Source organism: Eubalaena glacialis, chromosome 2, assembly GCF_028564815.1.
Source record: "Eubalaena glacialis isolate mEubGla1 chromosome 2, mEubGla1.1.hap2.+ XY, whole genome shotgun sequence".
In the NCBI taxonomy this organism is placed as follows: Eukaryota; Metazoa; Chordata; class Mammalia; order Artiodactyla; family Balaenidae; genus Eubalaena; species Eubalaena glacialis.
Genome location: NC_083717.1, coordinates 164,033,080 through 164,105,168, shown reverse-complemented (window position 1 = coordinate 164,105,168; position 72,089 = coordinate 164,033,080). Strand labels below are relative to the sequence as shown.

The 72,089-nt window shown below is 38.4% G+C and overlaps 1 protein-coding gene and 1 non-coding gene across 3 annotated transcripts; both read left to right on the top strand.

Moving 5' to 3' along the window:
• The first annotated feature begins 13,607 nt into the window (after positions 1-13,607).
• MED6 (mediator complex subunit 6) lies at positions 13,608-32,735 on the top strand. 2 transcript variants are annotated; one of them, XM_061182701.1, is made up of 8 exons: positions 13,613-13,761; positions 16,639-16,798; positions 17,875-17,966; positions 19,598-19,680; positions 19,987-20,095; positions 21,522-21,640; positions 31,717-31,744; positions 32,351-32,735. In XM_061182701.1, exons 1-8 carry the CDS (start codon positions 13,740-13,742, stop codon positions 32,479-32,481), a joined length of 744 nt encoding a protein of 247 aa, XP_061038684.1. In that variant the 5' UTR covers positions 13,613-13,739; the 3' UTR covers positions 32,482-32,735. The 2 variants fall into 2 exon arrangements, with proteins under 2 accessions (XP_061038685.1, XP_061038684.1); XM_061182702.1 differs by lacking the exon at positions 21,522-21,640 and having other exon boundaries at positions 13,608-13,761; positions 32,351-32,487.
• Positions 32,736-38,433: 5,698 nt separating this feature from the next.
• TRNAG-CCC (transfer RNA glycine (anticodon CCC)) lies at positions 38,434-38,506 on the top strand. Its single transcript has one exon. It is a non-coding gene; the product is annotated as a tRNA-Gly (tRNA).
• Positions 38,507-72,089: the final 33,583 nt, after the last annotated feature.

The window sequence follows — 72,089 nt, the reverse complement described above, 5'->3', positions numbered from 1 at the left end:
CCAAATTACTTATCATGGACTACAAGCCCTCCAATTACTGGGCTTCACTTTGCCTCTTACTGTTTCTTATACTCACTCATTATCCACCTTACCCAGACATAGGGAAATGTTTGCAATACTTTGAAAATTCCAGGATGCTTCATGTCTAAATATTTCTGTTTCCCTTCCTTTTTCCTCCCTACTCCTCTCTTTCCTCCCCTCCCTACCCCATCTGGAAAAAAAACTTCATCTTTCATGTCAGTTCAAATGTCATATAAAGCCTTTGCTGAAAACTCCACCCCATTGCTCCCCTTATTTCCTGGGTAGAATTTCTTTTTCTTTTTTTTTTTTTTAAAGAGCAGTATTACTCTCTTCAGCTATACTTTTTTTTTTAAAAGATTTATTGATTGATTGATTGATTGATTGCTATGTTGGGTCTTCGTTTCTGTGCTAGGGCTTTCTCTAGTTGCGGCAAGCGGGGGCCACTCTTCATCGCGGTGCGCGGGCCTCTCACTATTGTGGTCTCTCTTGTTGCAGAGCACAGGCTCCAGACGCGCAGGCTCAGTAGTTGTGGCTCACGGGCCCAGTTGCTCCGCGGCATGTGGGATCCTCCCAGACCAGGGCTCGAACCCGTGTCCCCTGCATTAGCAGGCAGATTCTCAACCACTGTGCCACCAGGGAAGCCCCCTGGGTAGAATTTCTTAATCCTTAAAATATAGTAATGGTATAATAATAAATATTCATAATAATTATTTATTGAATAAGTGAAAAATGGGTGTGTGCTCTTTCCCTAGTTCGTTAGTAGAAGAGTTTGGTTATTTGTTTTTAATATTACATCACTGTCTAGGAGAGCTTATTCATTCCCGTGGGCTTCAGTTACCAACTCTACATAACTGACTTCCAAAGAAGCTCTGGTTCTATGTCTTTTAAGGCTTATCAGATAGTCCAGTGGGAAAAATAAACCAGAGGCGGAGACAGTAATCCAAAGTCTGTTATAATAACCTAAGTGAGAGGCAGTGAGAATGGAAATTAGGGGAAAAATTTAAGAGACGTCGGAAAAATGAGTTGCATCCAGGTCAGACGAGGAGCCTCCTGCCACCACTCTGAAATTACACAGCATGTGCTGATGTCTACTTCCCAAATGGTGAAGGCTGACACAAGGCGTGTTCACCGGACTGAGAAGGTCAAGTATTTTCAGAGCACCACTCCTTCTCTCTTCCCTTCTCTTCTCAAACTCTAATGTACAGATTGCTGAGAAATCAGCAAAGTTGGGAAACAGGAGGGAAAATCCCAGTTTCTCCTTTCCCTACCCAAGCCCCGGGCCTAACCTTTGTACTTGGGCTTCTCAGATATAACATATAAAATCAAGACTGCCAACTACCCTTAGCAGTTGCATAACATTAGACCAAAAATGTTCCTTTATTCTCTCTATTCACAATTTATGGCTTTTGGCAGATTGGCATGCTGGACACATGAATCCATTTCAACTTATTATCAGATCTGGATTCACATTGAGTGAGTGGCTCCAGGACAAACTCCTATGTGTGGTCAGGTTTGACCACAGGGAATTACAGGACTTTGGTAATTGCCTGGCAGGCCTCATGGGGGAAGCTGCCCTCCCCACATCATACTTGTGCATTGTCGTTTTCTGGAGGGAGTTGCAGTCAATGACTCAAGCCTTGTTGGGCAAGCCATGCTCCTATGTATATGTCCATTCCCAGCCCGGGGAATCTCCATTTGGAAGTCTCTTTATCCGGGGCTTTGGCTGAGACATTTTCCAAGCCCCTCCACCAAGACTTCATTATCAGGGACCCTTGGCTGAGGCCGTTTTTCTCACTTTGACTCAGTACTTTTCACACCTAGTCCTTTCCCCTCTTCCTTCCTGTAGACACACAGGTCTGTAAAAGAGCAAGAGCTTTTTGTTCAGGGCTCCTTGCCAGTGAGATGATATCTCCCATCTGTGCTTCCACTGATCCTTGCCTGGGGCCGTTCCATGGGGGAAAATGCAAGACTAGGAAGCCAATGCCTTTCTCTTTTGCCTCTTGCTTGCACTGTCGCAGTAAATGAATAAAGAGGTTTGATTGTTACTTTCATTTTGGCTTGTTATGCTAATTGAACACCTCAACATCTGGCAGCTTGGCACAGATCTACCTGGTTTCTCTGTCCTTTAAATAGGTATAAGAATATCCTATCCTGACCCCGTTCTGTTAAGGGTGCTGGGCTCTTGAAACAAGAGCTTTTTCTTATACATTCCATATATTCTATTTTTTCTTTTCACTCTAGCAAGATTCAAATATTTCGAGAAAAGGAGAATGGATAATTCAGATGCACGTGAGACTACACTGGATAGGACATTGAAACCTCTTTAAAAAAAACAAATATTCTTGCTCGGCCTACAGAATAACGTAACTAATTTTGGCCAGATGGAGCATGATTATGAATTAGCTATATGTAGATGAGATTTGAGACATAAACAATGACCCACTGCATAGCTTTAAATTATACAGACGAGGCTCTTTGCCCATGGTGGTTTAATTATTTTCTTGGAAGACATTATACTTCTTCATTCAGGAAGCCTAATGAATTTTATAATTACCTTTTCCTCTGAAGTCTACAAGTGATAATTCCCCATCTGGATTGGTAAAGAAGAACTCACAGCAGGAAATATTATTGATGTGTGAAAAACTCAGGACTGCACTTTTTTGCTGACCATTCCCATTTTTGCACATACTCAACAGCTGATTGAAGTGCTTGCATCTGGGAGGAGGAGAGCAAATTTCTTTTACCCCTCCAAGGTCTATATCTCCATTACTTTGGTAGTTCCTGCCTTAGTTTGGTCCATCATCAGTTCTTGTCTGGATTGTTAGGAGCTATTGCTTAGTATGCATCCAATTCAGCCTCCACACTGACATCTGAGTTTCCATGATCAAATAACAATCTCCATTGACTAGCCGTTGCCTTTAGGATCAAGTCAAAACTCTTAAGCAAATAAGATCTGAAACAAATGGGGCACAAGGGTCTTATCTTTCATCATCATCTTCCAGCATCATCACATTGTTTGCTCAATGCACAATACACCTGCTCTCTTTTAAACAAAATCCCTTCCACATCTGAATTTGCATTAGCTATTCCCCTAGCCAAAGTGCCCATTGCCTTTTCTCTTCTAGGAAAAAGAATCATACTCATCTTTTCATACAAGTTCAAATTTCGGTTTTTGTGTTCAATATGTAAAAAGCAGAACAGCAAAATGGCAAAGAGTAAGGGGACTGGAGACTTGGGCTCCACCACTGATCACTGTAACCTCAAGTGACTTGTTTAACTTCCCTCAGCTTCTGTTTCCTCATATGTAAGGTGGCAACTTTTTCCTTCCACCTTTACTGAAGTATGATTGACAAATAAAAATTGTATATATTTAGGTTGTACAATGTGGTGATACATATACACTGTGAAATGAATACCACAGTCAAGTTAAGTAACACATCCATCACCTCACCTAGTTACCATTTTTGGGGGGGGAGGTGTATGGTGAGAACACGAGATCTACTCTATTAGCAAATTTCAAGTATACAGTACAGTATTAGTAACTATAATCACCATGAGAGTCCCAGAAGTTATTCATTTTTAACTGAAAGTTTATACCCTTTGACCAACATCTCCCCAGTTTTCCTCAGCTCCTGGCAACCACAATTCTACTGTCTGGTTCTATGAGTTGTAGATTTAATAGTAAGTAACACATGAGGTTGTTGGGACGATTAAGGGCAGCAATCTTTTTAAAGTGCTTAGCACTGTACCTGCCATATTGTAAGTACTTAATATGTAAATATTAACTATTATTCCTATTTTTGCTGACATTTACTCCAACTCAATTGTATTTTAACTTTGTTATGTTTCAGCTTAACCAGCTTTTATGCCTAGAATTATATTAATTTGGGTGAATTGAATGAGCAAGGTAACAGTCATTACCAACTCTAGTTCCTTTATTCCTTAGCATTTATCACAGCTGTATCTCATGGAGTATGGTTGAACAAGTGATATTGAACTGCCATGTGACAGTGACACTTTTAAGTGTGATTCCATCAAGAACTTTTAAGCCAGGATCAAACTTTTGTATTTTGGGCATTCTTAGAGTCCAGTCAGGTATTTTTAATGCTTTGCATTAATAATAAGCAACATTAACATAACCAAATAATTTCAAGACTCTACCTTTGTAAAACTCTTTCTACCTATGTTTGCTATGTCTGTATGGAGAAAAATACTTTTACCGAATTTATACACACAAGTGTGATTTTTAAATACCACTTTGAACTTACTCTAATTTGAAATTTGACTTATTTCAATGTTAACTACACATCAAAATTAAATTTATTTTCATTCTATATCAAAATGTCACAGATACATTGTGATTTTTAATCTAGCTTTTGAGATCTGACAAACTCTTATATGTAAATATAAGTTTCTGGTAAGAAGGGTAATAAAATTTGCAGCACAAATTAATTATGAATTACTTATCTCATCTTTGAGTGTATACATGTGTACAACTATGTCTTATCATCTAAACATACAAACTTAGGGGACTTCCCTGGTGGTCCAGTGGCTAAGAAACCACGCTTCCAATGCAGGGGCCCCGGGTTTGATCCCTGGTCAGGGAACTAGATCCCACATGTCGCAACTAAGAGTTCACATGCCGCAACTAAAGATCCCGCATGTGTCAACTAAGACCTGGCGCAGCCAAATAAATAAATATTAAAAAAAATACAGACTTAAATGTCTTAAGCATAGAAGGATTTCCCCATTATTCCACAGCTCCCCATGAGCTTTACAGTTGATTTGTCTTCTGTAAGCCTGTAATAGTAACATCTATTACATCACTTTTCAATTTGTATTACAATATTGGGTCACAGGGCCATTTTGTACTCACCCACAACTGACAGCTGAATAGATAAATAAAAATGATTAGATGAATGATCACTGAGAAGACAGATTGTTTCTCTGAGTGATTTGTCCACAAATCAGACAGATATTTCCAGGTTTGTATATAGCATGTTAAAAAACAAAGCCCTGTATGCTAGCACATGTATAATTTGGTTGTACATTTTACATGGGTATATGGTATATCCAAATAGTATATGCATTGATACTTTTCTTGCATATAACTTGGGAATAACTTTTGGCATGGACTGGAGACACAAGAAAAGACACTATTACAAAGTCTATCATCTCATACCTTTTTTCTGTTTCTAAGTTTTATTTGGCTGTTAGTGAATTTTTTATCTTGTTTTAATCCAGATCTGTGAAATGACATTGAACGTTACACTTGAGCACTCACAGGAAAGTAAAGAATTAGCTCACATCATATGTCAGGTTCACATAAAGCCATACTCACAAGGACAGATAATCTGTGAAGCAAAGGGTCACTTTATCTGGCAGGAAATGGAACATGAACCCAGAAATTTTCCTTCTACCAATAAACATTTGGTAAATGTTCTTTATAAATACACTTTATACATGACCCTAAGAAAATAATTATTTTCTTAGGTCCACATGTATGAAATTCAGAAATAAATAAAACATAAACTGTAAGAAAACTCAGCAGGAGACAATTATTGGAGAATACGAAAAGCATAATTACTAGGAAGGCAAGCTTGGTATCAGAGTTACCAGGCAACCAATCCCAAGAGAAAGTAACATGAAAGTGGATTAGGAGATGGAGTCATCCAAATGCCTGGGCAATTAGGTGTCTGAGAAGGAGTGGAAATGGACGTGTTATCATTTCGTGGAATCTAAAGAAAATTTCCTAAGTCAGCAGAGAGAGGATAAAGAGAAGGGAACTATCCGCCAACACAGACTTTATTAACCATTTCCTGACTTTTCCCTGTACCTACTCCCCTCTAACGAAATCACATTCATCACTCATTGGCAGCATCTGCAAAATAATAAACTTAAAAAAATAAAAAAGAATATAAACCTTTCCCCCCATTCTAATCTTGCTTACACATAGGTAGATTTTTCCAGGTAAATGTGTGTGTTTGTGTGTGTGTGCACGTGTACCCATACACATTTGCTCTCCTGTATACTGGGTTGAGAGTCTGAGTGAAGGAAGGGAGAGAATAGCATTCGAAGTTTCCAGGTAGAACCACTTCCAAGGGCTCAAAGACATAAACATCCTCCACAGTTCTGGAATCTTCGATAAGCTCAGTATTGTAGGAGGGCTTCAGAGTGTGAGTGGTGGTTTGTGGTCTGGAGATAAAGCTGAAAAGCAAGTTGAGGCCCACTTACATTTCATTCTGTGGGCAGAAAATAGGGAGTCAGTAGAGATTTTAGAACAAGAAAACACTTTTCAAAGAAAAGTTCCCCTAGCAACAGTGCTCAGGCAAGACAGAATGAGGGTTGAGATGAAAAGCGCAGCAATGGTGATGCAGAGGAGGAGCCTGATACAAGAGAGGTGCCTGAGGAGAATGGATGAGATTTGGTGAAGTCAGGAAGAGGGGAGGCAAGGTTTCTCAGCTAAGATCAAGAATACAGGCAGGAGTGAAAATCTTTCAGTCTGGGACGCAAAACAGCAAGTTGGAGCTGTCCAGAAGGCAGTTGCAAATATGTTCCTAGAACTTAGGAAAGAGATCTAGATTAGGCTACTCTGTAAACCATGATAACATAGATGGAAATTGAAGCCACAGTGTGAACTGGATCATCTAGAGAGGAGAGTGAAAAGCAGGAAGATAGAAACGATGAGGCATGGAACTAAGGATTAGAGAATTTGAGGGTAAAACAGAGGAAGAGAAGCCAGTGTAAGAGGTAGAAAAGGAATGGTCTGAGAGGCAGCAGAAATGCTAGGAAGGTAGTGCTATGGAGACCAGAAAAAGATAGTTTTGAGATGTTGGGGGTGTCTAATGCTTCCAACCAACACTCAAAGGATGCATTTCCTTCTTAAGCATACATGATCATATAAGGCATAAAGCAAACCTAAACAAATATCAAAGAATAGGTATTATAGAGAACATGTTCTCTGAAAACAATGCAATTAAGTTAGATGCTAGCAACAAAAAGATAAATTTTAAAATGCCATATATTTGGAAGTTAAAAAAATACATATAAGTAACTCATGTGTCAAAGAATAAGCTGAATTAAAACTTAACACTGAACAAATGATAATGAAAACACCATACTTCAAATCTTGAGGTATACAGTGAAAAGGTTTCTTCAAGGAAAATTTATAGCCTTACATGCTTATTGAAGAAATAAGTAGAGGCTGAAAATTAATGAACTAAATGTTCATCCCAAGAAATTAGGAAATGAACAACAGAATAAAGCCAAAGAAAGTAGAAGGAAGGAAAGAAAAAAAAAATAAAAGCAGAAATAAGTGAAATAGAAAAAGATACCAAAAAAAAAAAAAAAAAAGAGAGAGAGAGAAAAAAGAAAAAGATACCACAGAGTGAGTTAATAAAGCTAAATGTTGTTCTTCAAAAAATACAATCCAGGGCTTCCCTGGTGGCGCAGTGGTTAAGAATCTGCCTGCCAATGCAGGGGACACAGGTTTGAGCCCTGGTCTGGGAAGATCCCACATGTCACGGAGCAACTAAGCCCGTGTGCCATGACTACTGAGCCTGCGCTCTACAGCCCACGAGCCACAACTACTGAAGCTCGCGTGCCTAGAGCCTGTGTTCTGCAACAAGAGAAGCAGTGAGAAGCCCGTGCACCGCAACGAAGAGTAGCCCCGCTTGCGACTAGAGAAAGCCTGAGTGCAGCAATGAAGACCCAATGCAGCCAAAAATAAATAAGTAAAACAAAAAAAAATTTATATAAAAATATACAATCCAATTGGATAAATCATTAGTGACATTAATCAAAAAAAAGAAGAGATATGATTAAAAATGGGGACATATGTGCAGCTATAGCCTAGATTAAGAAGACAATATGAGAATACTATGAACAATTTTATCACTAATAAGGCCTAGGAATTACTTCTTTCTTTCCTGTAATCTTATTGAGGAAACTACCAAATCCTTTACTTGTAGATCCCTAAGAGTAAAGCAAAATCTACTAGCAGATTTGCAAGCTATTGCCTCAGCCATTCCTTTCCCAAGGTTTGCTGGCATAATCACTTAAGATATAGCAATTTGACTTTCAGCATCACTTTCTAGGGCCCTACTTGCTGTATCAGTGGTTAGCCAACGATCTTCTTTGGGATACTCTCTTTGCTTCACTCCAGAACTAGCAAAACAGCTCAGGGGCATGCTCAATCCAACAGGATGAGACTTGTTAGCCATCTTTGAATGCCATAGTGAAGTCTAATCAATTTAGTCAGCTTTTGCAATTTTTTTAAAATATTTTTTTTTGGTATTTATTTATTTATTTATTTTTATTTGGTTGCGCCGGGTCTTAGTTGTGGCAGGCAAGCTCCTTAGTTGCGGCTCCCGGGCTCCTTAGTTGTGCATGCGAACTCTTAGTTGCGGCATGCATGTGGGATCTAGTTCCCTGACCAGGGATCGAACCCGGGCCCCCTGCATTGGGAGCTCAGAGTCTTAACCACTGGACCACCAGGGAAGTCCCAGTCAGCCTTTGCTATTGCTTTGTGATGCTGCATGGAGTCTTATTGGAGGTTTAGTATTACCCAATCTCATGGGTACTTGACCACTGTCCTGCAATAGGAACAAAATCCAAGGAGAGGTTCTTGGAGGGAAGATGATTCTGTTTCTTCTGGACTAAGCTTATCTGTACTCTATGTTTGGGATTCTAGGGTTGAACTCTTAGTGATCGGGTTTTTTGGTCTACAATTATAGCTAATTCCTAAGGTGAACAGCTGCCTTCAGAGGTACTACCCAGGGTCAGGTTTTGGTATTTGCTATGCAGGGATAGTGTAGATTTTCTCACAACCCTTAAAATACAAAATATTTGGTACCATATCTCTCTGTGGACCATCGAGGCCACTCCCAGAGGTTCCAGGGTAACTTTTCAGAGATACCTCCTAAGTAATTCTGAGGTGATTTTCTGTCCTGTTCTGTATTTTGAAGTAGCTGGCTTTTTGCTCATTAAATAAGAGAGAAAAAACTCACACAAGTTTAATATTTTCTAGAACATTTTTCTGGTAGGATATCACACAAAATACAACCTTGTGTTTTTCTTTTTATTCTGTGGATTTCCAGAACATTAGCATAAATGAAGTTGTTGTTGTTTGTTCTACATTGCTCTAAGATCAAGAGAGATTTTAAGGAGTTTTCTTATAACTTCCCATTAATCCATTTCCACTTAACAATCCCATTACATTTATCCATTATTGAAATGCAGAAGTTTGTTATTGATCTGAGGGCCATTGTATCATCCATTCATTTATACATGATTTGTTAATTCAACAAATATTTGTCGAGCACCTATTACATGGAAGACACCATGCCAGGGACTAGGTCAATTATATCAGGCAAACATATACCTGACCATGTCCTTATGGAGTTTACAGTCTAGAGAACTTCTTTTTAGGAAAGAGTCTTAATTCAGGCCCTGGAATTATAGAGGTATCCCTATAAAGAAGGGCACACAGGTGAAGAAGTGGGAGGATATGACGTGTGTAAATTTAGACTATTGGAAAGAATGTTAAAGAAAGTAAAACATAGTAAAGAGGAGCAGTGTGTCAAGTATTTAAAAGGCACCTATGTGAGGAATCTGGATTGTAGCCACATGGAGGAAGGTGCGAGCAGGTAATTGTTTTTAATGTGCTATTAATTTCTCTTAACCAATCAGAACATCATTCCCACCCTCCTGCTGAAGAGCTTTTTGTTTTTCTCTTTCATTTGCACTCTAACACTTGCATATCAAATGATGTAAGTCCCCAAACCACAAAGCCTCAAAGGGCCATATTGTATATAGGGGAGGCAGGTACAAATTTTTAGCATATCCTACAGAAAAGGGAGTAGATTACATCACCATTACTGATTTTATAGACGAGAGAGTACAAAGCAAATTGTGTGTGTGCGTTGGGGGGTGGTTTAACACAATTAAACCTTATTTCTTGCTTTTATCCAGGTCCAATGTAGGTCAGCAGAGTGTTTCAGCACCATGGTCAGCCATTCAGAGATCCTGGCTCTCCCCATTTTCAATCCATGACTTGAAGGTCTCTCTGATATCTACCAAGTGGAAGCAGAGAGAGATAGTGGAAAAGGCACCAATGCTTTTAACCACCTTGGTCTGGGGATGACACTAATCACTTCCATCCATACTCCATTGATGAGAACTACCTATGTAGCTACATCTAGATATAAGGGGAGTGGAAAATGTAGATTAACGATGTACTCACATAGATAATAAGTTTGTGAGCAGCTAATTCATCTGCCTCATTCAGTCTCCTCATTTGCAAAATGGGAGTAATAATAGCATCTGCCTCATAAAATTGTTAGGGGAAAACTAGATTATTCATCAAAGTGCTTAGCACAGTGCCTGATCCATAGTAAGTGGCTCAATAAACAGCAAATATTTTTGACATCCAGTTTAAATTTCCATTTAGAGCTAATACCTTTGTGGCATTCTACCCCTTAAAGTCTTTAATAGCTTCTCATTTCCTTTGAATAAAAAAATAAATTATTTACAAGGCCATCTATCATCTGACTCCTACCTTCTTCGTCTCTTCCCACTATTCCTCCTTCACGTGTATGATTCAGTTTATATTGGCCTTTTCCTGGTTCCCAGACCAAGCCACTTTCCACTGCAGGGTCTGTATGCTCTTCTCTCTGCCTGAAAGGCTTGAGCCCCAGCTCTTCATGTGGCTGATTCATTCTCATCCTCCAGGTAACAGCTCAGATATATCACCTCCTCAGAGAGGTCTGTCCTGACCATCGTATCCAAAGTGGCTTCCTCCAGTTAATCCCTATCTCATCTCCCCCCATTTTTGTTAGCACAATCTGTAATGCTCTTCTTTATTTATGTACTTGTTTATCGTCTGTCTTTTCCATCAGACTTGTTGACTGCTTGAAGTCAGAGGCTTTGCTTACTGCTTTACCCTCTGCAACTAGAGTTGAGCAAAACATAGAGTAGGTATTAAATGATTGGTAGCTGACTGAATGAATGAATTTGCTGAAGATTAATTGAAGATCTTCTCTGGATCTTTTACCTTAGCCTATCCACATATTCACATTTCAGTATTATTATGTCCATACAGCTTCCAGGTAGCACTCTAGGCTTCCCTCTCAGCCTTGAAAATACAGTCTATACCCAATGCCACTTCCCTTTACTCCTGAACATACTCTCCTCTGACCCTATCATTCCACAAAAACTATTCTGGTTAGGGGCATCCTATTTACCGAATCCAATGCCTGCTTCTTAGCCCTTATCTCACTTATCTGTTTGACACTGTGAGTACTCCTCTCTTCCTGAAACTTTTCTGCTTTGACTTTATACTACTATAGATACCTTTGTAAGCAGTGGTTATGAACTGGGGGCAGTTTTGCCCTCCAGGGATATTTGGTAATGTCTGGAGACATTTTTGGTCATCATAACTGGGAGGGGGCTGCTGCTACTTGCATCTGGTAGGTAGAAGCCAGGGTTGCTGTTAAACATTCTACAATGTACAGGACAGCTCCCCATACTTACAGCCAAGAACTATCTGGCCCCAAATGTCAATAGTGCAAAGGCTAAGAAACTCTAGTATACAGAATGTCCTGCAGACACTTCATGTATAAGATGGACATGTTCAAAAATAAATCATTACTCCCCTTTTCACCTACTTACTTGTTACTTGTTATTCCTAATTTGATTAACAACACTTAGGCTTATAAAGCAGTATCCTGGGAATAATTTTTTATTTCCTGCCTCTCCTTCTTCATCAGGCCCATCTACTAGTCACTAATTCCCTTTTGATTTTACCTCCTAAATATCTGTCATCCTTTTTCTTCCCTCAGCTACTACTGCCTTTGTATGAGTGTAGACATCATTTAGTTTGCAACAGTCTCCTAAACGGACTCCCTGTTTTTAGTCTTATAAATGCCTCCAACTCATGCTCCTTGGACAATCTTTCTAAAATGGAAGCCCAATTACATTTCTCCCACTGCCTACAAGATAAAGGCTGAGCTCCCAAGTCTGGCCTACCATGCTTACCATATGTTTTATTACCTACAGATCTGTGTTCTGCTGTACTTCTTCCTAATCCTCTTCTAATAAAAACACAAGAAAACAGAACCAACAAAACAAAACAAAAAGCTTGATGTTTCACACTTCTGTTTATTGGACATGATAACCCCTGTTTTGGAATGCCTTCTCCACCAGGCCCCCACCAGGCCCCCACCAGGCCTTTCTCCTTTGAAAACTCTGCTCTGTGCATGTGCATACTTTTATTGGGACACATATTGTATACATACCATCTCAAGTATAAAATCCCAGTTCAAAAAGTGGAGTGTAACAAAGCAATATATTTTTATGCCACTTAGAGTTAAAATTTTTGAATTCCCAGTCTATGAGGTAGAAAATTCCAATAAATTCATGGTCCCCCACCCCCTTACCTCTGTTTTGTGGTTAAATTCTGGGGGAAACTTCATAGTACCTAAGTTTTGGAACAGATACAAGCACTAACATTTCATCACCATACAAAGGGCTTCTTCAGATTTGGGGGTTCTCTTCTTGGCATCTGTGTCTTGCTTGCAGATATCCTCATCATTTTGCTTTTATGGAGCTTGAAAATCTTTCTAAGGCTTCCTATGGCTTCTGCATTCCACAGAATTATTCCCTCTCTGGCATCTTGCTATCTAGCCCAGATTAGCCGGAATGCAGACATTAGGTCTTTACTCAGGGACCCAGGTGTATTCCCTTTCTTTTAATCTTGTTAATATTTTGCTTCAGAAGCATTTCCTGTCTTGTGAAAATTTTGTCTCAGAGGCGTGTAATATTTTCTTCAATGGGTTTAGACTTTTAATGGGCTTAGTCACATAAAAGCTAATGACTGTCAAATTCTTCCCGCTTAGTCCTGCCCATCCCCACACTTGAGGCAGGTGAAAAACAGAATGGCCAGTAGCTCCTAAACTGAACAGTTCATTGGATACACCTGAAAGAGCTTTCAAAATGAAAGATGGTACCACCCCCAACTCTGCACAATCAGAATTTGTTTTTATAAACGATCACAGGAGATCAAAGTCGAATTTTCGAATCCCTCAGTGGTGGACGTTGGGCAGGGCTCTGCTCACTCTGTTTTTCCTCAAAGTCTCCAAATTTTTACCCCGGTAGTTTGCCCTGCCTCTACCTCTCCTTCCTTTGGCGCTGCTCTCTCCTCCTTGCTAGCACCTCCTAGCCTCTCCCTCCCCTTCTTACCCCTTCCCTCCACACCGCACTCCACCTCCCAGCCCCGCCCCGCCCTTCTCTGCCTCGTCCCACCCCTCTCCTCCCCACCCAGCTCTACTTCCCGGCTCCATCCCGCCCCCCTCCTCCTTGCCCCGCTCCACCTCCTAGCCCCGCCCCACCCCTTCTCTCCGCCCCTCCGCTCTTCTCCGCCCCGCTCCACCTCCTAGCCCCGCCCCACCCCTTCTCTCCGCCCCTCCGCTCTTCTCCGCCCCGCTGCACCTCCCAGCCCGCCCCACCCTCTCTCAGCCCCGCCCCTCAGCCCCGCCCCGCTCCACCTCCTATTCTCTCCGCTCCTTCCCTTTCCCTGCCCGGTCTTCCTGGCCTCGCAGTCTCCTCCCCTCTTTTGGTTCCTCCTTAACATTCCTCTGCTCTGCAGCAGAGCTCTTTCGTCTCAGAGTTGTTACGTTTACTCTGCGCCGGAAGAAGAACCTGAGAACGCCTTTGGAACTATGGCGGCGGTGGATATCCGAGGTAACCTGTGCTGTCCCCTTTGTTTCCTGATTGTTTGGGATCTGGTTTAGGAATTTATAGCTCTTGAGGGCAAGATTCCGGTTCCTTTGTGGTGTCTCCCAAGCTCTTTGGAATGTTTTCTGTGAACGACCCAAAGCGCCAGTCTGTCGAAAAATTGCCTAGATTTTCGCAGTTCTTCAGGAGTCTCTTGGAAGCGTCAAAACGAAGGGGTTGGAAGAAGCTCTGGGCTTTGAGCCCTGCGGTGTTGTCCTACATACGTATCTCTACAGCAGTATTGGGGCTGTTCTGTCCAGGTGAAGGAACGACAGAGAAGGGGGTGGGGTCGTGAGCCGACAGTGTTTGGTTCATTCTTGGCACTTGGCCTGGGGCCTACCTTATTCCTGACGTTTGAGGTTTCTTTTTATATATTAACCAAATTGGAGTCTAGCACACATATTACAAATATATTGTCATTTATATATTGTCAAAATGTCCAGTGATCTTCAGCAGTTCTGGATAATGTTTACTATATGTTTGTCTTTCGTTATGAGTGAGAATATCAAGTACCTAATTTCATTACTTGCTGATTGTTAGAGAGCTGTATTAGAGCCATGTCAGTATGCTCTCCCTTGCTACTGAATAAACAAGAGAAACATTTAGTCCATCAGGCTGTTTAGCTTTCATAACTTTTTACTTTTTATTTAGATTTGTTAGGGCCATTGCAAAGGCTCTAAGGTGGGAACATGTCCGAAGAACAGCAAGGGGGCCAGTATGGCTGAAGCACAGTGAGAGAGGAGGCGGGAAGTAGATGAGGTCAGAGAGAGAAATGGTGTGGTGGCTTGATCATACAGGAATTGTAGGCCGTGGTAAGGCCTTTGGTTTGTCCTCTGAGTAAAATAGAGAACCACTGGAGGGTTTTGACCAGAGAGGATGAACGTAACCTGACTTACTTTTTTTTAGGATCACCTTGGCTGCTGAGAACACTGTAGGAGGGCAAAGGTAGAATTAGGGAGACCGGTTAGGAAGGCATTTTTGTAATGCGTGGAGATTTGGAGGTGGCTCAGACTAGGGTGGTAACAGTGGAGATGGTAAGAAATAGTTGGAGTCTGCTTGTTTTGGTAGTGTATTCTCTTTATTGGGCTGTGGTCACAGGTAGTTTCTATGTGGGAGAACTAATATATCCTATTTCACAGCCACACACCACCCTCTTAACCCCAGTTAACTAGTTTGTAACTGAACATCCTTGGATACTGGAGTGTGTGTAAATTTATGACCAGTGGAGTAACTTGTCCTTAGCCCTTAATCATGAATTAATAAACATTTTCTAATTCTTACCAAACAGGTCCTGTGCTAGTTCTGATGAGTAACCCACAGCCCCAGTTCCTTAAAAAACTCAACATTTAATGGGAAAACATTTGTATTTGTGGGTTATTAATAATTAATAATAAAACTATATAGAAACCGCTATGAGGACATAGAAAAAGAAACCATTATTTCTGCCTTGCAAAGTAGAGAAAGGCTTTGCAGAGATTAGTGACATTTGAAATGAGTTTAATCTAGCGTGACCATTTGAATATCTAGTAAACCTATACCCTTTTGAGAATAAAAGACGTTTCTATTTTTTTTTTTAAGTACATAAACTAGAAAAAAAAAAAGAGGCACAAACTAGGACAGCCTTTGGTTAAGCCAGAAATAAGTTTGTTCATATTAATCTTAAAAGAAATTGACTACCAACACTACCACCATCATCATCATAATGAACATTTATTGGGTTATTACAATGTACTAAGCATTTTACGTATATAATCTAGCATGGAGATACTATTATAATCCCTATTTTATAGGTGAGAAAACTAAGGCATGGGGAGGTTGAAGTTTTCCATTCTTCCTCCTTCAGCCAGTAATTATATAGGCAATTTGATGTTTCATGACTAACAGCTAATGGGATTTAGTACTGTCAGTGGTATGAAACATTGCAGCCAGTACCCAATAAAAGCTCATTAATTAAAGCTATCTAGCCCTACTTATCATGTCTTTTTTTTCTTTTTCCATTTTGAAAAATTTAAGGTTTAATTCTTTAAAATATGAAATTGTATGGCTGTAATTAAGGGCATTCTACTTTTCATTTGCCCCTTTTACATCTTTATTATCTCATCTATAATAATAGATTCCTAACTTATTTCTGTCTCTTTAATTGGAAGATCTCCCACTAGTGGCAATGGATGTGTTTTCTTTGGCATACATATTGTCTGAAAATTTTTGAATTAGTTGCCAACATTATAAAAACTTTCCAATATTTTGAAAGACCTCTCTAGATTTCAAATCCTATAACTTCTTCACCTAATTGAGTTATTCTTTAAACATATAATATACTTTTATTTATTTATTGAATCTTTGAATTTTATTTATTTTTTATACAGCAGGCTCATTAGTTATCTCTTTTATACATATTAGTGTATATATGTCAATCAGAATCTCCCAATTAAACATATAATATACTTTTATATTTCCCTACCTTTGTATATGCATTACCTCTGCTTGGAATTACTTTGCCTCTCTTTTCTCCATGGTGAGCCTCTATTTATTCTTTAACATATAGTGCTAAAACCCACCTCCTCCTCACCCCATGAAAAATCATTCCTGTTCCCTCAGGCAAGGTATTCTGCTCGCTCCACTGTGCTCTCATAACACATTTATTCATACCTTTATTATGGATCTTGTGTTGTCATTGCTTTCTTGCATACTTATCTCTTCTGCTGGATGGTGAGGGTATGTAGGTTAAGATCCACGTCATCCTTATATTCATAGTGCCTCCTACATTATATGCATAATAAATGTTTGTTGGATTGGACTTTTTTCTCTTTTCTCATCCTTTATCATTTTGTTTCCTTTCTATAGATAATCTGCTGGGAATCTCTTGGGTTGACAGTTCCTGGATCCCTATTTTGAACAGTGGAAGTGTCCTGGATTACTTTTCAGAAAGAAGTAATCCTTTTTATGACAGGACATGTAATAATGAAGTGGTCAAAATGCAGAGGCTAACATTAGAACACTTAAAGTAAGTTATTATAAGAAGGTAGCATCTTTGCCAACTGCAGATTTTGTAATGAATAGTTCTTTCCAGCTGTGGATCATGAAGTACAGAGTAGAAGTTTTGGAAGAACCAGAGTTTTGTTTGGGTTTGTACAAATTTGACATGCAAAGGAATTATTAGTAGTCACTTGTAACCTAGGAAGTCTTTTCTTTATAACTTCACATTATTACTGTCCAGTTAAAATGCAACTATGAGGTTTAGATGTAAATCTCATTGATTTCAGCAATGCAACTGTTGTCCTTAACCAGGTAACTATATATGTTGTCTCCTCTACATCTAATTTAATGTCTTAAACCATAGTCGAGTTTACAGTAGATTTTTCTTTGTTTGACAAACAAAATTTTAGCCAAATTTAGCAAGATTCTTCAGACTTGGGATGCTAAATAATTAAGAATTTATTACTATTACAAAAGTTTCTGAAACAACTGTGTAATGAAGTTTTTCATCTGTCAGCTAAACATGGGGAGCAGGGGTTCTAAGAAATTAAATTTCCGGTATTTTAAATAGCTTTTGTTATGAGGTAAATATTTACATTTACTGAGATACCTTGGTGTTGCTTTTAAACATAGTATGTCAGGAAAAAATATGTTGGGGGTGAGGGTAAGGTTTTTGATGTTTTCTGGTTGGGTACAATATATAGTAACGATCTATATTAAGACAGGTATAGTGTTCATGTATATTTTTATATTTTATATATATTTATAGATCTCCTTGGTCAGGAAGCATCCTGGTATTTTGGTTGCCTTTTTTGAAATGTAGGTTTATTGTACTTTCATGACTGAAAATACTCCGATTTAAGTTCATCATGAATTTTTTTAGAGAAATTTTGTTGTTGTTTAAAAACGAAATCTTACTTTATCTGTGCCCCACCTACCTGGGAAAAATAGCCAGTTTTATTGAACAGCCAATTTTTAATATCAAACATAGGCAGTTTTATCCTGTTTACAATGTTGCTATACTTTTATGTGATAATTTGCATGTTCTACAGAATTGTTTGTAGGGCATTCATAGATCCCTGAATGTCTGTGTCCTGTTTTCAGTCAGATGGTTGGAGTGGAATACATCCTTTTACATGCTCAAGAGCCCATTCTTTTTATCATTCGGAAGCAACAGCGGCAGTCCCCTACTCAAGGTAAAATATGTAAACTTTAGGCATTATTTTCTTCTTAAAATACCATGATTTATTTACTCCTGAGCTATATGTTCTTATTTTTGTGGATTGGGTTCTGTGTTAGGGATTTGTAGGAATCCATGTGTACGCTTCCTATGCTTTCCCTTCTGTGAGGGGCCACACCAAGTGCACCTTCCCTCTAGTAGTGAAGTGCAGCCCCACGTGTGTAATATGTCTGCTCAGAGCTCGGGGAAGACTGTTTGAGACTCTGAGTCCAGAATTTTTATTGAGGGCTGATCATGTAGATGTCCTCTGCCTGTCAAAATTCTAGTCTCTCAGAAGGAAATCAGGTTTAATTCATGGTACATGCAGTTGCACCAAATTCATAAAAGATCAATGGAAAATCCTCATTGACACATTCAACCAAAATTACCAGACAAAAACTTGCTTTAGAAATCATACTGAAAAGTATAGAATTCAGACTTGATTTTGAATCAAAGAGCTAGTCACCTATTCCAGAGATGACCAGCTACATCTCTTAAATTAGATACTCTCATCAAGACCTTTGAGAATAACCTTCACCCTAGTATTGATTCCAGAGAATGACTTGCTACTGAAGTTGTGGTTCCAGAGTCAAGAATCCAAATTTACTTTCAAAGTCAAAGATCTAGGACTTCCCTGGGGGGGCAGTGGTTAAGAATCCGCCTGCCAGTGCAGGGGACACGGGTTCGAGCCCTGGTCCGGGAAGGTCCCACATGCTGCAGAGCAGCTAAGCCCGTGTGCCACAACTACTGAGCCTGCGCTCTAGAGCCCACGAGCCACAACTACTGAAGCCCGAGCGCCTAGAGCCCGTGCTCCGCAACAAGAGAAGCCACCGCAATGAGAAGCCCGCGCACTGCAACAAAGACCGAACACAGCCAAAAGTAAATAAATAAAGATAAATAAATTAAAAAAAAAAAAAAAGTCAAAGATCTAGAGTCCCTGCCCAGAGAAAAAGAGAAACTTAGAACAAAGACAAAGCTGGAGACAAGAGTTCCATGATGAAAGGGTTCCAGATACAGAAGCGACAGAAGATGGCACCAGCCTCACTAGCCGCTGTTTTATTCTTTAGGACCTCGGACTGGGGCACAGAGGCAAGTTCACTGTGTCTGGTATCTTCATCCTGGGCCCTAAATCTCTCTTGCTCTAAGGTGTTATTCCCCAAAGTGTGGTTGACTGACAGCAGCATCGGATCACTTAGGAACTTGTTAGAAATGCATTGTCCCCACTGAGTAAGAATCTGATTTTAACAAGATACTCAGGTGATTCAAATGCACGTTAAAGTTTAAGAAACACTGCTCCTAGGGCAAACTTTTTTTTAGCAAACTTTTTCTGTGAAGGTCCAGAGACTACATATTTTAGGCTTTGTGGGCCTCATGGTCTCTGAGACAACCATTCAACTAGTGCCATAGCAGCCTTAGATAATAACGCAAATGAATGAGTGTGGTTATTTTCCTATATAACTTTATTTACAAAAACAGGACTTGCCAAACCCTATCTGAAGCTTTAGTATGGGAAAATGTCAAACTTTAGTTGTTCTTTTTATGGAAATATATTTAGCAGTTTGTGTGCATAGCTATATTGATAAACTTTTTTTTTCCCCACTGCTTTAGTTATCCCACTGGCTGATTACTATATTATTGCCGGAGTGATCTATCAGGCACCGGACTTGGGATCAGTTATAAACTCTAGAGTGGTGAGTGTCTTTACATACTTTAAACATTAAAGAAAACTTCTAACTGAACTACCTTGCTACCGAGAATTAAACAGGAACTCCTCTCCCTTGTGTAAGTTGGTATAAAGTGTTGACTATTAGAATATCTTAAGCATTGGTTCCTGTGGGCCAACTCCATGTTCAAAGTATATACCACCCCTAGATACATAGTGATTCAGGTTCTGAAAAGCAGAAGAATTACTGTCTTTGCGTATGTAATATTTTGTGTTCACTCTGTAAATTTTGGATGATTGATGAGAAATTCAGAATTTGTTTTCTCTTTATAAGCTTACTGCAGTACATGGCATTCAGTCAGCTTTTGATGAAGCTATGTCATACTGTCGATATCATCCTTCCAAAGGGTATTGGTGGCACTTCAAAGATCATGAAGAGCAAGGTAGGTGGGACACCGAGACCCTCCTAAAACACTTTTTGTTACTTGGAGAATGAAGCTGCTTTCTTTCGGAAAATGGCTATTGATGATTTCTAGCTGTGTTTTACTTCTCCATAGGAAGGTTTCATAGGATGATGACATTGTCAGAGCTATGATTCATGTAACTAGATGTGGTAGTAATAGCATTCCCATAGGAACAGGTACAAATTTTAATCTCTTTGGTACATGATAATCTTTGATAAGTTGATGCAAGCTTTTAAAATATTTAGGACATGTAGGGGAAATCAGTGATGAGGAATGAGTAATGATGATATTTCCTGCTTACCAAACTGTTGAGTCATCTTGAAATCTGGAACCCAAGTCTTCCAAGTTTTTGAAACAGGGGAGATGCTCTTAAAGCCCTATCTCCAGATGACCAGTCTGTTTTCTGATCTTTCCATGTTACTGCCTGTCATGATGCCAGGTCCTCTAGTTGCCATAGCTGCTAATCTGCTACTTGTTCTGCACCATATTTTACCAATAAAAGTACTTCTAGAAATGTATCTATAGCAGTATACCTATATTCTGCATTTCTTTCTAGAGAAATAGCAACTTAAAATGAATTACTATGGAAAAAGTAACCTTTAAATAAAATTCAGACCCATGGAATGAATGGTCTTTGAGATACAGTTATATTTATTCGTAATAGTAGGTCCCGGCAACAACATTTGACTTAGGAAAGTTTGCATCAGTTGAATAAACTTCTCCCAAGAGCTCTTTGCCCCTACCCTAATGAAATGTTTGGAGTAAAACTTAACTGGAACCCTTTCTTTATAGACAATCCACCAGCACACTCCCCTCCCAGGGAAAATCCCACACGTGATTAGCTTCATAATTTTTCTTGCAAGTTCTTTTCTCTCTTGTCTTTATGATCTTCTGTTGTTTGGTTTGTCCTGTTTTTCTCAGTGAATTATAGTCTTCATAATTGAGTATGGTTACTTGAGTTTATGAAAGTTGCATTTTCCATTTGGACCTATTAGGTTTTGTGGGAAAAGTCCGTTTAATACACTTAAAATATACACAAGATAATTTCAAACCAATAATCTGAATGTGACTTAGGTAATTATGGAAAATTTAGCCTTAAAGTTTTCCATAATTAAGTAATTATGGAAACATAAGAACGATGTTTATCCATGTTTACATGCTAAAACTGAAATGTCTTTAAAAGATATATCAGCTTTTTAAATGTTAGAATTTTAACCTCATTTCAGAGGGAGAGTTTGAATGCTTCTCTGTATATGCTATGTTTAACGTATTTGGGGGGATTATCTTTGGAATAGCAGCCATTAGAAATAATGAAATTTGAATATATTCATGGCAGACAAAGATTTGTAAAATGTAAGGCACCAAAGTAGTTAGACAATGTTTTGATTTGGACTTTATATTTTAGTAGATAAAGTCAAACCTAAAGTCAAAAGGAAAGAAGAACCAAGCTCTATTTTCCAGAGACAGCGTGTGGATGCTTTACTCCTAGACCTTAGACAAAAATTTCCACCCAAATTTGTGCAGGTAATGAGAATGCATGTGGTTAATTTTGATTCAACACTTTTTCCTGGCATATTTATTTTTAATTGAGAACTGTTTCAGATGTGACCTAAAAATACTGATTTTCCTCGTTAGTTAAAAAAATGATCTCTGAATCAAAGGAAGGTTTTTCAAGGACTTAATGGAGGAGGTGGTAAAGGGAATGGAATTAGTACTGTTCTGTGCTCTTAAGTTTAATTCCTCATTGAATCTTCATAAACTATGAGGACTGAATATAGATAATATTCTCATTCAGAAGGCTGCTGAAAGTGTCATAGATGGTAACAAAACTAGAATTTGAAACTCATGCTGTTTTTACTGTATGTGCTGCCTTCCAGCCTGATGTAGAGGGTATTTAAGTCCTTAAATGATAGAATAATAAAAACTTTGTAATAAAAAGAATAGTACATTTGATGTGGAGGGTTTGGCATGATAAATGGAGGAGGCAGGAGTAATAATAAATAGGCTTATAACATATACTGGGGTTGGAGTTATATGAATTCCATTATGTTGTCTTGGGCATTCCAACAGCAATAGCAGGTCCACGTACCGTGGTATTAAATGAACTTTTGCAGAGAAGTGTGAGATGGAATATGTGAACATGTTGTTCTTATGGTTTGTCTAAGCTCTTACTTATCTTTACAGGGCTGTGTACACACAAGGTCATGTTTTTCCTGTGGAGGGCCTATTTAAGAGATTTTCAAGGGTTGTTTTAGACTGAGGTTTTTCACACCCTGAGATGACTTTAGAATAGGCCTTTCCTTCCCCCTTCCCTGACTCTACTGGATGAGATGTACTGTTGGAATGGTGACGTGGTAGTGAAGGGAGCAGAGGCCACAGTTGGAACTCAGGACCAAAAAGCCAGTTTAGAGAAATCTCATGAATTGCGCTTGAATATGAAACAGTGTCTGTTGAATAAATAAATAAATGAATTATAGCTGTGTGTAAGATGATGAGTAGTGACTACAGAGTGTAAGAGGTTAGGTGTGGTTGGCCATTCGTGGCAGAACACCTAGACCTGCACAGTACAGTAGCCCCTAGGCACATGTGACTATTGTGCATTTGAAACACAGCTAGTCCAAATTGAGTTGTGTTATGTGTGAAATACATACTGGGTTCAAGCACTTAGTACAAAAAAATTTATAAAATATTTCATTAGTAGTTAAAAATATTGGTTATATGTCAGTGATACTATTTTAGATATATTTGGTTAAAAATAATAAAATTCATCTGTTTCTTTCTGAAAATGTGACTACCAGAAAATTTTAAATTACATATATAGCTTGTATTTGTGGCTCACATTATATTTTGGGCAGTGCTGATCTAGAAAATGGGAACAGAAAATGCAAAACCAAAAACATGAAAGATTATTAATGAACACGTCTCAGAAACCAGGAAAATCCCTTAGTTTGTTCTTTGTCTAGTTTCTTGAGGTGTAAAGTTAGATTGTTTGTGATCTTTCCTTCTTTTTAATGTAGGATTTATTGCTATAAACTTCCCTCTTAGTACTTCTTTTCCTGCATCCCATAAGTTTTGGTATGTTGTATTTTCATTTTAATTTCTCTCCAGATAATTTCTGATTGCCGTTTTGATTCCTTCTTCGGCCTACTTGTTGTTCAGAAGTGTGTTGTTTAATTTCCACTTATAAGTTAGCAGAAGGAAAGAAATTACAAAGATTAAAAATTATGATAGAGACTAGAAAAACAAAAGAAAAGAATCAGTGATACACCAGAAACTAACACAACATTTTAAATCAACTATACTTCAATAAAAACAACAACAACAACAAAAAAGTAAGGAAACTAAGAGTTGGTATTTTGAAAAGATAAACAAAATTGACCAACTTTTAGCTAGACTAACAAAGAGAGGAGACTCAAATAAATAAAGTTAGAAATGGAAGAGATGTTACTACTAATGCCACAGAAGTAAAATGATCATAAGAGACTACTGTAAACAGTTTATATGCCAAGAAATTGGGTAACCTATAAGAAATTCCTAGAACATATGACCTACCAAGACTGAGTCATGAAGAAATAGAAAATCTGAACAGACCAATAATGAGTACGGAGACTGAATCAGTAATCACAGACCTCCCAAAGAAATGCCTAGGAACAGATGACTTCATGGGTGAATTCTACCAAACATTTAAAGAGAATTAACACCAATCCTTCTCAAACTCTTCCAAAAAATTGAAGAGGAGGGAACACTTCCAAATTCATTTTATGAGGCCAGCATTACTCTGTTACCGAAGACCAAAAGACACTACAATACAAGAAAACTACAGTCCAATAAAAATAGATGCAAAAATTCTCAATGAAATACTAGCAAATCAAATGCAGTAGCCCATTAAGAGGATCATATATCATGATCAAGTGGGATTTATCCCTGGGGTGCAGAGATGGTTCAACATACTAAAATCAATCAGTATGATACACTACATTATCAGGATGAAGGCTAAAAATCACATGATCATCTCAATAGATGCAGAAAAAGCATTTGGGAAAATTCAGCATCTTTTTATGATAAAAACAGCAAACTAGGTATAAAAGGAATGTACCTCAACATCATAAAAGCCACGTATAACAAACCCACGGCTATCATCATATTCAGTGGTGAAGAACAAAGCTTTTTCTCTAAGATCAGGAACAAGACAAGGATATCCACCCTCCACACTTCTATTCAGCATAGTGCTGGGAGACCTAGCCAGAGAAATTAGGCAGTAAAAGGGATCCAAATGGGAAAAGAAGTAAAATTGTCTGTTTGCAGATGATATGATCTTATACATAGCAAACCCTAAAGACTCCATTAAAAAACTGTTATAACTAATACATGACTTCAGTGAAGTTGCAGGATACAAAATCAACACACAAAAATCAGTTGTACTTCTATATACTAACAACTATCAGTAATGGATATCAAGAAAATCCCACTTATGGGCTTCCCTGGTAGTGCAGTGGTTGAGAATCTGCCTGTCAATGCAGGGGACACGGGTTTGAGCCCTGGTCTGGGAAGATCCCACATGCCACGGAGCAACTAGGCCCGTGAGCCACAACTACTGAGCCTGCACATCTGGAGCCTGTGCTCCGCAACAAGAGAGGCCCGCGCACTGTGATGAAGAGTGGCCCCCGCTTGCCGCAACTGGAGAAAGCCCTTGCACAGAAACAAAGACCCAACACAGCCAAAAATAAATAAATAAATAAATAAATAAATAAATAAATAAATAAAATCCCACTTATAATAGCATCAAAAACATACTTAGGGATAAACTTTTTGTTATCAGCTTTATTGAGATATAACTGATGTAACATTGGGTAAGTTTAAGGTGTACAACCTGTTGATTTGATACACTTATATACTGCAAAATGATTACCGCCATAGCGTTAGCGAACATCTCTGTCATGTCACATAATTACTGTTCTTTTTTATGGTGAGTTCATTTAAGTTTTACTCTCTTAGCAACTTTCAAATATATAATACAGTGTTACTAACTATAATTACCATGTTGTGTATTAGATTTCCAGAACTTATTTCATCTTATACCTTTCACCAACATCTCCCCATTTCCCCCACCCCCTCAGCCACTGGCAGGCACTGCTGTACTCTCTGTAGGAGTTTGAACATTTTAGATTCCACATATAAGTGATGTGATATATCATATTTGCCTGTTTGACTCCACTTAGTATAATGCTCTCCAGGTTCATCCTTTCACAAATGGCAGGATATCCTTCTTTCTCATGGCTAAGTAATATTCCTGTATATGTGTGCGTGTGTGTGTGTGTGTATCACATATGTCTCTCTCACACACACACATATATATATCTCACATCTTCTTTACCCATTCTGTTGACAGACATGTAGGTTGTTTCCATACCTTGGCTATTGTGGATAATGCTGCAGTAAATGTGGGAATGCAGGTGTCCATTCGAGATCCTGTATTCATTCCCTTCAAATATATACCCAAAAGTGGGATTGCTGGATCATATGGTAGTTCTGTTTTTAATTTTTTGGGGAACCTCTGTACTGTTTTCCATATTGGCTGCACCAATTTATATTGTCACCAACAGTACACAAGTGTTCCCTTTTTTTTACATCCTCACCAACACTTGTTACTTCTTGTCTTTTCGATGGTAACCATTATAACAACTATGAAGTGATATCTCATTGTGGTTTTGATTTGCATTTCCCTGATGATTAGTGATGTTGAGCAACTTTTCATGTACCTGTTGGCCATCTATATGTCTTCTTTGGAAAAATATCTATTCAGATCCTCTGCCCATTTTTTAATTGAATTGTTTATTTTTTCACTGTTGAGATGTATGAGTTCTTTATATATTTTGGATACTAACTCCTTATCAGATATGCGATTTGCAAATATTTCCTTCCATTTTGTAGGTTGCCTTTTCATTTTGTTGATGACTTACTTTGCTGTGCAGAAGCTGTTTGGTTTGATGTAGTCCCACTTGTTTATTTTTGCTTTTGGTGCATTTGCTTTTCATGTCAAACCCAAAAACTGATCACCAAGACTGATGTCAAGGAGCTTACTGCCTGTTTTCTTCCAGGAGTTTTATGGTTTCAGATCTTACATTCCAGTCTTAAATCCATTTTTAGTTAATTTTTGTGTGTGGTGTAAATTAACTGACCGTATATGCATGGGTTTATCTCTGGGCTCTCTATTTTGTTCCATTGATCTATGTCTGTTTTTATGCCAATACTATACTGTTTTGATTACTGTAGCTTTGTAATATAGTTTGAAACCTGAGCTATCTGTATTCCCATTTATTATTTTAGTGAATATTTAGCATTATCCACAATAGCCAAGGTATGGAAATAGCCCTAATGTCCATCAACAGATGAATGGATAAAGAAACTGTGGGATATACATATAGTTGAATATTATTCAGCCTTAAAAAAGAAGGAAATTGTACCATTTGCGTTGTCATGGATGAACCTGGAAGATATTGTGCTAATTGAGATAAGTCAGTCACAGAAGGATGAATACTATATGATTTCACTTACATGAGATATCTAAAATAGTCAGACTTACAGATGCAGAAAATATTGTAGTGGTTGCCAGAGGATGGAAGAAGGGGAAAATAGGGAGTTCTAAAAAGGCTGTAAAGTTACAGTTATGTAAGATGAATAAGTTGTAGAGATCTGCTGTACGACATACTGCTTACAGTTAACAATATGGTGTTGTACACTTAAAAACTTGGTAAGAGGGTGGATCTCATATTGAGGGTTCTTAACACACACGCACACACAAACCCCAAACTAAAGGAGCAGAAGAAATCTTTTGGAGGTGATGGATATGTTTATTACCTTGATTGTGGTGATGGTATCACAGGTGTATGTATATGTCCAAACTCATCAAATTGTGTATATCAGATATGTGCAGGTTTTTTTCGCGTATCCGTTATACCTCAAAGTACCTGTAAAAAAAAGGAAAGGAACCAGAAAATACTCTGAAGTTTTATTACTCTTATGTGTTTGTGAAGGGAAGGGTAGTGAAATATGAGACTTAAAATTTCGATTAAGGTCATATTGAGAAGAATTGTATATGCTCCACAAAGGAGTTTGTGGTTAGTTCGATAGTCCAGTGTTTATTCACTATTTTAAACCCATAACCTGGTACCACTCCTGTAAACATACGTTTCCAGGTACATTAAATGTTATTTGAAGTATTAAAACAATAGCTATCATCACTAAAGACAAATGAAAACAGTGGTAATTTTTGTACATTCTTTTTCAAATACACCCTCTCTTGAAGTAAACTCAGATATCCTCTACCTCATCTTCTTGACCCTCAGCACTGACTAGCTGTGAATTATTGATGATGGTAGTAGGGACCCATTAAATGTTTAAAAACAGTTGCAAGGAAATAATGTAGTTACTTGTTTGTTTTAGGAAGATAACCATTAATGGTATAGAAGATGCATAGGAAAATGTGTCATGTACCACAATGTTCATTGCAGTTCTGTTTACAATAGCCAGGACTTGGAAGCAACCTAAGTGTCCATTGACAGATGAACAGACAAAGAAGATGTGGCACATATATACAGTGGAATATTACTCAGCCATAAAAAGAAGCGAAATTGAGTTATTTGTAGTGAGGTGGATGGACCTAGAGTCTGTCATACAGAGTGAAGTAAGTCAGAAAGAGAAAATCACATACCGTATGCTAACACATATATATGGACTCTAAAAAAAAAAAAAAGATGGTCATGAAGAACCTAGGTGCAAGACGGGAATAAAGACGCAGACCTACTAGAGAATAGACTTGAGGATACGGGGAGGGGGAAGGTGTAAGCTGGCACAAAGTGAGAGAGTGGCATGGACATATATACACTACCAAATGTAAAATAGATAGCTAGTGGGAAGCAGCCGCATAGCACAGGGAGATCAGCTCGGTGCTTTGTGACCACCTAGAGGGGTGGGATAGGGAGGGTGGGAGGGAGGGAGACGCAAGAGGGAAGAGATATGGGGATATATGTATATGTATAACTGATTCACTTTGTTATAAAGCAGAAACTAACACACCATTGTAAAGCAATTATACTCCAATAAAGATTAAAAAAAAAAAATGTGATGTTTGGAGTCAAGGAAGTTAGACTATGGAAAGCCTGAATTAATTCTGTGGCCATAGATAGAGAGGAAACAGATTCAAGATATATTTCAGATTTAGCATTGCCTAAATTTGGTGGTTGGATATGGAGAGATTGGCATTATGGGTGATTCTGAGGTTTCAGGCCTAGGATTAGAATCAACTTGGTGTTGAACCCAAATTCAGAATATAGGAAAAGAAACAGATTTGGGGTTAAATATAGTTGTTAGGGGTTCTATTTTCATAAGCCAACCTCCAGAACATTCAATAGCTTACTGCTGTGTTTGGGTTCTGTGGTACTCCAGCTGAATGACAGTTCCTTTTTCTCTGGCTAGGGGTCCTGACTTGAATTCCATATACTGTTCTATCCTGGTGAGCTAGGCTGGACAATGTAGAAAGCTCAAAGACTCTCTTGAATCTTAAAACAAAAAAACTTCACTTTGTAGAAAGTTATGGAAATTTAGAAACGCATATAAAAATAGAGGGAATAATAAAAAATGAAACCTCCATGTACCTATTGATATTATCCTGCTTCAACAGTTATCAGGCATGGTCAATCTTGTTTTCTCTCTTCTTCCCCTATTTCCTCCCAATTATTTTAAGCAGGTTGCAGACTACATATCATTTCAGTGAGTTTTTACATTTTTCTTGTAAAGGTTTAGCCATAGTCATCCTTAAGTTGTCATTTTCCAGAACCTCACCTTCTTTTAACCATCCAGGGGCCAAAAGCCAACTCAAAGAGAGAGAGTATGTCAACTCTATGTAGCAGAACTAGGAGAAGGAAGGCTTTCTCTAGAACTTTTAATAATCTCTTTGTTTCTCCAACCTACAGCATTTCTCCTCAGATCTGGAGAAGAAAATAGATTCTTGGTCTCCTTGAAGCCTTCTGTGAGCTCCTATTTACCCATTGTGTCTCCCAGAACCATTCGTAGCTTAGGACTTCTGGATCCGAGGGATGTTGCCCCTTTATGGGGGTGCTCAGGAGAATATTGGAGAAGTCCTGCATTTTTCCTTGAAGCTCCTTTTTCCATATTTTAACTTTTGTTACTACTGAAAGTAACAAAACTGATGTGATAGGAGTTCAGGCCTTCAGTGCCTTTTATTATGAATGTCTTTTCAGTGCTGTTTTCAGAAGCTGCTAGGACACCATAGGATATTGGTTCAGTTAGGTTTATTCCAAAGTTACCTAATAAATCTTGTCAGAAAGGCCACCTCCGTTCTATTTTCCCATCTTAAACCACATCCTACTAGTTTGTGTGACAGTATTCACTAGAAGAGATTAGACAGTGTGCACTAGGTAGATAATGACATTATTTCAATGTCTGGATATGGTCCAGTGTCCAATATAGTTCAAGTGGTTCAGTGCTAGCAGTATAAGAATATCCCCTCTCAATTTCTCATTCCTCAGTGTTACACCATCTATTTCCTCTCCTGTTTTAAAGTAAATAAAAATTATTAGTTCCCTCAAATTACTTTAGACATGTTTAAGTCCTAATATGTTCATAAAATAGGTAATAATGTTGTTGTGTTGGGGGTTCCCATGACCACCCCCATGTTTGGAGATTTGCTTGAAGGACTCACAGGAGTTATTACAGTGACATAGTAGGGCTATACAGCCAGATATAAGGAAAAAAGGCGTTACTGGAGTCTAGAGGAATCCATCTGCAGGCTTCCTTACACTCTCTTCTTCCCATGAAGAATCATACAGAGTACACTCTTGCCTCAACAGTGAAAATGCAGCAACATGTAAGTGATATTTCTGCCTAAGGAAGTCCATTAGAGACTTGGTGCCCACGTTTTTGGGGGAGGTTTTTCACGTAGGTACCTTCTACCTAGCACATACCAAAATTCCACATTCTTTGAAGGAAGGCAGGTATTCAACAAAAACAACATTTTTTATACAAACAGTCTAGGCATAATGAACTGCCATTATCAGTTACAAAATGGTGGGAACCCTCCTGAAATCCAAATTTCCAGATACCAGCCAAAGGCCAACCTTGCAGCCTGGCCCTTCTAAGGATAGTAGTCTCAGGCCTTCTATGTTAACCTTTTCTGTACAATGAGTAATAATGGGAAGCTCAGTTTTGGTCTTATTAAGTGTAATGGTTCCCAGAACTTGTAGTTGGAGTGGGCTAGTAGGCAGTTTGTAGCATGAATCTGGAGCATGTGACATCAGAAAATTGTGTAGTCTCTAGTCATAGGAATAGATAAGAAGCTTAAGGAGGGCATGTAAATTCAGAAAGAAATTCAGAAAACAAATGGAGGCATTAAACTTTATAAAAATAAAGAGAACACTTTTATTCTGAGATGACAGGGAAGTATAGAGAGGTATTTTTTATGTATATATGTCTGTATATAAAGGTGTAATAAGTTTGGAGGTAGATAGATGGGAGAGAACTTGGGGCATTGACACCCTTATTGGCTGAGGGTGAGGGGTAGGTTGTGAGCCTTGAGGAGGAAGAAGGAGGGAGAGGAGGAGGAAAGTGTTTTAAAGCATTTAACTTGGGTAGTGAGAACAGGGAGATGACAGGGCCCACTGAAGTAAAAGAATTGCTGTGCAGAATGAAGGATCTGACCTTGTTCCTGACTCCTAGTGCCCCCATCATTTTTTCCTGCAGTTTGATTTCTAATAGTACACTCAACAGAAGCCTTATATTCATAGAAAAATACCTCTTTTTCTTTACGTCCCCTACCTGCCAACTTTAAAAGTCAGACATCCAAATTTCATTCTACTTACTTATAGCTCATATCCCCTATGCAGATAAGCCTCTGGAGTCTTGAAAGGCTCCATTATTCCCTCTGATTGGATTCTCCTTAGCTACTTTTTTTTTTTTTAATTAATTTATTTATTTTTATTTATGGTTGTGTTGGGTCTTCGTTTCTGTGCGAGGGCTTTCTCTAGTTGTGGCAAGCGGGGGCCACTCTTCATCACGGTGCGTGGGCCTCTCACTATCACGGCCTCTCTTGTTGTGGAGCACAGGCTCCAGACACGCAGGCTCAGTAATTGTGGCTCACGGGCCCAGTTGCTCCGCGGCATGTGGGATCTTCCCAGACCAAGGCTCGAACCCGTGTCCGCTGCATTGGCAGGCAGATTCTCAACCACCAGGGAAGCCCCCTTAGCTACTTTTTATAAAGCATTGTAGCCTCGGTGCAGAGGCAGAGGGCTTTGTTGATATTCAAGGGTTTTTTTTATGTTTGATTCTTTTGTTCTAGTTTTAGATTTGTGTCTTTTCTGGAACAGGGGAATAAGAAGTAGAAAATGATAAATTTACTTTTTTATGGTACATGGATAGTAGTTCCTCTTCATGAAGTCATTTATAATATAATTCGCATGCAGGTGTAATTTTAATGAAAATTATGACGTCAAGAAGCAAAAAGCTTTGCTAACCTGCCCTGTTTTCTTCTTCCTCTTCCTCCACCCCTCTTCCCCACTTTTTTTTTTTTTTTTTTTTAATTACAGCAAAAGTCTGGAGAAAAGCCTGTCCCAGGTATGGTTCATCTGATAATTCTTATCAAACTTGAAATAAGACCAAACAGCCTGTTTAGCTCAGTAACAATCATAACATGTGAGGTGAATTATGATTATTTTGTCCTTTTAGACTCTCTAATGCTAGTTTGTTACTCCTAACCTTTGATCTGCTGATTGCCAAAAGGTGGTGCTTTTGTGGTAGTGATATTAGTATTTGAAAGATGCATTGGAGTGGGATGAACAGGTATTGAGGGTGTGTGGAGAAGCTGAGGTGATTCGAGGTTGTCAAAAGTTTGAAAAAAGGCCTTCTGTTTCATCATTGAGAATAGGTATTGGACTATCCATTGACCTGGCATAGAATAATTATGTATCTTTTTTATGCATAATGTCTTATTTAAATGTCATGTGTTTTTGTCTAGTTTCATAATTTGCTTGTATTATCAGGTTTTTGGTTTGTAAATTGGTTCTTATACATCTGCCTGATGAAACAGCTAAATTTAGAACTTGAGATAAGTAGTTCTAAATTAATTTGAGAGTCTGAACCGTTCACATTAACTGTTGTCTAAATTGGTCTTATCCCTCCACCCTCCTCCGCCTCCAAAAAATATCTGCTTTTGATGTCTAGTGGATCAGACAAAGAAAGAGGCAGAACCTATACCAGAAACTGTAAAATCTGAGGAGAAGGAGACCACAAAGAACATTCAACAGACTGTGGGCACTAAAGGCCCCCCTGAAAAACGAATGAGACTTCAGTGAGTATTGGACGAGAGAGACGCTTGCAAGACTCCTCTTGTCCATATTTTACCTCATTACTGTGACAGGCTCTTGAACTTTAAAATTCTTTGTCACAATCATTTGTATAGAATGTGCTTGTTCTTTGAGAAAGGATGTAAGGATGCTCATGCTTTCAGTCTGAATATTTTAAATGTCTCTTTTGTAACCTTTTCCCTACCGGACTTGAGCAGCTTCCTCCCTCACATGTTTACTGTGATATATGTTTAAAGACAAAATAAAGGTATTTGTATAAATTAGTTTATCATGACTTTTTCCCCCTTATTTTCCCTCTGAAATATTTCCAGATGCATTTTGTAAACACAAAGGATTAATGTTAAAATAGTAGCTAAGCTTATTTTCTATTATTAGTTGCATATGCCTCAGTATTAAAATAGTAAAGTTACTGACAATTTGAAAGGTAAAGAAAAGGAAAACAACCTCATTCAGCAGTATCACCACCCTACAGATACTATAACAATGTTGTGGATTTTCTTTGTCTTCTTTTTCTGTGTGTAGATTTTTTTTTTTTGGCCGCACCGCGTGGCATGGAAGCATGGAGTCTTAACCACTGGACCACCAGGAAAGTCCCTGTGTGTAGATATTTTGAAAACCATAGTTTGTAATTATTCTGTTCATACAATTTTACTTTATCGTATTATGTCTGTTGTATGCGCTATTCCATGTTTACTTAGTTTTTATAGACTATTTATACTTTGTTAACTGAATAATTCCTAAGAGTGATTATATCTGTTTTCTTAAACTCTCCCTGTGTTGTACTTAAGTTTTTCCCAATTGACAATTTGCATTAAGGCTGTAGTGATTACATTATTTAAATAAGGCTGTAGTGTATCATGAGTTTTCAGTATTTAGTATTTATCTCCTTAGTATAGAGTCCCAGCCGTAGAATCATTAGAATCTGTACTTTCTTTTTTAGACCTGTTATTACTCTAACAGCAAAATATGAAAGTACCAAGTTCTCTAGAATCTCGCTGACACTGAGTATTGTCATCTACATTTTTAGTGCCAATTAAGTAGCAAAAAAATAGTGTTTCATTATTTTAAGTGGTTGAATAATTTCTCATCTTTGATTCTTGCTTTTATGAAGTGTCTGATTTTCTGTATTGTTTAAGATTTTTTAGTTTTTTTTATTTTGACATAATTTCAGGCTTACAGAAGAGTTGTCAGAGTAGTACAGAGAATTCCTCCATATATACCTTTTGCCCTAATTCCCCATATATTAACGTTTTCCATATGTCTTATTCTTTAATCTCTGTCTCTCTTTCCCTATCTCTAACTCCTGTTGCCGTTTGCTGTTTCTCTCTCCCTCTCTCTTATGTATGTGTGTGTGTATACATATACATATAATACACACATATATACACCTTTTATTTTGGATTGAGAGTCGGTTGCAGTCGTGATGCCCATTTTCCCTAAGAACTTTAGTGTGCATTTCCTAAAATCAAGGACATTCTTTTACAATTATCAAAATTAAACCGGTATGATACCATTATCTAATCTTGTAGGTCTTATTCAGATCTTGCTAGTGGTGCCAAGAATGTCATTTACAGCAAAAGAATATCCTGAATTGTGCATTAGATTTAGTTGTCCTGTCTCTTTAGTCTCTTTTAATCTGGAGCAGTTCTTTAATCTTCCATGTTTTTCATGACTTGATATTTAAAGAGTTTAGGCCAGTTATTTTGTTGAATGTCTCTTAATTTGGGTTTGTTTGATATATTTTCATAATTAAATTCACCTCATGCACTTAAAAAAATTTTTTTTCACATTCCAAGCATTGTTTATTCCAGGATTGCGAGAATGATTCAACAGTTGGAATCTATTACTCTGAATTAACATATTAATTGCAAAAATACACTTTTGTTAGGAATACCATGGAAAAGATGCTTCTGGAGGCACATGCTGTCAATTTGTCCCATTTCTGGTGATGTTAACTTTGATCACTTGGTTAAGGTATTGTTTGTCAGGTTACTCCACTATAAAGTTAGAAGTTTTCTTTTTGTAATTTATAGGTATTTTTTGGGGGGGGGAGTAGTTCGAGGTCTGTAAATACCCTGTTATTGCTCAGAACTTTTACCCTCCAGTAGCATTCACTGATAATTCTTGCCTAAATCATTTATTTCTATTATGGTTGCCAAATGGTGATTTTCTAATTCCTTCATTCCTTCTGTGTTTATTAGTTGGCTTTCTGCTATAAAGAAGAGCTTTCCTTTCCCCCCTACTTATTTATTTATATCATTGTAGACTCTTGGATTCTTATTTATTCAACGAGTTATATTTCTTTACTATCATTAATTTATATTGATGCTCAGATTGTCCCAGATTGGGCCAATGGGAACCGTTTCAAGCTGATTCTTAGGTCCTTTTGACATGACCTTGTCATTCATTGAGAATTTTCTTTGTTTTGGCACAATAAGATATCCCAGGCTCATTCCAACCCTGGAGTCAGCCATTTCTCTAAGGATCCCTAGTTCCTTTTGGTGGAGAATATATTTGGAAATCAAGATCTGTGTGCTAGGTGTGTTCATTTGCTACTGGGGTGTCATGGCTTCTGGGCTTTGTCAGCTGATAGAGTTAAGAAATAGATACATACTGGGACTTCTCTGGCGGTCCAGTGGTTAAGACTCCACTGCTTCCACTGCAGGGGGCATGGGTTCGATCCCTGGTTGGGGAACTAAGATCTTGCATGCTGCGTGGCATGGCCAAAAAAAAAAGAAAAAGAAATAGATATGTGCATATGTGTGTGACATGAGTGAGTACATATATGTCCACACACATATCTATCTGTCTATTCTATATATATTAAAAGCAACCAATTCACACTGATAACACCAATTCCAGTTTATCATCACAGGGTTCACTCTGTTCTCTTTCACATTTGTAACTTTCTTCCACATTGATGAGAATTGTTTCTTGTTATCCACAATGTTTGTACTTATTTGCTTAATCCTAGAATAACAGAAAGTTGTTTTAGAATTGCTAACCTATACCTCTGCAAAAAAAGAAACCTCTTAATTAGAATTCAGTATTTACTTAGAGTTCTTTTTGTCTTTAGTTTGTAGATATATAGTTCAGATACTGTGTTTAAAAATTACTTGGGTTAATTTTTTTTTTTCAGTGTGGTTACACTACTCATTTATCAGATGTTCCAGTTCATTTGGTTCTGTTTTGAATTCCATTTTAGTTTTTCACCTCATTATTATTGATTACTTTGTTTTGTTGTTGTACTGTGGGATGTGTGTTGTTAGCATAGTTCTTAATGTCAGACCTGTCCAAAAGAGATTCTAAGTATCATACCCCTTCCTCATTTCTTCTTTCTTTTCCACCTTACTCCTACCTGCCCCTCTTGAAGAAATGAACCTAATTAGTCTCTAGTTTACCTTTACTGTATTTCTGCTGCACAAATGAATAGATGTTTTCTTATTTCCCCTTCTTACACAAAAGGCAACATATTATATGAACTTTTGTACTTTGCTTATTTTCCACTTATTTAAGCATGAACTTTGACATAAAGATATTAACTGTAGTTTTTTTTTTTTTTTTTTTTTCCAGCAAAGCTCCTTTTTCTTTCACTTACATTATTTTAAAATATCACTTAACAGGAAAGTACATAAAATAATAGTACAGTTCATTGTACTTGTGTAACTTACCATGCAGGTAAAGAAATTGAACATTGCCAATACCCCAGAAGCTCCTTTATGTCCCCTCCTAATCACAATGTTTGTCCTGATTAGAGGTCACACTTATCCTCAGTTTTATGGTAATCATTTGTTTTCTTTACATTTTTACCACATCACCTTGCATCCCTAAATAAATTTTTAGTTTTGATTGCCTACTTTTTATTTTTAGTATGAATAGATTCAGTATGTGTATTTCATGTATGACTTATTTTGTTCAATATTATGTTTGTGACATTTATCAAAGTTGTTTCATGTTATTGTGGTTCTTGTATTTTCATTTCTGTACAGTATTCCTTTACGTACATATATTACAACTTAAAAAAATCCATTCTAATGGTGATGGACATTTGGATTGTTTGTAGTTTTGGGCTATTGTGAAAAATTGCTTTTATGAATATTCTTTTTGGTGTAGATTATAGGCTGAATTGTGTCATCTCACCCCCCTCTCCACCCCCAACATGTTGAAGTCCTAACTCCCAGTACCTCAGAATGTGACATTATTTGGAAATAGGGTCATTGCAGATGTTATTAGTTAAGATGAGGTCATGCTAGAGTAGGCTGAGACCCTATTCTGATGTGACTGGTGACCTTATAAAAAGAATGCCACATGAAGAGACAAAGGGAGACACCATGTGAAGACAGAAGATTGGAGTGTTGCATCTATAAGCTTAAAAACACCAAAAATTGACACCAAATTACCAAAAGCAAGGAAGAGGCAAGGAAGGATTCCCCTGCAGGTTTCAGGGGGAACATGGCCCTGCACATACCTTGATTCTGGACTTCTAGCCTTCAGAACTTTGAGATAATAAATTTCTATTGTTTTATTTTCCAGTTTATACTCCCACCAGCAGTGTGCGAGAGTTCCTATTGTCCACATCTTTGTTTACCCTTGATACTGTCAACTAAAGAAAATTTTAGTCATTCTGATGGGTATACAGTGGTATCTTGTTGCAGCTGAAATTTGTATTTCCTGGTGATTTGATGATGTTAAGCATTCTTTCCTGTGATTGTTGGCTACTTGAATATCCATTTTTGTGAAGTGTGTCTTTTGCACATTTTTCTACTGTTTTGTCTGTGTTTGTCTTGTAGAATAAGAAGAGTCCTTTGTATGTTTGGATAAGAGTCCTTTGTTGGTAACATGTATTGTGTTTAAATGTATCTTCTCTCCACTCTGGCTTGCCTTTTTACCCTTCTTAATTTTAACGTAACTCAGTTTGTCAATCTTCTCCTTTATTGTTAATGCTTTTCTGTGTCTTGTTTGAGGTTTTTCCCTACATTGAGGTTATGAAGATATACTCCTCTGTGATTATCTACAAGCTTTATTATTTTACATTTCACATTCAGGAGTATAGTCCATTTGGTTGGGATTGATCTGTAAATCAATTTGGGGAGAACTGACAATTTAGCAATATTGAGTATTCAGAACCACAGACTTGTTATATTCCTCCTTTTATTTAGGTTTTCTTTAATTTCTCTGAGTAAAGTTATGAGCTTTCAGAGTACAGGTCTTGTACATGTTTTGTTAAAGTTACCACTAAGCATAATGTGTTTTTTTGATGCTGTTGTAAAAGATGTTGAAAAAATTTTAATTTCCATTTGTTTGTCTCTAGTATATAGACCTTGTATCCTGTTACTTTACTAAATTCAATAATTAGTTCCGGTAGCTTTTTTGTGCATTGCTTAGGAATTTCTACATCCATGATCAATGTCATCTGGGAATAAAGAGTCTTATCTTCAATCTGTATACCTTTCAAAAAATTGTGGTAAAATATAAATAACATAAAATTTACCATTTTAAGCACTTTAAGTATACAATTCAGTGCCATTAACTACATTCACATTGTTGTGCAGCTATCGTCACCATCCATCTCCAGAACTTCTTCATCGTTCCAAACTGAAACTCTACTCATTAAACACTCCCTTTTTTCCCCTTCCTCCAGCCCCTGGCAACCACCATTCTACTTATGTCCTGATGAATTTGACTACTGTAGGTATCTCATATAACTGGAATCATACAATATTTGTTTTTTCTGTGTCCGACTTATTTCACTTAGCATAAGGTCTTCAAGGTTCATCCATATTCTAGCGTGTGTCAGAATTTCCTTTTTGAGGTTAAATAATATTTTGTTGTATGTATATATGTATGCACACACACCTTCTGTTTGTTCATTCGTCAGTCCATGGACATTTGAGTTGCTTCTACCTTTTCACTATTGTAAATAATGCTACTACAGGGACTTCCCTGGTGGTCCAGTGGTTAAGACTCTGCACTCCCAATGCAGGGGGCCCGGGTTCGATCCCTGGTCAGGGAACTAGATCCCGCATGCCACAACTAAAAGAGCCTGCATGCTGCAACTAAAGAACCTGTGTGCCGCAACTAAAGATCCCGCACGCAGCAACGAAGATCCCACCTCCCACAACTAAGACCCAGTGCAGCCAAACAAATGAATAAATAAATATTTTTTTAAAAATAATGCTGCTACAAACAGTGATGTACAAATATCTGGCAATGCTTGTGGGAAGGGGTGCAGAGCCTCCGTGCCCTTTCTGGGTGTACCACTCTCCGAATCTCCACATGTTCACTGACCGGAAAGCTTTCAGAACCTTGTCCTTTTAGGGTTTTTATGGAGGCTTCATTACATGGATATGATTGATTAAATTATTGGCTATTGGTGATCAAACCCAACTTCAGCCCCCTTTCCATCTGCAGAGGTGGGGGTGGGGTGGGATCGAAACCCTCTAATCACAAGGTTGGTTCCTCCAGTGACCAGCTCCCATTTTTAGGTGACATAGGGGCTTTCCAAAAGTCACCTCATTAACATCACAAAAGACACCTTTATGGTTCTCCTCTCAGGAAATTCCAAGGGTTTTAGGAGTTCTGTGCCAGGAAGAAGAAGACCAAATATATATTTCTTATTATAAATCACAATATCACACCTAACAGTTATTGAGGTTGACCATCTTTTTATGTGCTTATTGGTCATTTGTGTATTTTTTTTTTACATAAAATATTTTAATAAAATTAATTATAAAATTAAAGCAGAATATTTGTATATCTTTGGAGAAATGTCTATTCAAGGCTTTGGCACATTTAAAAATATTTTTTAATTAAGGTATAGTTGATTTACAATATTATGTAAGTTTCAGATGTACAACATAGTTCACAATTTTTAAAGATTATACTCCATTTATAGTTACTATAAAATATTGGCTATATTTCCTGTGCTATACAATATATCCTTGTAGCTTATTTATTTTATGCATAGTAGTTTGTACCTCTTAATACCCTTCTATCTTGCCCCTCCCCACTTTCTCCCCACTAACCCATTATTGGTCATATCGTTTGCAAATATTTTCTCCCATTCAGTAGGATGTCTTTTTGTTTTGTCAGTGGTTTCCTTTGCTATGCAGAAGCTTATAAGTTTGATTAGGTCCCATTTGTTTATTTTTGCTTTTATTTGTTTTGCTTTAAAAGACAGATCCAAAGATCTATGATTTATGTCAAAGAATGTTCTGCCTATGTTTTTTTCTAAGAATTTTATGGTTTCTGGTCTTACATTTAGATCTTTAACGCATTTTAAGCTTATTTTTGTATGTGGTGTGGGAAAATGGTTTAATTTCATTCTTTCACATGTAGCTGTTCAGTTTTCCCAGCACCACTTATTGAAGAGACTGTCTTTTCTTCATTGTATATTCTTGCCTCCTTTGTTGTAAATTAATTGACCATAAGTGCATGGGTTTATTTCTAGACTTTCTCTGTATTCTGTTCCCTTGATCTGTGTGTCTCTTTCTGTGCGAGTACCATACTGTTTTGGTTACTATATCTTTGTAGTGTAGTCTAAAGTCAGGGAGTGTGATACCTCCACCTCAGTTCTTTCTCAAGATTGTTTTGGCTTTTCAGAGTCATTTGTGTTTCTATGCAAAATTTAAAATTATATGTTCTAGTTCTGTGAAAAACTGCCATTGGTATTTCAGTAGGTACATTGATTTGTAGATAACCTTGGGTAGTATGGTCATTTTACCAATATAAATTTTTCTGGTCTATGAACACAGTATGTCTTTCCATCTGTGTCATCTTCAGTTTTTTTCATCAGTGTCAGTGTTCCGAGTTCAGATCTTTTACCTCCTTATGTAAGTATATTCCTAGGTACTTTATTCTTTTTGATGCAATTGAAAATGGAGTTGTTTACTTATTTTCTCTTTCTGATAGTTTGTTGTTAGTATATAGAAATGCAACAGCTTTCTGTATATTACTTTTGTATCCTGCAACTTTACTGAACTCATTGATGAACTCCAGTAGTTTTTGGTAGCTTCTTTTGGATTTTCTACATATAGTATCATGCCATCTGCAAACAGTGACAGTTTTACTTCTTCATTCCCAGTTTGGATTCCTTTTATTTCTTTGTTTTGTCTGATTGCTGTGGCTAGGACTTCCAATACTATGTTGAATAAAAAGCGGCAAGTGTGTGCATCCTTTTCTTGTTCCTGATTTAGACGAAATGCTTTCAGCTTTTGACCACTGAGTATGATGTTAGCTGTGGGCTTATCATATATGGCCTTTATGATGTTGAGGTATATTCCCTCTATACCACCCACTTTCTGGAGAGTTTTTATCATAAATGGATGTTGAATTTTGTCAAAATCTTTTACTGCATCTATTGAAATGATTATATGATTTTTATTTTTCAATTTGTTAATATGTATCACATTTATAGATTTATGGATATTGAGCCATCCTTGTATTCCTGGGATAAATCCCACTTGATCATGGTGTATGATCTTTGTAATGTACTGTTGAGTTTGGTTTACTGATGTTTTGTCAAAGATTTTTACATCTATGTTCATCAGTGATATTGGCCTCTAATTTTATTTTTTTCTGATAATCTTTGTCTTGTTTGGATATCAAGGTGATGTTGGTCTCAAACAATGAGTTTGGAAGTGTTCCTTCCTCTGCAATTTTTTGGAATAGTTTGAGAAGGATAGGTTTTAACTCTTCTCTAAATGTTTGGTAGCATTCACCTGTGTAGCTCTCTGGTTCTGGACCTTTGTTTTTTGGGAGTTTTAAAAAATTGCTGATTCACTTTCATTACTGGTAATTTGTCTGTTCATGTTTTCTATTTCTTCCTGGTTTAGTCTTGGGAGATTGTACATTTCCGAGAATTTGTTCATTTCATCTAGGTTCTTCATTATTGGCATATAGTTGTTCACAGTAATCTTTTATGATCCTTTGTATTTCTGTGGTTATAACTTCTTTTCCATTTCTGATTTGGGCCCTCTCTCTTTTTTTCTTGATGAATCTGGCTAAAAGTTTATCGTTTTTGTTTCTCTTTACAAAGAACCAGCTCTTAGTTTCATTGATCTTTTCTTTCTTTTTTTAGTCTCTATTTCATGTATTTCTGCTCTGATCTTTATGATTTCTTTCCTTCTAACTAACTTTGAGTTTTGTTTGTTCTTCTTTTTCTAGTTCCTTTAGGTGTAAGTTGGGTTGTTTGAGATTTTTTCTTATTTCCTGAGGTAAGGTTGTATTGCTATAAACTTCCCTTTAGTGCAGCAATTCATTGGTTATTTAGTAACATATTTTTAGCCTCCACGAGTTTGTGTCTTTTGCAGTTTTTTTCTTGTAGTTGATTTCTAGTCTCATAGTGTTGTGGTCAGAAAAGATGCTTGATATGATTTCAACTTTCTTAAATTTACCGAGACTTGTTTTGTGGCCTAGCATGTGATCTATCCTGGAGAATGTTCCATATGCACTTCAAAAGAATATGTGTTCTACTGGTCTAAGTGTGCCCTTGTTTCCCTACTGATTTTCAGTCTGGATGATCTGTCCATTGATGTAAGTGGAGTGTTAAAGTTCCCTACTATTATTGTGTTACTCTCAATTTCTCCCTTTTAGTCTGTTAATATTTTCTTTCTATATTTAGGTGGTCCTACATTGGGTGTGTATATATTTACAATTGCTATATTTTCTTGGATTGATCCTTTGATCATTATGTAATGTACTTCTTTGTCTCTTGTGACAGTCTTTGTTTTAAAATGTATTTTCTCTGATATAAGTATTGCTACTTTGGCTTTCTTTTGATTTCTATTTGTATGAAATACCTTTTTCCATCCCTTCACTTTTAGCCTATGTGTGTCTTTAGATCTGAAGTGAGTCTTTTGTAGGCAGCATATATATGAGTCTTGTTTTTGTATCCATTCAGCCACTCTATGTTTTTTTGATTGGAGCATTTAGACTATTTACATTTAAAGTAATTATTGATATGTATGTTCTTATTGCCATTTTTATTGTTTTTACAGTTCTTTTTTGTTTCTTCTTCTTTTGTTCTTTTCTTTTGTGGTCTGGTGACTATTTTTAGTGTTATGTTTGGATTCCTTTCTCTCTGTGTTTGTATCTGTTACAGATTTTTGGTTTGAGGTTACCATGAGCTTTATATATAGCTATCTGTCTATCTATGCTGTTTCAAGTGCTAATCTCTTAATTTCAAACATTTTAATAACCCTGCATTTGTACTCTCCTCCTGTCATGATTACTGTTTTTGACATATTTTCTATCTAGTTGTTTTGATATCCCTTAACTGTTTACTGTAGATATAGATGATTTTACTGCTTTTGTCTTTTAACCTTCCTACACGCTTTGTATGTGGTTGATTTTGTTACCTTTACTGTATATTTGCCTTTGCCGATGACCTTTTTCCTTTCGCAATTTTCATGTTTCTAGTTGTGGCCTTTTCTTTTTTGCTTAGAGAAGTCCCTTTTACATTTCTTGTAAAGCTGGTTTGGTGGTGCTGAGCTCTTTCAGCTTTTGCTTGTCTGTAAAACTTATGATCTCTCAATCAAATCTGAGTTAGAGCCCTGCTGGGTACAGCATTCTTGGTTGTAGGTTTTTCCTTTTTCATCACTGTAAATATGTTGTGCCTCTCCCTGCCTGCAAAGTTTCTGCTGTAAAGTCAGCTTTATGGCCTTATGGGAATTCCCTTGTATGTAACTTGTTGCTTTTCCCTTGTTGCTTTTAATATTCTCTCTTTACCTTTAATTTTTGCCATTTTACTTATAATGTGTCTTGGTGTGTTTCTCTTTGGGTTGATCCTGTTTGGGACTCTTTGTGCTTCCTGTACTTGTATTACTTGTATGTCTGTTTCCTTTCCCATCTTAGGGAAGTTTTTAGCTGTTATGTTTTCAAGTATGTTCTCTGCCACTTTCTCTTTTCTCCTTCTGGAATCCCTATATTGTGAATGTTAGTATGTTTGATGTTGTCCCAGAGATCTCTTAAACTGTTCTCATTTCTTTTCATTCTTTTTTCTTTTTTCTGTTCAGCTTCAGTGATTTCCACTATTCTGTCTTCCAGCTTGCTGATCTGTCCCTCTGTATCATTTATTATACTGTTGATTCCTTTTAGTGTATTTTTCATTTCAGTTATTGTGTTCTTCATCTCTGTTTGGTTGCTCTTTATATTTTCCTAGTCTTTGTTAAAGACTTCTAACTTCTTGCTCTCCATCCATTATTCTCCCGAGTTCTTTGGTCATCTTTACAATCATTACCCTGAACTCTTTCTTAGGTAGAGTGCCTATCTCCACTTCACTTAGTTCTTCTTCTGGGGTTTTATCTTGTTCCTTCATTTGGAATATGTTCCTCTGTTGCCTCAGTTTTGCCTAGCTTGCTTTTTTATTTCAGTTACTGGTAGATTGGTTATGTTTCCCAACCTTAGAGAAGTGACCTTTTGTAGGAGACATTCTATGTGTCCCAGCAGTGCAGTCCCCTCTCGTCATCTGAGCTGTATGCTCTAGGGGTGCCCCCTATGTGGGCTGAGTGGGTCCTTCTGTTGTGGTGGGCTGACTACTGTGGGTGGTCTAGTAGGCTTGGTTGGCCTCCAGTATCTTTGGTTGCCAGGCCCTGCCTGTGCAGAGGCTGCTGGCTGCTGGTTGGTGGGGCTGGGTCATGAGTCGGCTGGCTGCAGGACCCCAGGGCTAGTGCCGGCCCTCTGGTTTGTAGAGCCAGGTCCTAAACTCTGGCTGCAGGGCCCAGGGGTTCCAGAGCTGGTGTCGGACTGCTGGTGGGTGGGGCCAGTTCCTGACACAGCTGGCTGCAGTGTCTGAGGTGTCTTAAAGCTTGTGTTGGCCTGCTTGTGGGTGGGCTGGGTCTGCAGGCTGTAGGACTGCAGTTGTCCTGCAGCTGGTGCCTGCCCACAGGTGGGAAGAGCTTGGCCCCAGTTCCTCTGGCTGCAGGACCTTGGGGGTATCAGGTCTAGTGCCTGTGCACTGGTGTGTGGGGCTGGGTCCTGGGCCTTGTGTTGGGCAGGGCCGTGTCCAGGGGCAGCTGTGGGCTCAGGGGTTCTTAAGGCAACCTGCCTGCTGGTGGGTGGGGCTGTGTCCCTGCCTAGTTAGTTGCTTGACCTGTGGCATCCCAGTACTGGTGCCTACAGGCTGTTGGGCGGGGGCAAGGCTGGGTCCTGAGGCTGATAAGCTAGAGGGAGGATTCCAAAATGATGCTTGCCAGCACCAGTGTCCATGTGGTAGAACAACATCCCTAAAATGGCTACCACCAGTGTCTGTGTTCCCAGGGTGAGCTCCAGTTGCCTCCTGCCTCTCCGGAGACTCTCCAAGATCAGCAGGTAGGTCTGACCCAGGCTCCTTTCAAATAACTGCTTCTGTTCTGCATCCAGGAGTATGTGAGTTTTTGTGTGCTCCCTTTACTTTGTCTCCATTTCTCCTTCCTTCCATCAGCTCAGGTCAAGGAAGTAACAAGGATTAAAAAGATCCTGAGGTGGGCTTATGCTTTGGTGTGTTAGTGGATCAGCAAGGAGAACAGCTGAAAAGGAGTGAACAAAGTGCAGAATAGGTAGGAGATGAATCAGAGAGATAAGGAGGGAGGGATGGGTAGTGGTGGCAGGAGTTGTATTGGGTAAGACTTTATAGAACATTCTATAGACTGTTATTGTGAATGAGATGGGAAATCATTGGAGGATTCTGAGCAAAGTAATGATGATATGACGCATCATTACTTGTAGAAGCATTCACTCTGTCTCCTGTGTGGGAATTGAGTGTTGAGGATCAGAATGGAAGCAGAAGACAAATTAGGAGGCTATGGCAGTAATCAAGGTGAAAGATGATGGTAGCTTTGACCATGTGGTAATAGTGGAGGTGGTGAAAAGTAATCAGATTCTATGTATATTCTGAAGGTTGAAACAATAGGATTTGCTCACAGATTAGATATGAAGTAACACAAAGAAGAATCAAGGATGACTGTAAGATTTTTGTTCTGAGCATCTCAAAAGATAGACTTGTCATTAACTGGGTTGGGGAAGACTGAGACAAGCAGATTTAGGGATGAGGGTGGGAGGGGGGAGATAAATAATTCAGTTTGGACATACTTATTTTGAGGTGTTAATTAGACATTCAAGTGGTGATGACAAGTAGGCAGTTGGAAGCATGTATCGATATTAAAGAAGTCTCAGGCTGGAGATCACATTTTGGAGTCATCTGCATGTATATGGTCTTTAATACCATGAGGTGGGATGAGATCACCAGTAGGATGAGTGTAGAGAGAGGGGAAAAATATCCAAGGACTAAGCACTAAAACACTCCAACATTTAGAGTTGTGGAGATAGAAAGAATAGCAATGAATATGAGTAGCAGCAGCCAGTGAAGTGAGCCCCTGAAAACCAAATGAAGAAAGCAATTCAAGGAGGAGGGAGTGGTTAACTTTGTCAAATGCCAATGATAAGTTTTTGAAGATGTGGTTCCTTTTTCGTGAAATTTTTACATTTTGCCTCCCAGCTTGCTTATTTTTACTTCATTTTCATGTCTCAGATCAAGTGTCTCTTCCTCAGGGAAGCCTTTTCTGACTCAAACTAGTTTATACATTTTCATAGGCCCTAACATTCTCTTTTGGGAGTTCTCAACACAAATGTACTTAATTATTTGTTTAACGTCTGCCTCCTGTATTAGACTTTAACTTCCATAAGCAATATCGGAGTTGATTGTTGCTACATCCCCAGCATTTCTCACCGTGCCCAACAGCAGTAAATGTTTGCTGAATGAAAGGATGAATGAATGAACACCCACGTCCATGTATGCTGTGACTAGCACATTTTAGGATGACTTAGAAAACTCCACCCTAACACTCTTGGCCTGGTTCATACTTTGGAACTTGAGCAACACCAAAGCAAAATGCTGAGTTCTTGGCCTTGACTTTTTTTTTTTTTAACATCTTTATTGGAGTATAATTGCTTTACAATGGTGTGTTAGTTTCTGCTTTATAACAAAGTGAATCAGCTATATGTATACATATATCCCCATATCTCCTCCCTCTTGCGTCTCCCTCCCAACCTCCCTATCCCACCTCTCTAGGTGGTCACAAAGCACCGAGCTGATCTCCCTGCGCTATGCTTGCCCTTGACTTTTGCCTATGAGGAACAGCAGAGAGTGTGGACGGCAACACCACCAACCTTACTATGTGACAGATGTTTTACATGCGCTGTCTTTAATGTTCACATCAATCCTGTAGGCAACTGATAGTGGTGTTACAATCAAGGAAGTAAAAATTTGCAGACATTAAAATGTGGAAGTACTATTGCTAATAAGTGGCAGAACTCGGATTCTCCAACTTTAAAGTCTGTGCACTGTCTTCTATGCTATGCAGATTTTTAACTCTTAGTTTAATGATTAAGAATACAGCCTAGGTTCAAATACTACTTCACTTTTTGCCATCTGTGTCCTTGAGTATGTTATCCAATCCTTCTGGGCCCGGTTTCTCCAACTATAAAATGGGGATAACAGCAATACCTACATGTCAGGATTGTTTTTTGAAAGTTAAATTAATATTATTTTAGATTAGAACCTGATACTTGATAAGCATTCAGTAAGGGTTGGCTGCTTTCATTATCACTTGTCCTTCTGAGGTGACTCAGTTTAGCTGTCACCTCTTTTAGGAAACCTTTCTGATTGCCTCTTCTCCCCTCCAATAACTTATGCTTCCAAGAACCCTGTGTACACCATCTTAGAGCACTTATCCTACTCTACTGTAATTCTGTAAATTCTCACATCTATTTATCCCAGCTAGACATGGAGCAACTTTAGAGGGCAGGAGGGTCTCCACAGCTCTGTACAGTGTACTTGGCACTACACACACACACACACACACACACACACACACACACACACACACACAATGTTTGAAAGTTAGGTAATTCATCAGCACAATTACCCAGAGACATCTAATTGGGTGCTAAAGGCAGCTAGAGTCTCCAGGGTTCCTTTCTAGTAGCCAGGTTGGTAACTATAAGGTTTGGCGCCTGTTTGTTATTTTTATTTTAGACTAGACTTTTCCTTGCCAGATTCCTTTCCGAAACTAATTCACTGGAGATCTTTTCAGACCATTACCTGCTTTTATGAAAACCATAAAAACAGAAAGCACATTTTCCTGTGCTTTCCTTTGACTCCATGAGTTTTGCCTTTTAATATCTTTTTGTAATTCTCACCTCATTTCTGGCTCTTTGTTTATTAGCCTTATTCTTTCCTCTGATTTCCTCTACCATTTCTACTTCAGATATTACAAAGGAGCCTATACCTTTTAATGCTTTGTCTTAGTTATTATGCCACACACTTGTTCCCTTATACCTGGTTAAAGGGTGTAGCCACAGAGCTAATATAATGAAAGCACTGGAACACATTTCCAGGGTTTCCTGCTGAGAGCAACCCTGCCTTAAATAGAAAGAACTAAATACTAAGGAAAAGCAAAAGACATTTAATTTTGGAAGTTAGGCGCCTGCTTATCTTTTGATTAAATGCAGAGAACCAAGAATATCTGCCTTTAATCAGACTTTCTAAATTAATAAACTGTGGGTCGTTGGGCAATGATCATGCAATGTCTTCTCTTTCCAAAGACATTTTCTTTAAATCAGTGAATATTTTGCAATACTCTATTTCCTATTTTAAGTTCTTTTACTCTTTTCTTGAGTAGGGACTCTTGAAAACAGAGTAGTACTCTGATAAAAACATACGATACTGAGGCAAGGAAAAAGAGTTGGACTAGAATTACTGTGTAAAGAATTGTTAATAGTGAGGGAAGGACACTGCCCCTTGGAGCGGGACCCCTGTCTGAGCTTTCTGCATAGGCTGTAAAGTCACAGTAGGGGGGAGCACACTTGTATCCACAGTGGCAATGTTTTTCATCGTTGTATACTCCTCTCTTATGACATTTCTACAATTTGCAGAGTTGAGGGTTGAATAATTGACACAGCTCCTTCTCGTACATATCTTGCCTAGAGCATGCAAGGTGCCATCTTTTACTTCTCCAATATCAACTGTATCCCTCCCAAAGTGGTAGCTGGTTTCCCAACACTTGGTACCGTTAACAGTGTTATCTGAATTATGGCGTTGTGTTATTTTAGATTGGGAATTGCTTCTATATATTCACACTGCACTCTTTCACACAAAATATTTGAAGGAAGACATCTTTTGTATGTTGAATTTCCACGCCATATTGGCCACAACAATCTCCTTGTACATTAATTGTTTTGTAGCAGCTCGGGGGGCACTCCTTGCTGTTTGGTCAAAAATATATTGACATTGTTTATTGTGGCTGTTGTACATTTTGTGATAACAGTAGGTGCTGTCACCACAAGGCATCCCATCCTGCGCATAGAAATTGTCAGGGCATCACCTTGAACTTCCATTGTACCACTCAGGAAGGTCACATTCACTGATATGTGCTCTACAGAGCATTCCAAGAGAAGCAAACTTACATTTTACATAGCAAGGTCCAAAAGCACAGTCTGCCCAAGGTTTCAGATCCCTTCTGCACTGACATTCTGATCCACAGTCACAACAATCTTCTTCACCTTCCACTACCTTGTTACCACATTGTTCCAATGGGATAATGTTTTGAGAAGCTGGTGTATTCATCAGACAGACTCCCTTGTGGTTAATGAGGTTAAAATAACTTCCATAACTGCAGTTGCTAAAAGCACTGGTATTTGTATTATAGGCATTCATGATGCAATGTTTTTTCCTACATGAACAGAATTCCTCTGTATGAGACACACCAAGATTATGACCCAGTTGGCGAGTGATGACCACTGCAAAATGAAAGAAATCGATTTATCTTTGAGGAATTTATAAACTGGTAGCCCAAAATGACGGTAGCACATTCCTGAGATTCAGGCCAACTTAAATATATTAGGAAAATCCCTGCACACAAACAGGTCCCCCAAATCAGGTGGCAGACGGGGATAAAGGTGAATACTTTTCCATTCACTGATGCTGTCAAGAAGTTGACTCATGTGTTGTTCAACATTTATAAGATTCCCCTGGTTCCAAATCTCAATCCCAATTAGAGAAACATGAAGGCCTAGCCATAGGTAGATGGAATCTGTTACCTTGATCACATTTAATATATCTTCTGTTGCCTTTGAGACATTGTTATTTGAATAATTGAAACTGTAATTGTCCACCACCACAAGCTCACTCCACAAAGGGCCAGTGGGTCCACCAGCCATGGGAATGGCCGTTTTGTGGCATTGTGGCAGTTTTGAATTCTCTGCCTTGAACTCCAGCTTCTGACATATTTATTTCCTCTTCTAAGCTGCATTTCATGGGAATTGAACCTTGTTACTGTCTTATACAACTGGTGTTCAAATGTGGTAGAGTCCTTAAGGGCTCTGTTTCATAAGTGAGATCATTTATCGGTGGCATCCCTCGAAAGGCCCCCAAATGCTGGACAACCAGGGAATTGGGAGCCCTTCCACATAACCATGAGAGTAGCAGTTATTCTGGATGAAGGGCGATTCTCATGGAAGCCGCCCTGCTCCGTGTAGGTAGGTGTCTGGAAACCAAGAGCTTCTTAGGCTGTAGACGAATGACGTGGGTGCAGCTGTCGGCCAGCCCGCGGGACACGTCGAAGGCTCCACGTGCGCTGGGGGCGTTGGAGGCCTTCCAGGGAAGCACCACGTGGGAGACCAAGTGCCAGTTGGGCTGGGTTTGCGAGGAGCCCGTGGGGGGCCTGGAGTACCTGGAGCCTGAGCCGCAGGAGGGCGCCCAGCAGCAGGCACCCGGCCCACACCGCTTTCCACGATGCGGCCTTTCGGAGAGCTTGGGTGCACCTGTCAGCGGTGCTAGGAAGGTGGGTGCTGGAGACTTGAGTCTGAAACTCTGCTTCCGAGGCAAATCCTCTTCCAAGGCGGGAACCCAGCCTCCTGGGTTCGGCGGCCGCCGCCCCGCCCCAAAGAAAAAGGGCGGTTCCTCAGTGTTGGTTCGTCATAAGGAACTGGCGCCAGGGTTCCAGGGTCTGGAAGCTGGCCACAGAGAGACTTAAGGGAAAAAGCAGAGTGAGAACAAGAGGGAACTGAGCAGGCAGCCACTCGGTTTGGAGGGGAGGAGTGCGAGGGTGTGCAGTAGAGGAGAGACAGCAGCAAAAGGGTGCACTGGGGTGATGGGAATTCAATTCAGAAGAGAGAAATTTAGGGAATCTTAGCACTCTGGAACCACAGGCTATGGAAATTGAAGCCCAAGCCTGGTTCACTTCTTGGTGTCGGTCCTGAACAAAAAGGCAAAACTAAATTTTCATTAACTTGTTTCCACTGTGGGCTGATAAAAGTTTGCTAAAGCCAGCAGCTGGTTGTCCGTAAAAGCGATATAATGTAAGTGGGCTTCCGTGAGGAAGACTAAGAGGGTGTTGCTGCATTTTTGCTAAACTCCTGCAGTAGATAGTGAAGTGTGTGTGTGTGTGTGTGTGTGTGTGTGTGTGTGAGAGAGAGAGAGAGAGAGAGAGAGAGAGAGAGAGAGAGAGAGTTAGGGACTGTCAATACTTTAATACAGTATCATTTTTTCACCCCTTTAAATTTTTATTTTAATAAAACAGCTTTATTGCAGTTTATTTAATCTATAATAAACTGCACATACTTAAATTGTGTAACAAGCTAAATTTTGACATGTGTACACCCCTGAAACCTTCACTATTATTTGCTTATCTGTTTTCCTGTTGATGAACATTTGGTTTGTTTCTAGTTTGAGGCTATTACAAATGAAGCTGCTATGAGCCTTCATGTATAAATCTTTGTATGAACCTGTTCTTTCTTTTCTCTTGGGTAAAAACTTGGGAGTGGATAAAGTATATGTCCACATCTTTTGCCTATTTCTTGAGGAGTTGTTTCTTTTCTTACTGAGTTTTGAGTTTTTTATATATTTTGAATAGTCCTTTAGCAAATATATGTTTTGAAAATATTTTATCCCAATCTGTGGCTTGTCTCTTCATTCTCTTAATAAAATATTTTAAAGAGAAGTTTGTAGTTTTGATGAAGTTCAAGTTATCAATTTGTTCTTTTATGGATTTTGCATTCTCTGCCATATCTAAGAAATCTTTGCTTAACCCTAGGCCCTAGGTTTAAAAGATTTCTCCTAAAAAGGAAAAAAAAAAATTCTCCTCTGTTTACTTTTAGAAGTTTTATAGTTTTCGGTTTTACATGTTGGGCTGTGGTCTATTTTGGACTAATTTTTGTATGTGGTTCCAGGTATGAAAGTAAGTTCTTTTGTTTTCCATTCAGTTGTTCCAGCACTGTATGTAAAAAGACTATCCTTTCTCCAGTGATGTACCTTTGTACACTTGTCAAAAATCAGTTGCCAAATTTGTGTGGGTGTATTTCTAGTCTTTCTGTTCTCTTCTATTGATCTGTCTATTGTTACACAAATTACCCACTGTTTTGAGACTGTAACTTTATCTGTCTTGAAATCAGAAAGTGGTAGTCCTCCAACTTTTTCTTCTTTTTCAAAGTGGATTGGCTATTCTAGATCTTTTGCATTTCTATTTGAATTTTAGAATCAGTTTGTCAAATTCTACAAGTAAAACCTTCTGATTGATCATTCTGGGGAAAATTGACATCTTAATGAGTTAATTATTCAGATCAGTGAATAAGATCTCACCACTTACTTAGGTTGGTGTTAATTTCTCTCAGTGATGTTTATAGTTTTAAGTTACAGGTTTTTCACAGCTTTTGTCAGAATTATTGCTAAGTACTTAATTTTTTTTTTGCTGTGTAATAGTATTCTTTAAAATTTTTAATTTCCATTTTTTTCATTGCTAGTATATAAAAATAGAATTGACTGCTGCATATTCATCTTGAGTCCTTTGAGCTTGTTAAACTCATTAGTACCTTTTTTAATAGAGTCCCTCAGATTTCTACATAGACATCTATAAATGTCATCTGTAAATAAAGACAATTTTAAATCTTCCTTTCTAATCTTGAATCCTTTTATTTCTCTTCCTTGCCTGATTGCACTGGCCAGAACCTCTTGTCTTGTTTCTGATTTTAGGGGGAAGGTATTCAATCTTTTACCATTAAAATCTACTATTAGCTGTAGATTCTTCTATAGATGCCCTTTATCATGTTGAAAAGTTCCCTTCTATTGACAGTTTTCTGGGAGTTATTATTAGGAATGGATGTTGGATTTTGTCAAATGATTTTTCTGATCTATTGATGTGATCAGATTGTTACTGGGCTTTCTCCGGATTCTTGGACAGCAATAGCATAGAAATGAATATCACTCCCAGAAGATTCTTAGGCAAGCAATACTTTTTATTGAAAGGATAGCTTGTGCACAAGGGAGATGCTGAAAGAGTGCCAACTCCCCAAGGATGTTCAGGGTAAGGGTTTTAAAGGCAGTGTTAGGGCGGGAGCCACAGGGTGCCTGATCAGTTTGTGCTCAGTTCTCAGTTTGGTTGGCATCAAAGTGAAGTTTTGAGCGTTATCAGCATTCTGGTTTCCGTCGGTCTGGGGCCCATGTGCTTGCAGTCAGCAGTTTTCATCGGGTGGGGGTCTGCTTCCTGAAGCAACAGCTTAGGAGTGTGTGTCAGGCCTGTATCTCTAGCTTTTAGGGAGCTGGGAGTTCAGTGATTCTGCTGTCTGGTGGATTTATAGTTCCGCTTTTGTCCTTTGGAAACTGTACATACATCAGTGGGACAGAGATAATCTTTTGCTTCTGTGGGTCTCTAGTTGTTGTCTCAAAGACCCAAGCCTTTAGGCGCTTTGTTTTACTGGGCTCGTTAGGCCTGTTTGCTCCAGACCGTTCCCTCGCTCCTTTTCCAAAATGGCTGTGTACTCGTCTTCCTTTCTCAATATGATTATTCATTTTAACTTTCTTAATATGGTAACATACATTGATTGATTTTCAGACCAACCCTATATCCATAGGATAAATTTTATTTGATCATGGTGTATTATCCTTTTTATATATTGTTTTCTTTTATAAATTTATTTATTTATTTATTTATGGCTGCGTCTTCGTTGGGTCTTCGTTGGGTCTTCGTTGATGCGTACGGGCTTTCTCTAGTTGCGACGAGCAGGGGCTACTCTTCGTTGCGGTGCGCGGGCTTCTCATTGCGGTGGCTTCTCTTGTTGCAGAGCACGGGCTCTAGGCACGTGGGCTTCAGTAGTAGTGGCACGTGGGCTCAGTAGTTGTGGCTCGCGGGCTCTGAAGCACAGGCTCAGTAGCTGTGGCACACGGGCTTAGTTGCTTTGCGGTGTGTGGGATCTTCCCGGACCAGGGCTCGAACCCGTGTCCCCTGCCTTGGCAGACAGATTCTCAACCACTGTGCCACCAGGGAAGCCCTGTATATTGTTGAATTCAGTTGCTAACATTTTGTTTAGGATTTCGCCATCTATGTTCATGAGGAACATTGATCTGAATTTTTGTATTAATGTATATTTTAATCTGATTTCCACATCAGGGTAATGCTGGCTGCAAAGAGCTAGTTGGGACATATTTCCTCCTCTTCAGTTTTCTTGGAGAGTTTGTATAGAATTGTTCTCTCTTCTTCCTTATATTTTTGATAGTATTCATAAGTGAAATCAGTGTGGGCCTGGAGTTCTCTTTGTGGGAAAGTTTTAAATTACAGATTCAATTTCTTGAAAAGATACAGAGCCATTTAAGCCATCCATTTTCTCTTGCATTAATTTTCATAGTTTGTGTCTTTCAAGGAGTGTGTCCATTTCATCTCTAAGTTGTCTAATTTGTAGAAAGAAAGTTGTTCATGTTACCTTTTATTATCCTTTCAATAACCATAGAATCTGTGACATCATCCTTCAACCATTCCTCATATTGGTAATTTTTGTCTTTCTTTCTCCTATCAGTATGACTAGAGGTGGATGAATATTATTGGCTTTCTTAAAAAAAAAAAAAAATCAGCTTTTGTTTTTGTGTGCTTTTTTTTCCTTTCTGTTTTCTATTTCATTAGTTTTCATTCTGATCTTTATTACTTCCTTTAATCTATTTGCTTTGGGTTTAATTTGCTGTTCTCTTTCTGGTTTCTTGAGGTGAAAGTTGAGATAATTGATTCGAGACCTTTATTATTTCTTTTCTTTTGTTGTTGAGATATAATTAACATATAACATTGTATTAATTTTAGGTGTACAACATAATGATGTGATATGTGTACATATTGTGAAATGATTACCACAAAAAGTTTAGTTAACATCCTTCACCACACATAGTTACAGATTTTTTCTTGTGATAAGAACTTTTGAGATCTACTCTCTTAGCAACTTCCAAATATACAATACAGTGTTGTTAACTATAGTATCCATGCTGTATGTTATATCCCCAGGACTGTTTTATCTTGCAATTGGAAGTTTGTATCTTTTGACCCCTTTTACCCATTTTACCCAACCCCCCACCCTTGCCTCTGGCAAATACCAATCTGTTCTCTGTATCAGTGGGTTTGGTTTTAGATTCTACGTATAAGTGAGGTCCTGCAATATTTGTCTCTCTCTGTCTGACTTATCCTGGAATAAATCCCACTTGATCATGGTGTATGACATTTTTAATACATTGTTGAATTTGGTTTGCTGATATTTTATTGAGTATTTTTGCATCTATGTTCATTAGAGATATTGGCTTGTAGTTTTCTTTTCTAATAGTGTCCTTGTATACTTTTGGTATTGGTAATGAGGGCCTCGTAAAATGAGTTTGGAAGTGTTCCTTCCTCTTCTATTTTTGGAAGACTTTGAGAAGAATTGGTATTAATTCTTCTTTAAATGTTTGGTAAAATTCACAGGTGAAAATATCTGGTCCTTGACTTCTCTTTGTTGAGAGGTTCTTTTTTTTTTTAACATCTTTATTGGTGTATAATTGTTTTACAATGTTGTGTTAGTTTCTGCTGTATAACATACTGAATCAGCTATATGCATACATATGTCCCCATATCCCCTCCCTCTTGCATCTCCCTCCCACTCTCCCTATCCCACCCTTCTAGGTGGTCACAAAGCACCGAGCTGATCTCCCTGTTCTATGCAGCTGCTTCCCACTAGCTATCTATTTTACATTTGGTAGTGTGTATATGTCAATGCTACTCTCTCACTTCGTCCCAGCTTACCCTTCCCCCTCCCCATGTCCTCAAGTCCATTCTATACGTCTGTGTCTTTATTCCTGTCCTGCCCCTAGGTTCATCAGAACCACTGTTTTTTTTAGATTCCCTATATATGTGTTAGCAAATGGTATTTGTTTTTCTCTTTCTGACTTATTTCACTCTGTATGACAGACTCTAGGTCCATCCACCTCACTACAAATAACTCAATTTCGCTTCTTTTATGGCTGAGTAATATTCCACTGTATATATGTGCCACATCTTCTTTGTCTGTTCATCTGTCAATGGACACTTAGGTTGCTTCCATGTACTGGCTATTGTAAATAGTGCTGCAGTGAACATTGTGGTACATGACTCTTTTTGAATTATGGTTTTCTCAGAGTATATGCCCAGTAGTGGGATAGCTGGGTCATATGGTAGTTCGACTTTTAGTTTTTTAAGGAACCTCCATACTCTTCTCCATAGTGGCTGTGTCAATTTACATTCCCACCAACAGTGCAAGAGGGTTCCCTTTTCTCCACACCCTCTCCGGCATTTATTGTTTGTAGATTTTTTGATGTTGGCCATCCTGACTGGTGTGAGGTGGTACCTCATCGTAGTTTTGATTTGCATTTCTCTAATTAGTGATGTTGAGCATCCTTTCACGTGTTTGTTGGCAATCTGTATATCTTCTTTGGAGAAATGTCTGTTTAGTCTTCTGCCCATTTTGGGGTTGCGTTGTTTGTTTTTTGATATTGAGCTGCATGAGCTGCTTGTATATTTTGGAGATTAATCCTTTGTTAGTTGTTTCGTTTGCAAATATTTTCTCCCATTCTGAGGGTTGTCTTTTCGTCTTGTTTATGTTTTCCTTTGCTGTGCAAAAGCTTTTAAGTTTCATTAGGTCCCATTTGTTTATTTTTGTTTTTATTTCATTTCTCTAAGAGGTGGGTCAAAAAGGATCTTGCTGTGATTTATGTCATACAGTGTTCTGCCTATGTTTTCCTCTAAGAGTTTTATAGTGTCTGGCCTTATATTTAGGTCTTTAATCCATTTTAAAAAAAAATAAATTTATTTATTTATTTATTTTTGCTGTGTTGGGTCTTCGTTTCTGTGCGAGGGCTTTCGCTAGTTGAGGCGAGCAGGGGCCACTCTTCATCGCGGTGCGCGGGCCTCTCACTATCGCGGCCTCTGTTGTTGCGGAGAACAGGCTCCAGACGTGCAGGCTCAGTAGTTGTGGCTCACGGGCCCAGTTGCTCCGCGGCATGTGGGATCTTCCCAGACCAGGGCTCGAACCCGTGTCCCCTGCATTGGCAGGCAGGTTCTCAACCACTGCGCCACCAGGGAAGCCCTTTAATCCATTTTGAGTTTATTTTTGCATATGGTGTTAGGAAGTGTTCTAATTTCATTCTTTTACATGTAGCTGTCCAGTTTCCCCAGCACCACTTATTGAAGAGGCTGTCTTTTCTCCATTGTGTATTCTTTCCTCCTTTATCAAAGGTAAGGTGACCATATGTGTGTGGGTTATCTCTGGGCTTTCTATCCTGTTCCATTGATCTATATTTCTGTTTTTATGCCAGTACCATACTGTCTCGATTACTGTAGCTTTGTAGTATAGTCTAAAGTCAGGGAACCGGATTCCTCCAACTCCATTTTTCTTTCTCAAGATTGCTTTGGATATTCGGGGTCTTTTGTGTTTCCATACGAATTGTGAAATGTTTTGTTCTAGTTCTGTGAAAAATGCCATTGGTAGTTTGATAGGGATTGCACTGAATCTGTAGACTGCTTTGGGTAGTATAGTCATTTTCAGAATGTTGATTCTTCCAATTCAAGAACACGGTATATCTCTCCATCTATTTGTATTATCTTTAATTTCTTTCATCAGTGTCTTATAGTTTTTTGCATACAGGTCTTTTGTCTCCTTATGTAGGTTTATTCCTAGGTATTTTATTCTTTTTGTTGTAGTGGTAAATGGGTGTGTTTCTTTAATTTCTCTTTCAGATTTTTCATCATTAGTGTATAGGAATGCAAGAGATTTCTCTGCATTAATTTTGTATTCTGCTACTCTATGAAATTTATTGATTAGCTCTAGTAGTTTTCTGGTAGCATCTTTAGGATTCTCTATGTATAGTATCATGTCATCTGCAAACAGTGACAGCTTTACTTCTTCTTTTCTGATTTGGATTCCTTTTAGTTCTTTTTCTTCTCTGATTCCTGTGGGCAAAACTTCCAAAACTATGTTGAATTATAGTGGTGAGAGTGGGCAACCTTGTCCTCTTCCTGGTCTTAGAGGAAATGGTTTCAGGTTGTAAACACTGAGAATGATGTTGGCTGTGGGTTTGTCATACATGTATGATCTTTATTATGTTGAGGTAGGTTCCCTCTCTCCTTACTTTCTGGAGAGTTTTTATCATAAATGGGTGTTGAATTTTGTCGAAAGCTTTTTCTGCATCTATTGAGATGATCATATGGTTTTTCTCCTTCGATTTGTTAATATGGTTTATCACATTGATTTGCGTATGTTGAAGAATCCTTGCATTCCTGGGATAAACCCCAGTTGATCATGGTGTATGATCCTTTTAATGTGCTGTTGGATTCTGTTTGCTAGTATTTTGTTGAAGATATTTGCATCTATGTTCATCAGTGATATTGGCCTGTAGTTTTCTTTTTTTGTGACATCTTTGTCTGTTTTTGGTATCAGGGTGATGATGGCCTTGTAGAATGAGTTTGCGAGTGTTCCTCCCTCTACTATATTTTGGAAGAGTTTGAAAAGGATAGGTGTTAGCTCTTCTCTAAATTTTTGTTAGAATTCACCTGTGAAGATATCTGGTCCTGGGCTTTTGTTTGTTGGAAGATTTTTAATCACAGTTTCAATCTCATTGCTTGTGATTGGTCTGTTCATATTTTCTATTTCTTCCTGGTTCAGTCTTGGAAGTTTATACCTTTCTAAGAATTTGTCCATTTCTTCCAGGTTGTCCATTTTATTGGCATAGAGTTGCTTATAGTAGTCTCTTAATATGCTTTGTATTTCTGCGGAGTCTGTTGTAACTTCTCCTTTTTCATTTCTAATTTTATCGATTTGAGTCCTCTCCCTCTTTTTCTTGATGAGTTTATTAGGGAAGTTTTTGACTATAATCTCTGAATATTTTCTAAGACCATTTCTTTTTCTCTTCTTCTTCTGGGACCCCTATAATTCAAATGTTGGTGCGTTTAATGTTGTCCCAGAGGTCTCTGAGACTGTCCTCGGTTCTTTTCCTTCTTTTTTCTTTATTCTGCTTCCTGGCAGTTATTTCCACCATTTTATCTTCCAGCTCACTTATCCGTTCTTCTGCCTCAGTTATTATGCTATTGATTCCTTCTAGAGTATTTTAAATTTCAGTAATTGTGTTGTTTATCACTGTTTGTTTGCTCTTTAGTTCTTCTAGATCCTTGTTAAATGTTTCTTGTATTTTCTCCATTCTGTTTCTGAGATTTTGGATCATATTTACTATCATTACTCTGAATTCTTTTTCAGGTAGATTGCCTATTTCATCTTCATTTATTTGGTCTTGTAGGATTTTACCTTGCTCCTTCATCTGTAATATATATATATATATATATATTTTTTGATGGGTGGGACTGTATTCCTGTCTTACTGGTTGTTTGGCCTGGGGTGTCCAGCACGAGTTTTCAGGCAGTTGGGTAAAGCTGGGTCTTGGTGCTGAGATTAGGACCTCCGGGAGGCCTCACTCCGATTATATTCCCTGGGTTTTGAGGTTCTCTGTTAGTCCAGCGGTTTGGACTCAGAGCTCCCACCACAGGAGCTCAGGCCCGACCTCCAGCCTGGGAACCAATATCCCGCAAGCTGCATGGTGCGGAAAAAAAAAAAAGAGAGAGAGAGAAAGAAAAAAAGGAGCAGTACAATATCAAAGAATAAAAAACAACATAAAATTCGAAAGATAAAAGATATATTAGGAAAAATAAAAATATAATTGAAACAACCGCAACAAGGTAAAATAAAACCACAACAGAAAAACGAAAAAGAAAAAGGTGGGGTGGGGTGGGTGGGGGGAACAAGCCAAAAGGAGAGAACAGTAACAAAGTATAAAGAATAAAATAAAATTAGAAAACTAAAATATTTATCAGGAAAAATAAAAATATAAATGAATCAACATCAATGAATCAACAAGGTAAAACAGAACCCCAATCTAAAAGAGGAAAAAAGAAAAAGAAAAAAAAAAAAGAAGCCTTGGCTATGGAGGCAGAGTTTATGCGGGGGTGGAACTTAGGCAGGGGTGGGGTTTAGGGTGGGATGGGACCTAGGTGGGTGGGGGGTGAGCGTGGGGCAGGGCCAAGGCTCAGGACCCATGCAGTCAGAAAAGGCCTTGGGGGCGGGGCCTAGGCCGGGCGATGTTCAAGCGTGGGGCGGGGCCTCTGCTTAGGACCCGTGCAGAAAGGGAGGCAGTGCTTCCAAAGGAGGGCCTCTGGAGTGTGGAGTTTCGGAGTTTGGAGATAAGGCCCTGGGTGAGTGTACGTGGGTGGGGTTTAGGCCCAGCTCATTAGAGGGGGTGTCAGAGGGGATCTCTGAGTGTAGAGGTAGGGCCCTGGGTGGGAGTGTAGGGGTGGGGCTTGGGCTCTGCACAGCAGGAGGGAGGCTCCAAGGGCAGAGTATTAGGCCCGGGAGCCCAACAGGCTCCCCGGCACCTAAGTGGTTGGGGAAAGCGCTGGCCGCATTCCCTTCTGTTCCTCCACGCCCCACCCCACCGTCTCCCCCAGAGTCTCCCCCATCTCCACTGGACTCCTAACCATGGGTGGGTCCCTCTGGGTTTAGGAACTCCTCCCCTCCCCCAGCCACCCCTCAGGGGTGCCGGTCCCAGAGGTCTGGCCTTTACTTTTGCTCCCCCTTCCCTCCCTCCCACTCCCTCAGGACCCACGCAGCTGGAGGGGCCCTTGGTGGGCAGAGGATCAGGCCCAGGGTCTCAGCAGGCTCCTAGGGGCCCATGTGGGCAGGGGAAACCTGACCATGCTCCCTTTTGATCTTCTGTCCTCCCAATGGTCCCTCAGTTTCCCCCTTCAGCCGTGGGATCCCTTCCCCTCCCTCAGCCGCCCCTCAGGGGCGTCAGTCCTGTCCCATCTCCACTTCTGCTCCCCCTTCACTCTCCCCATGCCCCACGTCCTACCCAGTCACTGGGGATTCCTCCCATCCCCTTAGGTGTCCGTGGTCCCCCACCGGTGCCTGGTAGGTGCCCTGGTTGTATGGAGACATGAATTTCGCGTCCTCCTAGTCCTCCATCTTGACTCCGCCCTCTGTTGAGAGGTTCTTGATTACTGATTCCATCTCCTTCCTAGTAATTGATCTGTCTACTTTTTCTATTTCTTCATGATTCCATCTTAGTGGGTGGTAGATTGTATGTTTCTAGGAATTTATCCATTTTTTTCTAGGTTGTCCAGTTTGTTGGCATATAATTGTTCATACTGTTGTCTTATGATCCTTTGTATTTCTGTAGTATCAGTTGTAACATCTCCTCTTTCACTTCTAGTTTTATTTGGGTGCTGTTTCTCTTTTTCTTTATGAATCTAGCTAAAGGTTTCTTCTATTTTGTTTATCTTTTCCAAAAAATGAGCTCTTAGTTTTATTCATCTTTTCTATTATCTGTTTAGTCTCTATTTCATTTATTTCTACTCTGATCTTTGTTGTTTCCTGCCTTCTATGAACTTCGGGCTTAGCTTGTTCTTCTTTTCCTATTTCTTTGAGGTGTAAAGGGTGGTTGTTATTTTAGATTTTTCTTGTTTCTTAATGTAGGAATTTACTGACATGAACTTTCCTCTTAGAACTGCTTTTGCTGCATCCCATAAATTTTGGTGTGTTGTATTTCCATTTTCATTTCTCTCAAGATATTTTTTGATTTCTCTTTTGATTTGACCCATTGGTTGTTATAGCATGTTGTTTAATCTCCACATATTTGTGAATTTTCCAGTTTTCTTTTTGTAATTGATTTCTAGTTTCATACCATGGTGGTTGGAAAAGATGCTTGATATGATTTCAATTTTCTTAAATTTATTAAGACTTGTTTTTGGCTCAACATGTGATCTATACTGGAGAATGTTCCCTGTGCACTCGAGAAGAATGTGTATTCTGCTGTTTTTGGAGAAATGTTCTATATATGTATGTTAATTCCATCAGATATCACGTGTAGTTTAAGTCTAATGTTTCCCTATTGATTTTGTGTCTGGATGATCTCGCCATTGATAAAAATGGGGTATTGAAGTCCCCTTCTATTATTGTATTGCTGTCTATTTCTCCCTATTATTTCTTAATATAGGCATTTAATACTATAAATTTCCTTCTGAGTACTGCTCTAGTGGCATTCTGTATATCATGATTTTTGTTTTTATTTTAATTTAAAATAGTATTTAATTTCCCTTGTTTTGTCATTGAAATTTTCAATAGATTGTTTCGTTTTTTTTTTAGAGCAGTTTTAGGTTCACAGAAAAATTGAGTGGAAAGTACAGAGTTCTCACATACCTCACTCCCTTGGCTCCACACAAGCGCAGCCTCCCTACCATCGACATCCCACACTTGAGTGTACATTTGTTACAATCAGTGAACCTACATTGCTATGTCATTATTATCCAAAGTCTGTAGTTTACACTAGGGATCACTCTTGGTGTTATACATTCTTTGAGTTTGGACAAATGTATAATGACATATATTCAACATTTTATCATGCAGCATAGTTTCACTGCTGTAATAATCCTCTGTGCTCTGTCTGTTCACCCTCCCTCTCCCTAACTCTGTGCAGCCACTGATGTTTTTTACTGTCTCCAAAGTTTTGCCTTTTCTAGAATGGCATATTGTTGAAGTCTTACAATATACAGCCTTTTCAGATTGGCTCCTTTGCTTAGTAATACGCATTTAAGTTCCCTTGTGTCTTTTAATATCTTGATAGTTTTTTTATTTAAGCACTGAATAGTGTTTTGTTGTTTCAATGTACCACAGTTTATTTATCCACTCACCTACTGAAGGACACCTTGGTCACCTCCAACTATTGGCAGTTATGAATAAAGTTGCTATAAACATTTGTGTGAAGGTTTTGATAAGGACATAAGTTTTCACCTCATTTGGGCAAACACTAAGGAGCACAATTGCTGGATTGTATGGTAAGAGTATGTTCAGTTTTGTACATAACTACCAAACTGTCTTCCAAAGTGGCTGTACCATTTTGCATTCCCACTAGCAGTGGACTAGAGTACCTTTTGCTCTACTTCCCTGCCAGCATTTTGTGTTGTCAGTGTTTTGGATCTTGGCCACCCTAGTAAGCGTGTAGTGGTATCTTGTTGTTTTAATTCACTATTTCGTGGTGACGTATGACGTGGAGCGTCTTTTTATATGCTTACTTGTCATCTGTATATCTTCTTTGATGAGATGTCTGTTCAAGTCATTTGCCTATTGTTAAATTGGGTTATTTTCTTATTTTTGAATTTTAGCAGTTCTTTCTGTAATTTGCATAATATCCATTATCAGATATTTGTTTTGCAAATATTCTCACCCAGTCTGTATCTCTTCTCATTTCTTAACAAGGTCTTTGCAGATCAGAAGTTTTTTTTTTGTTTTTTTTTTAAAAATTTTTATTTATTTATTTTTATACAGCAGGTTCTTATTAATTATCCATTTTATACATATTAGTGTATATATGTCAATCCCAATCTCCCAAGTCACACCCCCCCCCCGACTTTCCCCCCTTGGTGTCCATACATTTGTTCTCTACATCTGTGTCTCTATTTCTGCCTTGCAAACTAGTTCATCTGTACAATTTTTCTAGATTCCACATATATGTGTTAATATACGATATTTGTTTTTCTCTTTGTGACTTGCTTCACTCTGTATGACAGTCTAGGTCCATTCACGTCTCTACAAATGACCCAATTTCATTCCTTTTTATGGCTGAGTAATATTCCATTGTATATATATACTACATCTTCTTTATCCATTTGTCTGTCTATGGGCATTTAGGTTGTTTCCATGTCCTGGCTATTTTAAATTGTGCTGCAATGAACATTGGGGTGCATGTGTCTTTTTGAATTACGGTTTTCTCTGTGTATATGCCCAGTAGTGGAATTGCTGGGTCATATGGTAATTCTATTTTTAGTTTTCTAAGGAACCTCCATACTGTTCTCCATAGTGGCTGTATAAAATTACATTCCCACCAACAGTGTAGGAGGGCTCCCTTTTCTCTACACCCTCTCCAGCATTTGTTGTTTTTAGATTTTCTGATGATGCCCATTCTAACTGGTGTGAGGTGATACCTCATTGTAGTTTTGATTTGCATTTCTCTAATAGTTAGTGGTGTTGAGCAGCTTTTCATGTGCCTCTTGGCCATCTGTATGTCTTCTTTGGAGAAATGCCTATTTAGGTCTTCTGCCCATTTTTTGATTGGGTTTTTTGTTTTTTTAAATATTGAGCTGCATGAGCCGTTTATATATTTTGGAGGTTAATCCTTTGTCTGTTGATTCATTTGCAAATATTTTCTGCCATTCTGAGGGTTGTCTTTTTGTCTTGTTTATAGTATCCTTTGCTGTGCAAAAGCTTTTAAGTTTCATTAGGTCCCATTTGTTTATTTTGTTTTTATTTCCATTACTCTAGGAGGTGGGTTAAAAAAGATCCTACTGTGATTGATGTCAAAGAGTGTTCTTCCTATGTTTTCCTCTAAGAGTTTTTATAGTGTCCGGCCTTACATTTAGTTCTTTAATCCATTTTGAGTTTATTTTTGTGTATGGTGTTAGGGAGTGTTCTAATTTCATTCTTTTACATGTAGCTGTCCAGTTTTCCCAGCACCACTTATTGAAGAGACTTTCTTTTCTCCATTGTATATTCTTGCCTCCTTTTTCATAGATTAGTTGACCATAGGTGCGTGAGTTTAACACTGGGCTTTCTATCCTGTTCCATTGATCTATATTTCTGTTTTTGTGCCAGTACCATATTGTCTTGATTACTGTAGCTTTGTAGTATAGTCTGAAGCCAGGGAGTCTGATTCCTCCAGCTCCGTTTTTTTCCCTCCAGATTGCTTTGGCTATTTGGGGTCTTTTGTGTCTCCATACAAATTTTAAAATTTTTTGTTCTAGTTCTGTATAAAATGCCTTTGGTAATTTGATAGGGATTGCATTGAATCTGTAGTTTGCTTTGGGTAGTATAGTCATTTTCACAGTATTGATTCTTCCAATCCAAGAACATGGTATATCTCTCCATCTGTTTGTGTCATCGTTGATTTCTTTCATCAGTGTCCTATAGTTTTCTAAGTAAAGGTTTTTTACCTCCCTAGGTAGATTTATTCCTAGGTATTTTATTCTTTTTCTTACAGTAGTGAATGGGATTGTTTCCTTAATTTCTCTTTCTGATCTTTCATTGTTCGTGTATAGGAATGCAAGAGATTTCTGTGCATTAGTTTTGTATCCTGCAACCTAACCAAATTCACTGATTAGCTCTAGTAGTTTTCTGGTGGCATCTTTAGGATTTTCTATGTATAGTATCATGTCATCTGCAAACAGTGACAGTTTTACTTCTTTTCCAATTTGGATTCCTGTTTTTTCTTTTTCTTCTCTGATTGCCATGGCTAGGATTTCCAAAACTATGTTGAATAATAGTGGTGAGAGTGGACATCCTTGTCTTGTTCCTGATCTTAGAGGAAATGCTTTCAGTTTTTCACCATTGAGAATAATGTTTGCTGTTGGTTTGTCATATATGGCCTATTATGTTGAGGTAGGTTCCCTCTATGCCCATTTTTTGGAGAGTTTTTGTCATAAATTGGTTTTGAATTTTGTCAAAAGCTTTTTCTGCTTCAATTGAGGTGATCATATGGTTTTATTCCTTAATTTGTTACTATGGTGTATCACATTGATTGATTTGCATATATTGAAGAATCCTTGCATTCCTGGGATAAATCCCACTTGATCATGGTGTATGATCCTTTTAATGTGTTGTTGGATTCTGTTTGCTAGCATTTTGTTGAGGATTTTTGCATCTGTGTTCTTCAGTGATATTGGTTTGTAATTTTCTCTTTTTTGTGATATCTTTTTCTGGTTTTGGTATCAGGGCGATGGTGGCCTCGTAGAACAAATTTTGGAATGTTCCTCCCTCTGCAATTTTTTGGAAAAGTTTGAGAAGGATAAGTGTTAGCTCTTCTCTAAATGTTTGATAGAATTCTCCTGTGAAGTGATCTGGTCCTGGACTTTTGTTTGTTGGAAAATTTTAAATTGCAGTTTCAATTTCATTGGTTGTGATAGGTCTGTTTATATTTTCTAATTCTTCCTAGTTCAGTCTTGGAAAATTGTACCTTTCAAAGAATTTGTCCATTTCTTTGAGGTCGTCCATTTTATTGGCATATAGTTACTTGTAGTAGTCTCTTATAATCCTTTGTATTTCTGTGGTGTCACTTGTAATATCTCCTTTTTCATTTCTAATTTTATTGATTTGTGTCCTCTCCCTGTTTTTTCTTGGTGAGTCTGGCTAAAGGTTTATCAATTTTGTTTATCTTCTCAAAGAACCAACTTTTAGTTTTATTGATCTTTGCTATTGTTTTCTTCATTTCTATTTCATTTATTTCTGCTCTGACCTTCATGATTTCTTTCCTTCTACTGACTTTGCGTTTTCTTTGTTCTTCTTTCTCTAGTTCCTTTAGGTGTAAAGTTAGATTATTTATTTGAGGTTTTTCTTGTTTCTTGAGGTGAGATTGAATTGCTATAAACTTCCCTCTTAGAACTGCTTTTGCTGCATCCCATATGTTTTGGGTCATTGTGTTTTCACTGCCATTTGTTTCTATGTATTTTTTACTTTGATTTCTTCAGTGATCTCTTAGTTATTTAGTAGCACACTGTTTAGCCTCCATGTGTTTGTGTTTTTTACAGTATTTTTGTTTCTGTAATTGATTTATAATCCCATAGTGTTGTGGTTGGAAAAGATGCTTGATATGATTTCAATTTTCTTAAGTTTTCCGAGACTTGATTTGCGACCCAAGATGTGATCTATCCTGGAGAATGTTCTGTGTGCACTTTAGAAGAAAGTGTATTCTGCCACTTTTGGGTGGAATGTCCTGTAAATATCAATTAATCTAACTGGTCTATTGTGTCATTTAAAGATTGTGTTTCCTTATTAATTTTCTGTTTGGATGATCTGTCCATTGGTGTAATGGGGTGTTAAGTCCCCCACTATTATTGTGTTACTGTTGATTTCCCTTTTTATTTTTGTTAGCATTTGCTTTTTGTATTGAGGTGCTCCTATGTTGGGTGCATAAATATTTATAATTGTTATATCTTCTTGGATTGATCCCTTGATCATTATGTAGTGTCCTTCCTTATCTCTTGTAACAGTCTTTATTTTAAAGTCTATTTTATCTGATATGTGTATTGCTACTCCAGCTTTCTTTTGATTTCCATTTGCATGGAATATCTTTTTCCATCCCCTCATTTTCAGTCTGTATGTGTCCCTAGGTCTGAAATGGGTCTCTTGTAGACAGCATATATATGGGTCTTGTTTTTGTCTCCATTCAGCCAGTCTGTGTATTTTGTTTGGAGCATTGAATCCATTTACATTTAAGGTAATTATCGATATGTATGTTCCTATTACCATTTTCTTAATTATTTTTGGGTTTGTTTTTGTAGGTATTTTTCTTCTCCTGTGTTTCCTGCCTAGAGAAGTTCCTTTATCATTTGTTGTAAAGCTGGTTTGGTGGTGCTCAATTCTCTTAGCTTTTGCTTGTCTGTAAAGCTTTTGATTTCTCTGTCGAATCTGAATAAGATCTTTGCCGGGTAGTAATCTTGGTTGTAGGTTTTTCTCTTTCATCACTTTAAATATATCCTGCCACTCCCTTCTGGCCTGCAGAGTTTCTGCTGAAAAATCAGCTGATAACCTTATGGGGATTCCCTTTTATGCTATGTTTTGCTTTTCCCTTGCTGCTTTTAATATTTTTCCTTTGAATTTAATTTTTGTTATTTTGATTAATATTTGTCTTGGTGTGTTTCTCCTAGGGTTTTTCCTGTATGGGACTCTCTGCACTTCCTGGACTTGGGTAGCTATTTCCTTTCCCATGTTACGGAAGTTTTTGACTATAATCTTTTTTAATATTTTCTAAGACCATTTCTTTTTCTCTTCTTCTTCTGGGACCCCTATAATTCAAATATAGGTGTGTTTAATGTTGTCCCAGAGGTCTCTGAGACAGTCTTTAATTCTTTTCATTCTTTTTTCTTTATTCTGCTCCTTGGCAGTTATTTCCACCATTCTATTTTCCAGCTCACTATTTGTTCTTCTACCTCAGTTATTCTGCTATTGATTCATTCTGGTGTATTTTTCATGTCAGCTATTGTGTTATTTATCGCTGTTTGTTTGTTCTTTAGTTCCTCTAGATGTTTGTTAAACATTTCTTGTATTTTCTCGATCCATGCCTCCATTCTATTTCTGTGATTTTGGATCACCTTTACTATCATTACTCTGAATTCTTTTTCAGGTAGGTTGCCTATTTCCTCTTCATTTATTTGGTCTTGTAGGTTTTTACCTTGCTCCTTCATCTGTAACATATTTCTTTGTCATCTCATTTTTTTTGATGTGTGTTTTATATGTGTCAGTTAGGTTAACTTGATTAACTTGATTATCTTTGCTTAAATCTTCTACTTCCTTATTCATTTTTTTGGGGTGGGGGGGTGTTCTATTCATTGCTGACAGTGTGCTAATACTTACAAGTAGATTTTGAATTTTTCTCTTTCTCCTTTTTGTTTTGTCAGTGTTTGCTTTATGTATTTCAAAGCTATTTGTTAAGTAGATACAAATTCCGCTTGAATTTTATCATATTAAATATATCTTTATCTCTGTAAGTGCTTCATCTTTTCTGCTACTAATATGGTTTGTTTCCTTTCTTTTGCCAATATAAATTAGTAAACTTGTTATTATTTTAGAGTACCTTTTCTTTCCTCTCAATTCAGACGTTGAACCTTTTTCTCTGGAGCACGTTGAATTAGATTCTGATTTGCATTTAGAGCCAATAAGGGGCAGTAGGAGTATGTCTTGAGGATACTAGGCATCCCCTAGCAGGATAATTTTCCCAGCTGAGATAATTACAGTGTCTCCAGCTAGAGGTGGTTAGACTTTTCAGACAGGAAACGTGTAGTCTCCCTCCCTGGTAAAGGAGAGTCAGGGATACTTGGGAGCATCTAGATACTCAGAACCAATCCAGTCCACCTGGAATTCCTCTTTTCAAGTGTCAAGGTTTTTTCCTGTCTCAATCAGATTTCCCACTACAGTCTTGGCAAATCTCTGTATTCAACTTACTCTGTGATTCTGTAACTCCACAGTTAAATTTTGATTTTCTTTGAAGTTGGCCATGTGGCTAAAAGAGAGATATTTTTGGGGGGGGGGGCGTTGTCCACCAGTATCAGAAATCTGAGCTGAGAATTTAGAGCCTTGAACCTCATTTTGCAAAATCTCCATTAGAATTTAGTATAGCTATTCCACACCACAGTCCTTGAGATACTTATAGGCATCATCACAGCCCTCCCTTGGTCCCCCACACACTTGCTTCAGTAGGGCACTTCATCACAATCAACGTGAGTAGTAATTTAATTAATTGTGATGTTACTATGTGCCCATTCCCCATTCAAAAGGAGTTCAGCATTGTGTTAAGGCCATGAACATACCCAAGCCAATCCCAGAGTCCCATTTTGTTTGTCTCTCTTGGCAGCACTCTTGGTACCAAGTCCTGTATCTGTCAAGATCTAGTTCAGAAAAGAGAAACCCACCAAGAGCAATTACTATAGGGAATTCTTGAAAAGGTAATAGAGGACTGAAAAGGTAAAAAGGGAACACTGAGGTACACAGAAGTATGAGTTGCCAGAAGGAGTCCCTCCCCTACGATTGGGGGAACAAAGGGAAGAGGTTGGGGTTATCATAACCTAGAAGCTGTCACAATGGGCCTCATATGTCTGGACCTGGAGTGTAGAAGATAGGGCATTATGAGCCCAGGTGATGTTGGTAATTTTGGAACTCAGAAAAGGGGTACTGTGGAGTTGATAGCTGTACCTACTATAACGTAATGCTGAGCTGGTGCTGGTTCCTTAAGGACATGGGAAAAGGTCCTCTAAAACTCTGACTCAGATATTAGAGAGAAGGGGGGTGCTCTTTTATGGGGCTTGTATCAAGGAGCTTTGTGGTATAGCCAGGGAACATCTGAGAAAGAGACACTGGCTGGCTGGTGTGGGTTGCCCAGGGTGCTGGAAGATGGCTCTGTACATCTGGTTTTCAGACTTCTGAGGAGGGGGCACTGTCCCCTGGGTACCTTTGGTAGGGCTTGATAGAGCTGGTTCTGGGAATGTGGTAACCGACTCTCACCACCAGAGCAAGATCCCATTGCAGGTGGTGGTCACTGAAAGTAACAGCAGGCAAACAGGTAGAGCCCCTTGTCCTTTCGTTTTGCCTTTTATTCTCCCTCTCATGCCCTTCTTGACAAAACTCTTCAGGAAGCCAGCTAGAAATGGGGAAATATAATATGCAGATTTCCATCTCCAGCTACATAGACAAAATATAAATTTTAGTTTTGGGGTTCAGAAAATAGTTGATAATCAGCATAAGATGTGTCAGCAGAATGCTGCTGTAGCTTCTGTGGTGACAGGTAATAGCAGGTGATACTGATCAGTGTGAAGCGCTCTGATGTTTTCTGTTGTTTTATTTAGTTGTGGCTCACTAAATTGATTTCATGACCCTGAATGGTTTGTGACCTAAGTTTTTGAAACACTGAATGAGCTGTGACTAAGAGTGTGTGGAGACAAGGTAAAATAGTGGTTTTGAGGAGTTTGAAATAGCTGCTGGAAATAGAAGAGTTAATTACTGATACAGTGGAAGATTCTTACACTGCTTGAAGTGCAGGTAATGCTAGAGAGGAAGGGCTTTGGTGTGACACCAGTTCACGTAATTAATGGTAATGTGATGGTCCTTCAGGACTTGTCTTTGGAATAGTGCAATAGTGACAAAGACTGGTATGACTCAAAGATTCTTGGCAATGAAATTTTCTATTATTACCACATCATATTTCTGATGAAGCTTAATATAGGTTATTTTCCTCTTTATAATGCTTTAATAATCCTCTTCCAACTCACACATTTCCATCTTAATACCCCCAAATCTGTAGCAGATACCAAGGATATCATGAAGAGAGACATGGAAAGGAAATCTGGTCACTAGGATTTCACCTATATCAGAGATGCTTTCCCTAAGAGGTTTCATCTAGTATTCTTGGCTTCCAGTAGTCATCCATTAGTCTGGAAAAGTATCCAGGAGTGTACTGGTGTTTTTGACATCATAATGCTGAGGATATTTCTTACACTCTCTACTACTGAACCCATTTGTGTCCTTATTTAGAATATTCGGCCACCAATATATGTTCAAATGTGTCTCCAAAATTTTTTTTAACTTTTGTTTTAAAATATTAAACAAATTTTTGATACTTTTAAATTTTATTTATTTATTTATTTATTTATTTATTTATTTATTTATTTATTTATCTGTGTTGGGTCTTCGTTGCTGCTCATGGACTTTCTCTAGTTGCAGCGAGCAGGGGCTACTCTTTGTTGTGAGTGCGTGGGCTTCTCATTGCAGTGGCTTCTCTTGTTGCGAAGCACAGGCTCTAGGCACATAGGCTTCAGTAGTTGTGCTTCACGGGCTCAGTAGTTGTGGCTCGTGGGCTCTAGAGCACAGGCTCAGTAGTTGTGGTGCACGGGCTTAGTTGCTCCATGGCATGTGGGATCTTCCCAGACCAGGGATCAAACCCGTGTCCCCTGCATTGGCAGGCGGATTCTTAACCACTGCATCACCAGGGAAGCACAAATTATTGATACTTTTAACTGAAAATCAGAAAATGAGTGAAATTAGCTTTTACCTGAGGTAAAATTTATGTTTTTAACAGGTATGAAGAAAGTCTATTCAAATTGTGGTCTTTGAACATTTTAGTGAACTGATTCTAGTTTTAAATTCTTAATCCAGCTTTCTCTAGAGAATTCAGCTAACTCACCAGCCATGTAAAATATAGAATGGTATCTATATTTACACAGCCAAGATGAGTCTCTTATGATTGAGAACATGATGCAGCTGGGCTGGGTGGAGAGAAGGCTGCTGTGATTGGAGGCAATGGGGCTGTTTGCCTTGTCCCCAAATAACAGCCCCTTTCCCTATTACTCCGTCAGTATGGATGCCTTCCTTTGAATGTCCAGGGGTTTTCTGCATGTAAAAATGCGTTATAAAATAAAAATTTGTCTTCATTGGAGGGGGTCTCACAAAACTAATGAGTCCATTAAGTGAGGCTTAGTTTGACTGCTAACCTCAAACAGAAATGGGGGCTAGATAAGATGTCTGTAGAAGAGAAGGAGAGATGGATCAAACTGTCTGAATAAAGGGATAAAAAAAATGGTGAGCTTTGGATGGGCCGTCTACATGCTTACTGAAGCTAGCAGAGTATCAGTAGATTTTTGGGTGGAGGAGAAATTGGGAGTCAGATGTCAATCTTTTTAATAGGGAAAATGTCATGCCAGTGTACATGTTTAGAGAGCAGTATA

What these genes read in the sequence shown, in the direction of transcription:
- MED6 (XM_061182701.1), top strand. Translation starts at nt 13,740, where the DNA reads ATGGCGGCGGTGGATATCCGAG. An exon ending in CTAACATTAGAACACTTAAA is followed by an intron (nt 16,799 to 17,874) that starts GTAAGTTATTAT and finishes TCCTGTTTTCAG; the next exon opens with TCAGATGGTTGGAGTGGAAT. An exon ending in TTCCACCCAAATTTGTGCAG is followed by an intron (nt 21,641 to 31,716) that starts GTAATGAGAATG and finishes TTTTAATTACAG; the next exon opens with CAAAAGTCTGGAGAAAAGCC.